The following is a 72,089-nucleotide window of genomic DNA, read 5'->3' as shown; positions in this document are numbered from 1 at the left end:
AGAATCAATTACATGGCGTGTGAGTTTGTTTTGAAATGCAAACATTCAATTAAATGTGTGGGTGATATTTACTGAGCAAGCGGTATCTCATTTACACATAAGCATGCCAATGAAATTAAAACAGGTCACTTTAATATCATAGACAAAACAACCCATAAGAGAGGACTTCATTAAACCGAAGCAAACAGACAATTAGATTTGGAGTGCTGCCCTTGCTTTCTGTTTGCACGGTGACTATGATTTGTATTCTGTTTGCCCAGTGAGCGATGCTTCCTCAAAGAGTAACAAACAAAGCTGCAACTTGAAAACTCGCATGCTACACAGGATGAAAGGCTTTCGATGAATGAAAGCTTTTGTTTTTATTCAGCCTTTTGGGATCAACCTCCACATCTTTGCTACTTTATTTGCTTTAGGATTTCTTGTGGCTTACCCTTCGTATGAACCAAAAGAGAGTTAAAAATGTTTTTATACCCTTCCCCCCAAAAAATTATGCACCATGCTTCTCTTGGATCAACAATGCTACAAAAGGCTTGTGGATTTTTAAAAATGTTTCATTACCTGCATTCTAAAGTTGTGTGCGGTACTTTGGGACTCTTTAAAGTGACCCTAAAACTAAGACAAAGGAAAGTTAAAAGGCCTATTCTGATTAAAGTAGTGGACATGGAACATGGGGAGGGGTGGGGGATGGAGGGTTGGGGTGAAGGGGCTTCCATCGTCCCTTTCCCCCTTTTAATTTTCCTTTTATGTATGTTTTTTCTACCATGATACGCGCCCACGGTTCTGCTTGCGTTCCTGCACAAACCTGTTAAGTCGTATGCTACACAGTATCAGTGGTTTGTCAGCTACAACCTACATGGTTAACTCTGTGTGTTTTGAAATTTCAATAAAGAGATTTAAACCATAAAGTATTTATTCAACAAATAGTCGCTTTTCATGTTCCAAAGCGTTTGTTGCTTAAAGAAAAACAACTAGCTCATCACTACCTTATGCTGAAAAACATCTGTATCTAGTACACACCTAAGGGAAGTTTTACTAACACATTGCATCAGGTGTGCATCACAAAACAGATGCAAACCTGGTGAAAAGTGTTGTTTTGGGATTTACTTTGATTTGCATTGGAAAGTTGGCTAAAGTAAGTAAAAGTAGCTTAATGTGCTACATTGTGATACTTTAAAACAAGGGGTACCACTGGTGATATGTGGGTACTCCTATGCAACCACCTATGGGTTCTGGTCATAGATCCTTACCTATTAGCATTTGTATACGTGGTTCGGGTAAAAAGATTGTACGCCCTTGAGGCAGGGGTAACAGTGAAACAAGTTTAAAAAGTCTTAAAACATCCCCAACATTTCATATGTGCTGCACTGTGCAGCATGCTACATAGTGGTAAACGTTTTAAAGCATTTTGAACTGGAAGGGATACATTCCAGTACAAAAGATGTGCGGTGCAAGGGTTTGCATTGTAGCCTAAAGTGCACCAGCCAATGGAAGAGAAAAACAACATCATATCTTAGTAGGTATGGCACTGTTTTTCTCTCTCTCTCTTTGACAAAATGTATCACAGCAACTTTGGAAATGGGTCTGGACCTACTGATCCCTTAGTATGCTTTTTCAGCTATATAAAGCACCTTCCTTCACGTTGATCATCAGTTTATTTCATTCTCCCATCCATTCCGGCCCTATCCAGTAGCAATTGAGTCAACTGAGGATCTATGTGGAAGGGGCAGAGTATGATGTCACACATATCTCACTATCTGTGGCCATTGACTCTAGAATATTCCCAAGACCATACAAGTTAAAAGCATGAACATGCCTTAATTAACATCAGTATTGATATATTATATGATTATAATTCTATATTAGGGTATAGGTGAAATATTCTGAAATGGCGAAAGAGACTGCTGGTGGCAGAAGAAAAAAATGCGTCACTTTAAAGGACAGTGTTCCTCACCCACCAGAGGTGGCATGCTTCATCATTGAGGAACCTCCTCGCACCATGAAACCTAGTCATGGTGCGGGCAACAATCCCCTTGCTGTGAGGAAGGAGCTCAGGGATGTTTTGTATGTAAGAGGGGTTGTTACTAAAACCCAATGTGAGCTGACAAGATCTGGTGAGGGGTGCAGTGCTAATGATAAGGTGAATTAAAACTAGCTACAGGTTTTACCACATGTCTTTAGTCCGGCTACCATGTTCTAGGATTAAAAACAGGGGCTACGACTGGAACCATTAGATCCAGTCGTACTATACGCAGATCGACATGTTTCAGCCAATGACCTAGTAAGTGTCATAGGTTTTTTCAGGATCCAATATGAGCTACTGCTGTGAATAATGATACATTCAGAAAAAAGTGTAGCAATGCGGTATATTATTTTGTTACAAAATCGGTGATCCAATGATTAGGAAGGTGGATTCATTATCGGAGCAAAAGCAAACTGATTTTTTGTGTGCCCGTGAGAGCTGACAGAAGTGAGCTGGAAACCTTTTGTGTAGGACTCCCGTAGATCACGAGGATACAATCATTGCATGTGTTCCCAAAGTGCCGTATGTTGTAAACAAATCCAAGCCATATAAAAGTAATGATGATGTGGGAAAGTGCAGTAAAAAAAACAGTTTCCCTGCGACGACACTGTACGGACTAAAATAACGGGACCAGGTGCAGCCACATTCGGGAGGATGGCCAGTATTGTCTGCTGTCATGTGTATGGGGGGAATAACTCACCTCAATGAATCAGGTGGAGGTGATGCTGGCCTTAGCGAAGGACAGGAGCATTGAGGAGCATCAGGAACCTGTGAGTATATTTTACACAGGGTTGACCCGCTTGTCAAATGCTTCCTGTACGGCGGCGGGGTGTGTCCGGACTGTTAGTCTTCCGGTTTCGAGTGATCTAACCTCAAGTGATGTGGACTTGAGACATTTGGGAGTCTTCTCTGGCTTTAGTGATGATGCAGTCTCGCCCTTATGCATCAATGCCTTAGTGTAGCATTCTGGGGAATGTCGTCTGAATGTAAAATGCTATATAATATATATTGTGCCGTCCCTTTTGACAGGTGTAAATGTTGTTAGCAATGCCCGAGAACATGAGCACCCATTGAATGGCCGGGCCCCGCTGTTGGATTATGGGGCATACTGGAAACTAGTGGTGTAGCTCAGAACTGCGTCAACTGGAAAAGATGGGATGAATAAAAGGAATCTAGGTAAGATGAATATGTAATGTCATAGATATCCCAGCAGTGTTGAATGATAGAATCTACCTATTCAGTCTTCAGAGTGCATGTACCTCATCTTTTTCCAATGGTATATCTGTTTTCTGTGAAAGGACACGTCATGTCAGAGACAGCCAAGGACCTTCATTGTTAAGTCCCCTTTCAGCGGTGCTCAACCTAAACGCCCATTTCTGTTCAATTCTAAGCAAGCTTTTTGTCAAATGGGTTGTCTTGGATTGAAGATTGGGCTTGTCCAGAACTGTCCATCTCAGGTCTTCTGGGCGGTGGTTTTTCTCCAAGAAGTGTTTGGTAAGCTTAGTAGCCTGTTTCTCACACCTGATGGTTCTTTTGTGTTCCATTATTTGTGTTTTAACTTTTCGCATGGTCATCCCCACATATCTTAAGTCACAGGGGCAGGTGATGAAATATATTAGTCTTTTGCATGTTATAGTTAGTGTGTTGTTTCAACACCCAAGGCTTATCAGTTCTAATATCAATGGTTTGAGTCGCATAGGTCTGTGCACATGCCCCGCACGATCTACATGGATGGTGTCCTTGCACAGGGGGAAGACCCCAGATGGTATTCTGTCTGCTGTTTAATGTGGGTTTAAGTCTTGTGTTGAAAAGTCTGTCTTTTAGATTGCTACTACTTTTAAAGGCAAATACAGGTTTCTGTAGGGCTTGTTTACCCTTGTTTAAGATGTGCCAATTCTTGTGTATCACTTTGTTGACCTGTTTTGACAAAGAGCAAAAGGTGTGTACACATACCAATCTATAAACAGGTGATTTGTCTGATGGACAGTCTAAAAAAACCTCCTGGTTATTGTCCTGCCCTCTCTTGGTGGACTTATTAACCAAGGATAGTGGGTAATGCCTGTCAAGGAGGAGGTACTTCAAATGTGTAACATGATCTTTGTACTTCTCTGTGCTGGTGCAGTTCTGTCTATGTCTAAAAAACTGGCCAAATGGCAAGTTGTGACATAAAGCCTCAGGATGGTAGCTGTTGTAAGGCAATAAAGCGTTAAGGGCCATGGGCTTCTGGTATAGTTCAGTTACTAGGTGGACAGCACATGGAACGATGAGGAGATCGAGGAAGGGCAGCCCTTCTTTGTTGTACTCACAAGTGAAACACAAGAATGCATTCTGAGTGTTGAGCCAAGCATGGAATAGTTCAATAGAGGTAGCGTCTCCACCCCAGATCACCAGGCTGTTGCCAATATAATGCTTCCATAGAATAATATGGGAGCGGTGTGGATTCTGTTCTGAGGAAAACCTCATCCCTTTCGAATGCGTGCTTAAAAAAACTGGCTGCACTAGGGGCAAAGCTGCTGCCCATTTAAGTCCCTGACGTTTGGAGGTACAAGCTTTCTTAAACTTGAAAAAAGTTCTCTTTCATGGCCAGAGTTGCACACTTCATAATGAAGGTGATGGGGGTCAAAGGTACAAAGGTACAAAGGTAGTTTATTATGATGATTATATAAAATCTTACAACATTTTGAACTAAAAAAAAAAGAAAAAAAAAAAGAAAGAATTTAAGCGTTAGGATCCAGTTTAAAATCATATAAAATAACATTACATCGTCTTTACAACCCATTAAGTATTTGTAATATCTACATCTCTCAGTTTCTTTTTGGCTAACTGTAGGAACTTTACAAAGGCGGAGTTTAAAATGATATCATTTGGGATCATACATTACATTACGGCCTGCCTACATGACCGTATACCGCGTGACTTGAAATGAGCTTTTAGCAATGATTTTCTCTCTTGGAGGAGTTTGGGGCAAATACACAAAGGATGTTGAATGTCTTCCTCACCCCTATTGCACAATCTGCATTTCGTTTGGGTTACTTGAAATTCCCATGGGGGAGATGGCAAAGCCCTGGCATGGATCCGAATCTCGAGTTGAGGAGGATCTGCTTGTTTTTTTGCGTCCATGGAGTTATTAGATATTGTTGTATCTCCTGCTTATTGTAACCATTTAGCACCATCCAAGCGTGTTTTCTCTTTGTAAGGGTAGCTTTATCCTTTACTATGGATAAGTGTGCTGCAGTTTTGTTAATGATTTTCTTGAATGATGTCTTGGTTATATTCGTTTCCCATATAGTTGTAGCCCCAAACTCGTTAATTGAATCTCTAAGATATAGAGCTGCAGAGGAGGTAGTATCCTTCTTTATTTCTCTCCATAAGAGCAGCGATATCTCATTTTGTTGGTCGCTTTTTATTTGATTCCAAACTTTTATAAAATGACCTTGCCTTGCATATTGTTGATTGGTTAAACCAAACTCCAACCTTACTTGCGCCGGGGAAGCGTTCACTGGGAGGTGAAATAACACTCGGTATGTTCTGGTTATAATTTTGTTCAAAATATCACTGTCATTACCCATTAAGGCTTCGCTACCATAAGCGATGGTGGGTAGGAGTTTTGCTCCGACAATGCTCAAGAGAGGTCCATACGACAAAGAGGGAAGCGATTTCTGCACAGTTCTAAATGCAGCTGCTAGTGAGTTCGCTTTTGTTTGAGCGTCACTTTTATGTAACTGGTAGTTGCCCCTTGAGTCAAATAATACGCCCAGGTATTTATAGGCCTCTACTTGTTCAAGTTTGATTTTATCCATGTATTTCAGCTTAACGTTTTTGGCTATTACCATAATCTTTGTTTTGGTCTCGTTTATAACCAATCTGTTCTCTTTAGAGTAGGTATAATTCCTTTTCATTAAGCGCTGCAAGCCCACTTTTGTGTGGCTCATAAGTATGACGTCATCCGCATACATCAGACATGTGAGCCGCTTGTCAGCTAGTTTGGGGGGGTGCGCGTTTTCCTCGTCCAATATTCCTGGAAGGTCCGCAAGAAACAAGTTAAAAAGAAGCGGGGCTAAAACACAGCCTTGCTTCAAACCTTCGTTAGCTGGGATCATCTCGGATAGGGTTTGACCATCCCCATCCTCACACTCACCCATGTCTCTGATTATAACAGGCGGATAAGATTAAGTAGGGAGACTGGAATTTTCATTTTTTCTAATTTTTTCCAGAGTAGTTTTCGATTGACGCAGTCAAACGCGGATTTAAAATCAATAAAACAAAAATACAAGGGTTGTTTTAATCTTATTGATTTGTTTATAAGTAGGGCAAGAACTAACATGTTGGTTGAAGTACCTAGTCCTTGGATAAAACCTGTTTGGTTAAAAGGCATTATTTTTGATTCCGTCACCCAGGCAGTTAGTTTTGTCAATATTGTTCTGGCAAATAGCTTGGCATCGGAATCTTGCAATGTAATAAGTCTATAATTTTCTGGCAGTGCCCAACTACCTTCTTTAAAAATTGGAATAATTAAGGATCCACGCCATGACTTGGGTACCGTTTCTGACCGAGCGACTTCTATATACAGTTTCTCTAGGTAAATTGCCCATAATTCCGGGTTTTCTTTGAAAAGCGAAGACGGTATCCCATTTGGTCCAGGAGCACCGTTCTTCTGTTGTTTTATGAGTTTGATAATCTCTTCTTTTCCTATATGGTATGGTGTATCTGTATCATCGTCATGATCGGTAAAAACATTCTCTTTGTGGGATTTATGCTCTTGTTGTATTTCCATGGAGGTTGCCTGTATGGGGTCTTGATTCAAATGTTTCTTCAAGAACTTGTACCATTCCTGCTCCGTTATGGGAGATGAGATGACATGCTTGTTGGGTCTAGCAATTCCATTGATAAGGTACCAAAAGTCTCTTGAATTCTTCTTGTTGCTTGCGAAAAATATTTTTGCCCAGATTGATTGTTTCGCTTTATTTTTCTCATCCCATAACAATTTTTTCAAATTCTGATTTATTAACTTTAGCTTTCCTGTGTTTTCTGCGTTTACCCCCAGTTTCTTAGTCAGGCTAAAGGTCCTATTTCGTTCTTTTTTCAATGCCCTAATTGTATGAGGTAGATTTAGGTTACCGTTATTTTCCTTTTTGGATGCGTTTCCATTTTTAAACCTATTTGCTTTAGTTTGGCCTTCAGTTTTAATCAACGTCTCAATCAGATTTTCCCATTGCTCAATTACTGACTTTGATGTACTGTCTTTCATACATTCATCCAAGATCTTCTCCACTTGATCATTCATTTCCTCTTTATTCCTAATGTTCCAGGTCAATAGTTGATAGTACCAGTATGCCCTTGGACCGTCTGATAGGCTTTTTTCATAGATATTCCAGTATCCATTAGTATTAACTGCTGAGCATGGTCACTTTCAATTACTTTATTTAGTTGGTATGAAATGATGTTGTGGAACATATATAGTGTAGTCATGGTGTAGTCAATCCTCGAGTTTACGTTGTGACCGAAGTAGCTGTAGGTTGGTGGGACGTCCGTTTTTATTCTACCGTTAAGTATTCGAAGTCCCATTGCTTCCATATCCTTTACAAATTTCTGTCCTATTTTATTTGTGCTGCTGTTGTTATCTGTCCCTATGTCCTGCTCAGGAATTAGCCATTGATGGTTTTGCAGTAGTGTGGTCTCATCTCTTGGATGAGATGACAATAAGTTGAGATTAAAGTCGCCGGTTATCAGGAAATCTGCTTTCGGATCCTCCAACATTTTATTAATTAGGGCGTTGTTCAGGGTTCCACATGTTGCTTCCCTACTTTTGTTGGTTGGCAGAATATAGACCGTAATCAAGTATAATGTTCTAGGATTTTGAGAAAATATTTTGGAATTAAGTTTAACCATCAAAATATTTGAGTCATCGATCTTGACTTGCTCATGGTCGATATGCAACGCATTGGAAATAAATATTGCCTGCCCTCCACTGGCTCTCCCGAACCTCTGCTCTTTCTTCGCATTTTCATAATAGCCGGCATAGCCATGAAGCATAAATGGGTTAAGTTCCCAGGTTTCCTGCAAAACTACAATGTCTGGATTTCCCTTTATCGAGTCGATTTGTGCATTATTAATTTTTCCCGTCAAACCATTGATGTTCCATGAAAGTAGACTAATTCTTTTTTTAGCTTCACTATTATCTCCTATTTGTGTAGGATTGCCATATCATTGTGGTTGATTATGGTATCCAGATTGCTGGTGCAAAGGAAACATTCCACAGTGGTCATGGTGTCATCCTGTGGGATACAGGTATACAGTGATTCAGCATTGAATGAAATCCAAAAGTCTGTTTCTGTTTCAAAAGTTGTATCCCTAAGTAGATGGAGAATGTCTTTAGTATTTTGTAGGTTTGTTGGCATCTGGGTGACTCAGAAAGTGATCCATATATAATAGATCAAGGATCGAACCAATTCCTGAGATGATGAGCCTCCCTGTTGGTGGTCTTTGTGTCTTGTGGATTTTGAGGAGGTCGAAGAAGTATGGGGTGATGGGCTCGTTCGTTTTCAGAAACTGGGCCTCTTTTGGTGTTATCCACTCACTGTCTAATGCCTCATATACCATTGCTGTTATGGTTGAGGATCATCTGTTGGTAGCGTCTCTTTGTAAGAGGCGATATTATGTGGCCACCCCCAGTTGTCTTAGGCATTTCATCCTGTAGGAAGTGGTGTCCATGATTACTGTGGCTCCTCCTTTAACAACATGTTTTATTACACTAGATTTGTCCTCACTCAAAGTTTGTAAAGCCATCTGCTCTTTTGTAGGCATATTATGGTAGACAGGAGGTGCGTGTGTCGTCTTTGTATTGATGTCTGTCAAGACTGTTTTCTCGAAAGTGGCTACCTCAGCCGGTAGTAGAGCGGAAGATGGGTTGAAAGAAGTTTTTTGGCTCAAAATGGTGTTCATGGTGGGCATCTCTTTGACCACTGTTGTTTTATCAGCAAAAAAGAAGTGGAGTCTGATTTTGCAGAAGAACTGGAATAGATCGTTTCTCGTCCTCCTTCAGTATTGAATGACTTAAACGTACCACTAGGTAGTATCTCTGCTCGATCCAGGTTGTGCCATTGTTTTTGTCATGCTTCATGTGTTGTGGGGGATATTGGTGGACTCCTGTACAGTTGCTGTCTTCTTCTTCCTCTGAATCATCCTTGACCCTGTCCTAAAAAAGACTGATTATAACCTGGATACGATGGAGGTTGGAAGCTCATCATGGGTCCCTGAGGTGCTGATCCCATGGTTGAAAAGGGGGGTAGGCCCATGGGTTCTGGGTTCACCCTTGGTTCATTGGGGGCCTTCATCGAGTTCCACGCCATCTCCTTTACCCCCTCTTCTCAAAGTCAGATTTAGGGGGTTATCAGCACCTTAGTCAGAGTCACTGGACAATTCATCTCTATCTGATAATGAGTAATTTGAACCGGAGGAAAAAATCAGACCGCTCTTGCTCAGACTGGGCTTTCACTGCTTTTTGCTTATATACAACTTTGCTATGCATTAGGATTTTTTTTTGCTGACACAACTAGCCATGGATAAAAACATCCACCATATACCATGCACAATCTACACGTGAGGGAGAAATTATTCCTGTTTTTAGACTACAATTTCCACTCTTCTGCTTTCTACTATTTAGGAGGGTTTCTGGTCTCCATTTTAACTATGCTTGTAGATACACTCTTACCCTACATATGTTTGTAACATCCCCAACTTTACCAGACAGGTTGGAGACATGCATGCGCCATGAGCATCTATCCTAAGGAGGGCTGAGGCACTACATGATTGCAGGTAAATGCCTCTTTTTAAGCATCCCCTCATGGAGTCTAATGCATTTGTCTCTTTGATCCTTGAGACACTTACAGACAGAGTCTCATGTGGGTGGTCGTTAGGAGACTTTTTTCTCTCTCTTGAACACATGTGTGTAAAAACTGTCTGATCTATTCAATTAGCAATATCATGATAGTTGGTGGAGATCTGTTTAAAAATCTGTGAATTCTCAAAACTTGCTTGGTATGTTGCTTTTGTACCCTTACAGGTACCATCAGTGATTACACCTTCCTGATCTTTTAATCACTCATTTTGTATCAAATCAATATACTGCAATTTTACAATGTATTGGGGAATATATACTTGTTTCTGAATATATCACTATTTACAGCAGTAGCTCATATTGGATCCTGAAGAAAGCCACAACACTTACTAGATCAGTGGCTGAAACATGTTGATCTGAGTATAGTACGACTGGATTTATTGGTTCCAGTCGTGTCCCCTGTTTTTAATCCTAGCACATGGTAGCCTGAATAAAGACATGTGGTAAACCTTGTAGCTAGTTTTAATTCCCTGTATCCCTAGCAATACGCCCCTCACCACATCTTGATAGTTCGCATTGGATTTTAGTAACAACCCCTCTTACATACAAAACATCCCTGAGCTCCTTCCTCACAGCAAGGGGGTTGTAGCCCACACCATGAGTAGGTTTCATGGTGTGAGGATGTTCCCTAATGATGAAGCATGCCATCTCTGATCGGTAAAGGATACCGTCCTTTAAAGGGAAGCCAATTTTCTGGGCAGTAACTTAAATGTGTATCCCCGTTTGAGCTGATTTTTTTTCTCAAGATTTATGACTGCCTCTTTTGCTCTACATAGCTCTACAAAGTTACATATCCTCATTATATATGTAGATAGCTAGACCCCTAGCAGTTGTTTATCTTTATATGGCAACCATTGACTTGTTAAATAGAGTTAGGGATCTCATCCAATACTTCATGGCATAAGAACAGGAAGAGGTGTGAACTATTCAGTCTTCATGAATTGAGTGTGATCACAGGCGTACATTCTTCGAAGAAAACAAATGTGCCTGACCTCTGTTTTTCTTGGAGTGATTTCCCAGAAGAGACATCATTTAAGGTGCTTTCAGATGTTTCTGCTGTTGTTTTACTAGAATTATTACATAAGTATGTACTTTATGATTCAAGTATCCACTTTGAATTACACCTAGATTGTAGTTGCCATGCTATATCTAACAATAATGCTTTTTCATTAAATTCACTCCAACAATAATAAGCTTCAGAAAACTATTTCAAACTGTTTCAAGGTTGAGCATGTAAAGCCACTATAATAGGAAGTAAAGTACATTTGACCCTGTTAGTCAATAGTGTGCTTTTTTCAACCACGCTTTGAAGAGCTGCCATCAGATTTTGCATGGGATACATTATAAGGTGAAATACATTAAGAATGTGTTGCAAATAAACATGTTGTCAGTAGCTGAGAAACCTTTTCTGAAGTTGGTTTTGAATTTTGTTTAAAAAGTTCAATTTCACACACAATAGTACACATGCTGGCATGACACTTCCAGACAATATACTCCTCAGACTCGACGATATCGAAGGAGGAAGCAATGTCTTACATAAAGGACCTCAATATGCCCAAATTGACCCCTGAAGAAACGCAATCATTGGAAGGCGACCTCACGACGGATGAGGTGACAGCAGCTACTAGGGCGTTCCAATCGGGCAAGGCGGTGGGGCCAAATGGCATACAGTCGAGTTTTATAAAAAGATGACTGACTCCCTCGCGCCACACCTGCTAAATATGTTTGCTTACAGTTTGGAAGCAGGAGAACTCCCACCGGACCAGCGCACGGCCACCATAATAGCCATTCTAAATCCTGAGAAACCGGCAGATCAATGTACCTCGTATCGACCTATTTCCCTCATGAATGCTGAGGTCAAAATCCTCGCCAAATTACTTGTGCTTCGGCTCAAGCCACACCTATCAAAGCTCGTGCATCGGGACCAATCGGGTTTATGCCTGGCAGAAATACAGCACTTAATTTAAGAAGATTACATGGGGTACTGGCACGTGCAGTCTACCTGCAGGAGCCGGCAGTGCTACTCTCACTGGATGCACATATGGGGTTCGACATGGTCCATTGGCCCTTTCTCTTCGCGGTGCTACACCACCTTGGGTTCAGTCCAAAGTTCTGTGCATGGGTTAGACTACTCTACACTAAACCCATGGCACATGTCACAGCTGATGGCCATATCTCGGTAGACTTTCCCCTGGCTAGGGGCACGCGCCAAGGCTGCCCGTTATCGCCACTACTATTTGCCCTGGTACTAGAACCTCTGGCGGCATGGGGGGGGTCTCACTACTGCTGGAACCCAGGCGTTGTTTACTAAATATATGGGAACCCAATGATCTAACGCGTTCAGGACAGAGCTGGGCAACACTGGGTATGATGGTGGCTAAGAGAAATATAGCGCAGAGGTGGGGGGAGTGGAAGGACCTACATTAGCGGCATGGAGTAGGGACATGGATGCGGCCATGATAGCCGAAAGGATGGTGTTCAACAGCAGGGGCTGACCCAAAAAATGGAAGAAAATTTGGGGGGCGTGGAATGATGATAGAGGTAATATTTGTGAACCGCCATTGGATCATGCGCATAGTAGTTCAGATTCGGAGTAGGTCCGCGGACCCAAGAATAACTGTGAAAATTCTGCTCTCCGCTGTTGGAAAAATGCATACTTGTGACTGTATAATACTTGAAAATGTCTCTGGTGATATGATACTGTGCATAATTTCTTGTATATGTTCAAAATGGTTTTACTGTACTAACAGGAAAAAATTAATACAAATATTAAAAAAAAAGAAAAAGTTCAATTTCAGTTACCAATTGAAGAGCTTTATTAGAATAAATTGGTGACTTCTATTGTCTCAACATCAATACTAGGGGTGGATGTAACTCAATGGAATTCTGTGTAGCTTAATCAAGTCAAATTACCTCAGAATTCTGTGAGATCATGCTTGGATAATGCCAGTAGAGCAATTCTGCATTAACACTATTTCTTAGTACAGAAATACCTCCCAAAATGGATGCCAGTATGCATTTTGCATTATGAAACAGTGCTAAATGTAGCAGAGCATGAATAGCTAAATGTGCTCTTGTGGTAAAATTTTCCCCCCAAAAAATGTCCTTGATTGAGTGAGAATGTATTGTCTAAATATAAGTGATTCTGCATGAAAGATTAACATGGAATTAGTGAAATTTCTCTGATTACCCTGTCTGGTTTAGGTCTTCCAAAATACAGGTATAACTGCATCTCCAATGAGCTCAACCAACCAGCAAACACCAGCCAAACCATCACCACCTGGTCACCGCTCACCACCTTGACCATCTCAGCCATCATCTCTTCCATCCACTCTGGGGTGCCCACTGACCTATTGCCCACACCACCTCTACAACCTCATAATTAACCTAATCAGCGTGAGTCTCACCAGCATCCTCAACACCTCCATTTTCACAGCAACCATCCTGTAAAGACGGAAGCATGCATATGTCAGACCCCTCCTAGCGAAAGCCTCTACTGACCCTTCCAATCTTAAAAATTGACATCCGATCTTCCTGCTCCCCTACCCGGCCAAAGTTCTAGAGGAAGCCATCAACCAGAAGCTCATCAAGTTCCTGGAATAGAGCCACGTACTGGACTCATTCGGAATTCCGTGCCAACCACAGCACTGAGACCATGCTGATTGCCATCACAGACAACATCAGGACACTCCTCGACCATGGAGAAATGGTAGCCTTGATCATCCTTGACATTTCCGCGGCATTCAACACAGTCTCCCACAAAACCCTCATCAACATACTCCATAACATAGGCATACACCAAGATGCACTCAAGTGCCCTCAAGTGGATTGCCTCCTTTCTCATTCCATCTGCTCATGGCGAATTGGATGAGATCCTCAGTTCTCTCCACTTCCCTCCCCAGGTGCCCGCCCGGGATCGACTTGTTGCACAGTTCTCCCTGTTGCCATGGGGCCTACATCTCAACTCCGGATGCTGCCAGGACTTCAGCTACATGGATTGATGTATAGGAATGCTCCTGGAGGGATGAACCAGAGCAGCCTCCCTCTGGTGGAAAGGATGACCTTGGCGTGTACCCTGTCACTTATGGGAGTGTTGCAGTGCTCTGCATCTTGCCCTCTCACCCCTCGTCCTAAGAATGGTTCCGTGGACATCTCTTGTAGTCCGGGGCCCAAAACCTTGCCGGTCGAGGCTGCGGGGGCCATGATGGTCGATGCTGACGCTGGTAGAACCGTGACTGGTGGTCGGCCTGAAATGTCTACGGGGCCTTGGTGTCCCTTAACATCTGTGGACTCTCTCTATTAGCTGGGCCCTTGTCCATGGGGCCCCATCAGTGTCCAGTGAGAGGGAGCCCCCTGTGATTTTTGACTCTAGGAGGACCTAGGCCACTCTCCTGTTGAAGGAGACCTATTCTAGCTGGATCGTGTAGTCATCACTTCCCCACTCTCCTGGGAAGCCCCAAAGACTCTTCACCAAGTGGACGTCCGGCTCCTCGTGTTGCCTATGCAGACTTGTGGATCAAGCAGGCAGAGCGATGCTGCTTCAACTTAACTGAACACTGGACTCAACACCTGCTTCCTCGCCTTGGGCAAGGACCACCTGCACTCTTCTCAGGCCCAACTGAGTATGGACAAATATACCCCATCTACATTGGGAGCCTCTGGACTAGCTGCAGATTCTTCGCCAGCCTCTGCGCCCTTGAATGCTGCTGGTATAAAATTGATCCTCCAACCTATACATTCCAGCCCCATGGCCCTCATGGCCAAAGTTGGCAAAGTGGGGTTAGATGTGGCACTGCTGCACCAGGACCTACACAATGTGGTGGACAGGGTTTCTGATGTGGAGGGTCATGTTTTGGAACTCAAAGACACAGATCAGGATCTTAAATCCTCCATCCAACATCTGTACATATCTGTCAAACTCATGGAGGAACACGCAAAAGATGCAAAAAACGTGCATGCATGAAAAACCTTCACTTTGTGGCATCCCCCTAGGAGTGAAGGGACGTGACTTGAAAGATTCCTGGAAGATTAGATTAGATCCTGACTCCTACATGATAAACCATCTACATGCATTGTACTAGAACGGGCCTGCCGATCTCTGGTGTAGCAACTCCCACCAGAGGCTCCACAGATCCATCATAGCAAAACTCTGTAAATAAAAAGACAGAGATGGTATCCTCTGGGTGGGGCCAGATTGATGGGGCCTTCAACTCAGTTAAGCTGGAACTCCATTCAATGAACTTTTCTAGATGATCATGTTTCCTGCCAAACTGAAGGTCCTTCATGTGTCTCACTCATTCTTCTTCGAATCTCCAGAACTGGCCCGCAGAGCACAAGAAACTTTGGTCTCACATACCAACCCCCATCCTAGGATCACACAACCCACACCCACAGAGATCCGGAGCAGACGCACCACACGTTAGGGAGCAAAGGTGTTGGTGCTCAGGATAATGAAAAGGGGTAATTGTAAGCAGACTGAGCTCATCTTATGGCAAGAGTGACCGCCGAAAAGATGTGCATCAAGGTGCCTGTCAATCTTATCACGACCCCTGGGTGCCTTCAAATTTTAGCCCTGGAGAAGTCCAATCCAAAGACCCAGACTGATCCCCTGTGAGTGCTGATTTCTCAACAATCATTGTCTCCTTTCAAAGTAAAACAATATAATTTATTGTAAGTTAAGTTATAATTCTTTAGGTGTACATAAATAAAAAGGACATTTTCCCTAGTCATTTGACACAGACTGCTCTTTACGAAGTTTTATTTTCATTTGGCTGGTACCTGTCTGAAGTTTCAGAGTGGGCAAAAATAATGGACTGGAATGCGCCCTAAGCAGATTCTTGTGGCTGAAATTAATTCAATCGTTTCACCCTTCACTTTTTTGTTTTTTTAATGCCATTTAAGACAGTTGTCTTGCTTCTGTCTTTGACTTTTCTCTGGGAATAGATATTCCATGCACCTTTCGGGTCACCTAGGAGAACAAGAATATTCCCTCAATATACACACTGCTCAAATGGCGCTGAGGCCGAAATTCGCTGTATTCTTCATATCAGACATTATATTTTCGCTCTGATCCATTTAGAAAACAAATACTATATTACCAGACGTTGAAAGAATAAGAAACACTAATGCACTATGGCTTGGCTTGGAACGTGTCCCTGCAAGCTTTTCACTGTTAGAGAGTATACGGACAGACGAGTGAAGCAAAAATGTTTATATTGTTAATTCCCTAAATGATCAAACAGGTAATTGCCAAATAAACAAACAGCTATTTATAAAACTGCAGAAATGGATATAGGTGCTGGGGTTACTGGCTCAGTCGGGTCCACTGTATTTACTACACAGGTCTTGATTGGGGATCACAGCTGGGTTTTACCAGCCCTGCCGTTGGCACTGAGTGGAAAGGGCAGTCGACAGAATATAAATGACAGCGACGTCAGCATTGCATATGGATGTTTGATGATGGGTCATGAACCAAACAAGCTGTTACATTCCGTTGCCTGAAAAAATGGCCGCCTCTGCCACACAAACCCTGCGGCCATTATACAAGGAGTGCTATTTCTGGGACAGACTGACTCCTCGAACATTCCTGGAATTTAGAACAAAAATATTCTACAAAATGTCCAAGGGCAGTGACAATTTTATCATGATTAAAGGAAAATATATCTCCCATCAAAATTCACTCTTGCGTTTCGAAGCATGGAAAAAAAACATTGCTCCCCCATGTCTGAGGGACGCATGTGAAAGGCGATGGTGAACAAATGAGCTCTATTTCTTGAAACGGTAGATTTCTGACAAGAATGAACTTTTTACCTATGTAGGACAAACAGCGCCGGCTTTAGAGCTGGTGGCGACCAGTGCGACAATCAGTGTTGGCTATGATCACCTCCTCGGATTCTCTCACTACCACAGGGCAAAAGTGCCTCATCTCTCCAATAATCACAAGTTATTGCTAAACACAGGGGCCTTCTTTATGAAAAGTGACGCATTGCTGCGTGGAAACAGCGATGCGTCACTTTTCACTGCGCCCTCCTTGCAAAACCAATGATGCGTCATATTTACAGTATGACGCATCATGGCGCAAGGAGTTACAGATACGTCAGTATTTCTGACGTATCTTTATGGCGCAAAACTGACGCATTGCTGGAGTGTGTCACAAAAGTGACGCAACTCCAGCAATGTGTCCTTTCACATGGGGCAAGCCCCATGTGAAAGGGCCTGCATCAGTCTTACGCCGGCTGTGAGGCAGGCGTAAGAAATTGGCGCATTTATGTCCTAAAAATGGCGCAGTGAAATCTTATAGATTTCACTGCGTCGCTTCTATGACCCTGTCTTGCGTCAGAATGCCCCCTACCTGCCTTAGGTATAATGTAGCGCAGGGGTTTACAAAGTGACGCATCTACCTAGATGCGTCACTTTGTAAATATGGTGCAACAAGGCACATTTGTTACGCTGCTGGTGCGTCACAAAAAGTGACGCACCGGCGGCGTAAAAGTGACGCACGGTCTCATAAATGAGTCCCAGGGCGCCCCTCCGAGGTCAGCGCCCAGTGCGACCACACCAGTCGCAGTGCCCTAAAGCCTGCGCTGAGGACAACGTTTTTCTTGGTTATTCTCCTTAGGGGTTTAGGAGTACAGGTAGTTTGGCAAAATGTGCTTGTGAATGGGAACGTTGTTTACTTTACAAATTGTCAACTTTTCAAAGAAACAATGAGGATAATGTATCAATGAAAATTGGACGAGACCTTCATTTTCTGCTGAAATGCTTTCCGCAAAATTCACGTTTTTGTAAGTAGGAAGACGGTGAATGAAGATGGCTGGTTGGTTACAACAGTCAAATAATATCTATCTATCTATCTATCTCTATATAATATATATATATATATGTATATATATATATATATATATATATATATTCACTGAAAAAACCATAGGTTATAGACCATATATAGTTAGGAATTAGCATTTACAAAACCTTGAAAATTCACTGAAAAAACCATAGGTTATAGACCATATATAGTTAAGAATTAGCATTTACAAAACCTTATTTTACTCACACAAAACCATTGAAATTTGCATATATAGTTAGTTGCACTAACTATATATCGCGCACCCGCAATCCACTGCTGATCATGTCACATATTACATCATTCATGACATGGTCAGTGACATCACTGATGACATCACTGATGACATCTCAAATGCCGTTCGAGCTAAAAGTGAATCCAACCGCCCTATGGAAAACTCAATGTTAAAAACACGTTTTGGGACCCCCCTTTTTTCTTGGCCCCCGCTTGACGAAACCCCCCCAAACTCTCAGGGGACGCTCAGAAACAAAATGTGCCATTTTCCTGAAAATTTCAGCCAATTCCGTCCATCAACGCCAAAGTTATTCAACATAGCATTTTCAGAAATCCCTATTCAAAAAAATCCTAACTATATATACCTACTGGCGACTGCCAGTAGGTAATATATATTACCTACTGGCGGTCGCCAGTAGGTATATATAGTTAGGATTTTTTCTCTATGGGATTTTTGAAAATTCTATGTCTAATAACTTTGGCGTTTGTGGACGGAATTGGCTGAAATTTTCAGGAAAATGGAACATTTTGTTTCTGAGCAGCCCCTGAAAATCTGGGGGGGGTTCGTCAAGGGGGGGCCGAGAAAAAAGGGGGGTCCCAAAACGTGTTTTTAACATTGAGTTTTCCATAGGGCGGTTGGCCTCACTTTTAGCCCGAACGGCTGAATGGATTTGCACGAAACTTGGCAAAATTGTAGGGACTGGTAGCCCGATGTGCCTTTTGTATGTCTCAATATATGTGCTCCAGTGGATTTTGAGAAATGAACGTTCAAAAAAAGATATATATCTGTAACAGCGGACCGGGCAGCGCTCCAGTTCGCGTACTTTTCGCGTTACGGAGCTTTGTGAAGCGAAGCTGATTGGTTCTCCGGCATCTGTCAACATTCTAAACAGTCCGTAGCGGCCGCCATCTTGTCTCTCGGTAGGACCGAGAGACAAGAGGAGGCCAAAGCGAAGGGGCAAATGACCATAAGGGGGCATAGTAGATCCTCCCTGACCCCCTAGGTTTGATGTGGAGGTTTTAAAAGGGCCCCGCGGGGCAAAAAAAAATAAAAATAATAATAATCGAACGGCTGAATGTATTTGCACGAAACTTGGGAAAATTGTAGGTACTGGTAGCCCGATGTGCCTTTGCTAGGTCTCAATATATGTGCTCCAGTGGATTTTGAGAAATTAACGTTCAAAAAAAGATATATATCTGTAACAGCGCTCCGCTTCGCGTACTTTTTGCGTTACGGAGCTTTGCGAAGCTGATTGGTTCTTCGGCGTCTGTAAACATTCCAAACAGTCCGTAGCGGCCGCCATCTTGTCTCTCGGTAGGATCGAGAGAGAAGAGGAGGCCAAAGCGAAGGGGCAAATGACCATAAGGGGGCATAGTAGATCCTCCCTGACCCCCTAGGTTTGATGTGGAGGCTTTAAAAGGGCCTCGCACGGCAAAAAAAAAAATATCGTTTTTTTAGTTCTTTTGCGTGGAGTGCGCCCGGTTCGCGAACCGGGAAGCGTTCTGGGGAGCGTACTTTCTTGAAAATTAGTGAAAAAAGTTAGAGTAAAATAATAATTGTGAGTGATCAGATGTAGGGTAGCTCTGAGAAGAGCTTTTGGGTTTATGGTACATTTAGGTACTTATAAGTAGGTACCAATGCACAGTCTTAAATTCAGAATGAAAATTCTGTTGCCCTCATCTGAGAAGTGAACTCCATCTCCTCTGTAGATATCTTGCATGTAGTAACGCAAGTTATTGTTGTACAAGGAGCCCATTCCATGGTCTCTCATGTAAGCTGAAACAGATTTGTTTACATGCTTCCTCGACTTCTCAATTTGTGGACAAAATTGGTTCGACCACCTCCATTTCTGTCTTTGGCATATATTTGAATATACCAAGGCGGCGGCGGGGATCAGGGCGGGCGGCGGGGATCGGGGGGACGGCCTTGGTCTGGCTTTCCTCCTTCCTGAGTGACCGCACCCAGGCTGTTCGCCTGGGTGACTTTACAGCGGACGTCCGGAAAGTTCAGTGCGGGGTCCCACAGGGCTCTTCCCTTTCTCCCCTTTTATTTAACCTTTATATTGCTCCCCTTATTTTCTCCCTGCAACAAATGGAGGTCGCCGTGTTTAATTACGCGGACGATCTCCAGCTGGTTTTTGATCTGTCTTCTTCTCCCTCCTCTGCTCTCAACTTTCAATTTATCATGCTTCATATCCGGGACTGGATGAGCCACAACCACCTTAAACTCAACCCTGACAAGACCGAGTTGGTGTTGACAGGTGGTTCATCCAGCCCCTGGACTCCTCTGTTCTGGCCCCCTTCTCTTGGTCCCTCTCCGACTCCTGCTACCTCAGTCAAAACCCTTGGCATAAAAATTAATTCCCAATTGTCCCTTCACTCCCAGGTTAGCTCTGTGGTTTCTGCTTCCTTTCTTGCACTGCGTACTATACGCAGGGTGTTCCGTTTTTTTTCCTTTTCTGCCCTCAAACTTATCATCCTGGCCATGGTGGTGTCCCGCCTGGACTACGGTAACGCCCTATATGCGGGCATCCCTGCATATAGTTTACGGCGTCTCCAACTCATACAGAACCAGGCGGCCCGCCTGGTCTTTAATCTCCCGAAGTTTCACCACTCCACCCCCCTCCTGAAGTCTCTACACTGGCTGCCTGTACGAGCTCGGGTCCAATTCAAGATCGCTTCTATCGCCTTCCTTGCTCGCCTAGGTTCAGCCCCAGCTTTCATCTCTTCTGAGATTACCCCTTATGTTCCGTGTGGAGAACTCCGTTCGTCCTCCCAGGCCCTTCTCATGATTCCACGTTTCCGAAGAAAGAAGTGGGGAGGCTCTAAATTTGCAACTCTGGCCCCGTCCCTGTGGAACTCTCTTCCTCTGGAAATTCGATCCCTCACTTTGTACCCACAATTCCGGAAACAACTCAAGGCCCATTTATTCAAGAAGTCCTTTGAATAATCCTCCACGGCCCCCTGCCTCCTTTCTTCCTCGGTAGTTTGTTAGTTGTAGCGCCAAGAAACCGCTGGTGTACGAGCGCTTTTACAAATAATTTTAAACTCAAACTCAAACCCAAGGCAGTCTGAGGAAAAAGTGCCATCAATTGCTCAAAGGTGTCCTTTAAAAGCATTTCCAGACCTACCCCAGTCAAAGTGCCCAAGTCATTACCTCCACAGTGCACAATTAACAGGTCAGGTTTTGGCAAATGCATAAAGGTTTTCACCAATGGTATCAATTGGTGACATTTTAATCCTCTGTGGCCAAACCACTTAATTTCCACATCTTGTAAATTGAGGTTAGGTAAATTCCTGTTTTCAGCGTACCTCTGAGCCCAATAGATGTAACTATGTCCAACAATCCAGACAGAAAACATGGCGAGAGAAGGTTCTCCTGCAGTCAGATGAAGTGTGGCAATGAAATGGCAGTTGAAAAAATAAGAGTTTAAAATGAAAAAAACTGTGGAGTTTCTGTGTTAATGAAGCAGTAACAGTGATTGGTGGATTTTGATTGCTGAAAACAGAAAGTTAGGGTGCATGGATGAGTTCGTTGAAAGATGTATTTTGAGTGGCGAAGAAAAAATCATTAAATGGAAGAATGCACTGGATATGCAGGTGCACTGAGAGTTCAGAGTTCAATTGCAACATTGTTGTGTGAACTTGCAAACACCAGAGGTCTTGCAAGAGGTGGTTGCTATGCAAAAAAGCAGAGAGGGCAGAGGGGGGAAGGGTTTTGATTTGAAAAAAAGTGAGGGAAGAGTTTTGATTGGGTGACATGAGAGATATGTGTGAAGAATTACAGCATTTCTGTGCTTTTGATAGCTGCAGACTCTGGAGTGCATACCTTTTGCTCTGCTGAAGACAAATTGGCGTGTTTCTGAGACTGTTTTGAAACTCAAAGTATTTGCTAAGGTTAGAAAAGATTTCTTTAATTTAGATAGAAAATAGTGTGCTTTAAGGAGAAAATTATGAAGAAAGTTGTGTTTTTCAAATGTTGCTTTGTCTCAAGTGTTTTACAAATAGATTTTGTTTCTTTGAGAAATTGTAATTGGAGAAAATGTGAAGTATTAGTACTGACAGGGTTTTTATGTGCATAGGAGCTGTGGAGTGTTTTCAAATTATGACTTGTAAATCGTTTTTGAGGAAAAGGAATGGTTTTAATATTTATGACAAGGACATAATGGTGTATGCTTCTTTATAAGGCAATTGAGTGTCTCTGATGTTATTTTTCCCATTTTAATGTAAGACGTTTCCCTGTGGAGCAAATTGCTTGTAAATATGCTCCCACCTGTGCATGGCAAATTTAGATTTTGAATGTTTGCGTTACATAGGCATGTTAAAGGTGACCGAAACATGCTGCAAAGGCAATCAAAAAACGCTTTCATGTGTCTTAAGGACATTTTAAGTCATTTCCCCATGTGGAGTGTTTTTAAATTATGACTTGAAAATCGTTTTTGGGGAAAATGAATGCTTTTAAAATTTAAGACAAGGACATAATGGTGTATGCTTCTTTATAAGGCATTTCAGTGTCTCTGATGTTATTTTTCCAATATTAAATTAAAAAACCTTTCTCCGTGGAGCAAATTCCTTGTAAATATGCTCCCACCTGTGCATGGTAAATTTAGATTTTGACTGTTTGAGTTACATAGCCATGTTAAAAGTGACCCAAAAAAGTTGCAAAGGCTTTAAAAAAACACTTTCATGTGTCTTGAGGACATTTTAAGTCATTTCCCCGTGGGCAGTGTTTTCAAATTATGAGTTGAAAATCGTTTTTGAGGTAAAGGAATGTTTTCAAAATTTATGTGCGCCATATGCCCCCAAATTTCTTTTTCAGGGGTGCAGCAGGGTGTTCTTGAGACACCCCTGCACCCTCGGAAAAATTCGTAATTTGCGATGAGCTGATTGCTATTCGCAAATTGCACGTTCATTCCTATGGGCCTCCTGCTCCATGGAAATGAATGGGTAATTTGTAATTAGCAAATAGCTCATCGCAAACTGGGAATGGTAAAGAATCGCTATTTATTCCTTAAAGTTCGCTATTTAGGAAATGTAAAAAACTTTGATGATACATATGGCGGTTCATCTCTAACAAGATAAGAAGCTTAGGGATAGATTTATGATGACTGGCGTATCATCAGGGATGTGCCAGTCATCCAGCCGCGGGCCGTGGAGGGAGTTACGGTGGGGCAGGGAGGCGGGGAGGGGGAGGGGCAGGGTGGAGGGACCTAAAAACTGGCATATGGATAATTGCAGGTAAGTACACAATTTAATTATTCAAACGAAATTCGTAGCGCGCACAGCATCGCATTTTGCGATGCAGTGCGCGCTACGAAATTCGTTTGAATAATTAAATTGTGTACTTACCTGCAATTATCCATATGCCAGTTTTTAGGTCCCTCCACCCTGCCCCTCCCCCTTCCCGCCTCCCTGCCCCACCGTAACTTCCTCCACGGCCCGCGGCTGCAGACATCCTGTGCCGCTGTTCCGCCACCCATGGTGTGCTGCATTTACAATGCGGCGCATCATGGGGCAAAAACAGCATAGATGCGTGACGCATCTGTGCCGTAAAGGTGGCGCATTGCTGGAGTTGTATCGCAAGTGTGATGAAGCTCCAGCAAGGCTCAGGGGTGCCCCTGTCGCAGGGTTTCTGTTCTCACACAGAACTGTGCACAGAGGATTGGAACCTCGGCGAATTAGGGTGCCCCAAAACTCACCTTAGTACCCAAAAACCCCTTAGCAAGCTAGCTACAGTGTCACATTGGATATAACAAACTCTCAATGTTTAGACAATCCAGAATATGAACTTACAGTACCTCAGGATACGTGGAACTCATGAACACTCGGTCGTTATATATTCATTACAAACCAGAACATGGAGTTAAGAAGAACACATGTGTATTTGAAATGTTTATTTACTAATGCCGTCTTCTCAGGCGTAGTATCTTAGATAATACAAGTACACATCTTCGTCGCCATTGTAATAATGTGAGAACGTACGTCTTTAAATGCTTTTTAGTTATCTTTATTCCGGAGCGCCGGGGCTAAGCTGTTGCTCAACGGTCGGCGCCAAGCAAACAATATGGCCGCCTTCCGCTTTCTGTTTCCCCACATCCTGTTCCTGTGCAGGAACACTAGAACGCTACCACAATTATCAGTAGCAAAATTACCAGCATAGTTACTAGTACATAAAAAGCGAATGGTGACAGTATGTTAACATGCTGTAAATGAATAAGAGTTAGCAACACTTATATCTCACCCTCCCTAATACACATATTATACTATTTGCTAAGAAGGTCTCTTTTGGTTAGTTTAGGGCGTGCCTATACTTTAGTGTCCTAGATTTGAAGGAATCACATCAGCATACACCAGCTCTCTCTTCATGTGAACCGCATCAAGTGTTGTGTATGTGTGTGTTCGGCAAAGCAATATAAAACCCGCCTCATGCCCAGAATTGGCAGAAGCTGCACTTATGTTATGACTATGAAGTCGTGGAGATCAGACCTCATAACAATTCTGTATCGTGTTGTTCTTGAAACTTCAGCACTCGCTGTACAGATATAGTTTAACAAGCAAAGCAGATAGTAGAGCAATAACATATTATTCTCATGTAAACCATGATGAACTACTAGGTTGAAAGCTAAAGCAACAACTAAGTGTCATGTGCAGAAGTTGCAAAAAAGGAAAAATGGCGTTTAAACCGGTAATGAGCCCATGCTAACTTAACACGGTGTAAAGATATCCAGGATCTACATGACACCCCTCCATGATCCGGAAACGAACAAAATAAGGTAATAGAAGTGCCATCTGATGAGAGCAGATTGCAACTTTATATGTGCACTGTCCGCAAGGTAAAACATTAAAAACTAGCAAAATTTAATGCTAAGAAAAAATAAAACAGTCAAGTAGTTTATCGAGGCTTAAGCCAATAGGCAAGCTAAATAATAAAAACTTGACAAATAAGTCAATGAATTGTCAATGAAATGCTAGTACGCAGCATATCAAATATGAAAAAGGTCTATGACATAATTGTGTATGCAAAATAAGCTGCAACAGCCTCCAATAGGAAGTCACCGTCTTCATCCGAAAAGAGTTCAGCCATGCAATTTAAAAGCGGAAAAGAACATACGTGCTCTCCCAGCACCGGATCCTCTATCACCATCAGAGGACAGCTCGGTGGGTTTTCAAGAAAGCTCTGTTCCAAGAAAGACTGTGTTGCCGCCAGTAAATTCCAGGGACCAATTAGTCCATGCATCAATGCCACAGCCATAATCCTTTCGCCAGGACAAACCAACTCGTGAGTAATGATAGGACTCATCAGCTGATTAAAGTCGACGTCAGGAGAAACCGGTCCGCAGAGACACAAATCAATGGCCCAATCGAAATCACAGGTCAGGCAGTGAAATACAGGCTGGACACAGGTGAAGTAGGAGAATCGAAAAGATAATCCATATGCCGTGCTTAATATCGCCAACGGCATTGTGCCATAATATTCAAGCATGCGATTGCGGAACAGCGTTAGCAGCTGCAGGGCGGGACCTTGCACAGGAGGGACATCCATATTTAAAAATGTAAAAAAGCACAAGAGCGTCCGGTGCTAATGCAAGTAAAACTGGGAATCCACCAAACAAAGTGGAAAAAATAGAATGAAAGAAAGCAGGGATGACTCCAAAGATTTTCTCAAATGAAGTCATGAGACCACTGCTAACAACTTTAAAAAAATGCGCCAGGCCCTTTGTGGAGGACGCGTTAAAGATAGTCCGAACCATCTCGCTGAAATGCAAAGGCGAATCAGTATTTAAAAGGGTCTGCACCTCTGTACGGGTGTTCGCTATGTGAAGCACGAAAGTTTCACGGGCCGAACTCAAGGCCACCTCTCTCTGAGACAAAAGAGCCCTTATTCTTGCCATGCCGTTGAAATCTGCTCCCAAGGTTGGTATTTGTGGCCAGATTGAAAACTCCCTATGTTCATGTGTGGGAGGAAATAGAACATTTCTGCAGCAAATAACCCGTTCACTTACTGTTACGATAAAAGGAATACTTTTAATTAACCCAGAACAATCTTCATTATTGAGCATCAAATAACTACCATTTTCCAACAACTTGAACGTGGGGATGATAGCAGGAACTGGCGTGCCTTGCAACATGCAAGCCATATTTGGTCGGTCTTTGTTGCATGAACCGTGTAACTGTATGTGCCTACACATTAGTGAATGATCTGGCGTCTCAGTGCATTCCTCTCCATTCAGATAAACTTCTTGATCATCTTTGAAACATCTGTATGTGTATGGAAGCGACCAGACCTCATGAAGAAAACCACTACCTAAAGGTTCATAACGACCTATTGGTATATATTTCATACAATTTGAAAACTTATATAAAGCAAAAGGCAGCGTTATTAAACCGTGGATAAGGCACGTTGCCAAAGCAGCCAACCTTTTGGATTTATACTGGAAATGTTAAAGGAAGAATTACGGAGTAGGGCCTGTAAATCACTAATGGACAACCGAGTAAAATGACTCCAACCATCATATTCCTCTAACTCCGGGATAGTAGGGGTGTTTAATTTTTTAGAAGTAGCCAATCCAAAGCATTTGGTCTGGGAAATTGTTTCATTCACAAACAACATATGATTTGGGATGAGACATGCACGGTGCAAAGCCTCAGTGCCTTGTACCTGCCAGGTTCGTGAACCCCAAACTGATGTAGATCCTGGATATCTTTACACTGTGTTAAGTTAGCATGGGCTCATTACCGGTTTAAACGCCATTTTTCCTTTTTTGCAACTTCTGCACACGACACTTAGTTGTTGCTTTAGCTTTCAGCCTACCTGCGTCAAGATCTATGCCTGCTTCAAGCAGGTGCAGGGTTTTGACGCAGCTTTGTCCTATCTGATTGTAAATGCGGCACACCATGGGTGGCAGAGCAGCGGTGCACGTTAACTGGTGCATCCCTGGGGATGTGCTAGTTAACATAAATCTGCCCCTTTACATTTAATTATGTGCAGGGGACACAGAGTCGGTGAGGTTTATCCAAGGTTAAGAAGAGATGAGTCCTGTTCACTGAAAAATTGGACATAGGCTTCACCTCCTCACAGCCGCGGGCCGTGGAGGGAGTTACGGTGGGGCAGGGAGGCGGGGAGGGGGAGGGGCAGGGTGGAGGGACCTAAAAACTGGCATATGGATAATTGCAGGTAAGTACACAATTTAATTATTCAAACGAAATTCGTAGCGCGCACAGCCCCATAACTTCCTCCACGGCCCGCGGCTGCCTCCTCAGCATCGCTGGACATGGTTAAATAATAGCTGCAAAATGTTACTCTTGTTAAACAATTTTACTATTATAATCTCTGAGATTTGTCTCTTACTCTGCAACATCTCATTGTTGTTATCTTTCTTTAAAGATAAAGACAACATCAACATGAGCGACAATCAGCAATCAGTTGATTTCGACCTCATCATTGAACTCGTAATTGAAACATCAGTGGATGTTGATCCTTTGGATGATTTAAATCCTGAGGATGAAGAAGAACGTGATGAGGATGCAGATTTGTCAGAATTGTATGACATAGGATGGGAAGCTGACGTGCTTGAGCCTATGGAACTATAAACATTTATTTTATAAATTTATAATAAATAAAAAGTAAAAATGTAAACCGTTTAATTTAAAAATAAAGACACCTTCAAAAACAGGTTATGTGTAGTGTCTTCAATAAAATATTAAAATATGCTCATAAAATTAGATCAGATTCACATATAAAACAGCACAGGTAAAATGAATATAAATTCCATTTCTTTTCTGCTATTCTAAATTTGCCATGCACAAAAAAATCTTCTATGTAAAAATGTTAAGTAGTGTGTTAAGTTTTTGATGACTGTTATTGATTTACTGTTGGGTAATAGTGGTTAATAACATTTTTTATTATATTTTACCACAGATTCAACTGCAGATCATTTCAAGATTTCAGCATGCCAACCAAAGAAAGAGTGAGAAAGGCTGCAAAACGTCAAAGACAGCAGGTGAATGAAAAAAAGCAGCAGTCCTCTAACAAAAAGATTTGTCAAGTCACCAAGAAATCACCGGGTAAGAGTACAAAAACATTCATAAGAAATATCTGTAGTAAAAAAAATATTACTACAGAAAATGTTTCAGTCCAGAAAAGGAGAAGCAATTCAAACGGAAAGGAAAGGCCAATGAAAAATGTTACTGCTGGAGTAAGAGATAACTCTATGCATGAAAGTAGAAGGAAACAACAGTTTAGGGACATTCGTAAACGAATGTTCCGCAACAGGATAATTGGCAATTTGTTAAAAAATATTAAGAAAGGTCAACAGAAAGTGGTTTTTTATAAGAGAAAAAAAATAGTTGAGAAAGTTATTGATCAGGCATTTGAAATTAAACGTAAGTTATTTATTTTGACAATCAATAGAATTAGGAAGCTAAACAAGGCAATTTATGATTTCAAAAGAAATAGTAGATGGAAGAGAATAGTTAATCGTAGTAATTTTTGTGAAGTTTTTTCTGGAGAATGGATGCATAGTTCAAGCTCTGAGGCCTTTTTTTAATGAGGAGAGTTATTTCCAGGATAATGATTTGGTGCATGCAGTTGACACCAGTGGTCGAGCTTATGAAGTGAAAGATGGTTGTCCAGTTGAAAAAGAAAAACTTGTGACAACAGAGATAGAAGAGGTGTTAGGTAATGAGGTTTTAGGGAGACGTCCTAAGGGTCCTGTGTACACCTGGAAGTGTAGTAGTATTTGCAGTGTACGACAGGATTCCATCAATTTGCTTTGTGATTTTATACGGTCATTTAATAAGAAAAGTTTGAAGCAGAAAATGAAGTTGTTGCAAGAATTAGATCCTTGCAGAGTGAGAGAAGTGATAGGTTTGCATGGTCATTCACTGGCTTGTCTTTCCAGGAGAGTATGCCAGAGTGTTTTTCATAATTTCAGGATGCTAGCAGTGCATCATAATAAAGTGAGGAAATTAGTTAGAATGTTGTATTATGCTAAGAGTCCAGCAATTATGCTTAAACAATTATGCGCTGCTCTTTTGCATGGTTCTGAAATAGATGTGAAGAAGATATGTGAAGAAATTGAGTTTTGTTACTTTGGAAGTAAAGAGGAGAATGTTGAAATTGACCAAGAAGAAGAGAGTAATGTGGAAGATAGTGTACAGGTTTCCAGTACAGATAATTTCCAGAGGGAAATTGCGACGTTTGAGGTGAAATCAAGTGAGAGGCCAAATTTCACTTGTGTGTGTTGTCGACGCACTTATTATAAGAATCAGACTAAGTTAGTGGATTTATATGCAAAAAGTGAAAGGGAAAATAATAGTGAATGGAAGGATTTTACAACATACTTAATGGTAGAAAATTGTTTTGATTTGGGATTGGATCAACGTGTGTGTACTTATTGTTGTAACAAATTAAATCAAAACCAGATGCCTGCTAGAGCAGTTCATAATAATCTGGAATTGGTTGAGATTCCTTCTGAATTGAAGGATTTAAATACTTATGAATCTATTTTGATTCAAAGTATCCATCCCTTTCAGGCTATTGTAAGAATGGAGCCAAAGACAGGGAAATTGCCTCCATCAGATTTACAGAGAGGATTAAAGGGAAGAGTTGTTTATTTGCCTCTAGATTTCAAGAAAAACATTAACACAATTGGAGTAGAAAAAGTGGAAGAGGAACCTCTGGTTATCTTAGTTAATGGGGTTCCGACAAAGAATAAGAAAATATGGCAAGATTTAGTAGATGTTAGGAAAGTCAAAAGGGCAACATTGTATTTGAAAAAAAATAATAAATACTATAAAAATTTATATGTTGCAGAAGAGGAAGTAAGTGAGGAAGAGGATAGCGATTTGTGTGCTGGTCAAATTGAGAAAGTAGAACCCTGTACTAGTGAAGAAATATATGAACATTATAGTGTTCATCCTTTGCATACCAAGGAAGTCATGGGGAATGCTATTGAGTTGTTTCAAATGAAACAAGCGAAAGGGAGTCCCATTAGTGTTTGGGAGGAAAGTTTGGAAGCTCGGTGTTTCCCACAGCTTTTTCCAACAGGTCAGGGAGGAAGATATGATGAGCGACCTCATCAAATTCCTGCTTCTGAATACCGGACTTTGCGATTGTATGCAGGAGATGCTAGGTTTCGACAATGCATTCCTTATTTGTTTCATCTCCTGTTTGAAAGCGATCTGTCTGGACTGTCATATGCAGTGAACCACATCTTGAAAAGTGGTATACACATGCAAAACATCTCGGCAAGTGACTTTATGGATAAAGTCAATGTCCAAGACAGTATTTTGGATTCTCACCTGATTAATCTCATGGCGTGTCAGCGTGGTACTAATGAGTACTGGTACCGTCGTCATGGTGATTTAAAATGTATGCTGAGGAACTTAGGAACTCCCACATGGTTCCTCACTTTGAGCTGTGCTGAGTATGGCTGGGAAGACTTACTTGAATTTCTACGAGAGGCAAATGCTAACGTAGAAAACATCGAATTCAAGACACCCGGAGAACTGTGCTCTTTGGATCCAGTCAATGTATCTAGGTACTTCAATCATAGATTTGAAGCTATGATGTCTTTCATCATGAATAAGAAGAATCCACCTCTTGGAGAGGTGTTGGATTTCTTCTGGAGAAAGGAGTACCAAGCAAGAGGTGCTCCTCATATACATATGTTGCTGTGGATCAAGGATGCACCTAAATTTGGAACGGATCCAGAAGACTCAGTGATGAGTTTCATAGAACAGTATTCTACGTGTGCTGTTCCAAACGCAAAGGAGAAAAAAAGCCTAAGAGAAAAAGTTCTACGTTTCCAAAGCCATCGATGTGGAAAGTACTGTCGTCGTAAATTCCGAAACAAAGACAAGTTCTACACCAAATGTCGTTTCGGCTTTCCACGACCGGTGATTTCTAAAGGAAGAGTGAACAGTTTGATGTCTTCGCTGCGACATAATGTGATGAAGAAATCACCTAAAAACACATACAATTTGAAGAAGAACGAAGAGTCTAAGTACATCAACGACTACAACCCGGTGATTTTGTCCATGTGGAATGCTAACATGGATATACAGTTTGTGGCTGATAACTGTATGGCTGTTGCTCGGTATGTGACATCTTACATCACCAAAAAAGAGAAGACAGAATTGAAGGATATGTGGGAGGACATTTCCCATGAAAAGAGCCTCAGCAAGAAGTTGTACAGTTTCAGTCTGAAGATGTTGTCGCATCGAGAAATCGGAGCTTACGAATGTTCTGACCGGTTGTCTTCAGCAAGTCTCTATGCCAAGTCCAGGAGTATCGTTTGGGCGAGTCTTGGTCTTGCTGCAACGCGTAATCGAGTTCTCAAACCTGTGCGGGAAATTGAGTATTTGGCGGAAAAGGAGCCAAACAGTACCGACATTTTGAAGACCAACATGTTGGATACATATTATCCAAATCGAAGCAGTCACCTCGAGAATGTTTGTCTGTATGAGGTTCTGCAAAATTACATATTCAAGAGGAACAGCAAAGAAGATACTGAGAAAGGAGTGTATGCTGTAATAGGAAGTGAGGGATGTCTGGTGAAGCAAAGAAAATGCCACTTGATAAACCATCGAAAATTGAGTGGCGAATCTCCTGAAAAAAAGGAGTTTTTCTATTTAGCACTTTTGCAACTTTTTAAGCCTTGGCGTGCAGAAGAGGAACTGCTTGGAGATTTCCTCTGTTATGAAGACTCTTTCAATGCTGCCAAGGAGACCATAGAATGTCCTGCTTTTCCCAAATATGTAGAAATGTTGAATGTGGAAATTGAGCAGGAAGCAACGATTGCAGCGGAGATTGCCAGAGACAGTTCTCAGGACAGTCAGAGTTCTGCTTCATTGAGTCAGGATCCACTAGGAGGACCTGTTATCGAAAATGAAGCTGCCACTGCTATGAATGAAGTGGAAAGAGCAATGGCACATGCTCAGGAGGATGCGGTTAACTTAGAAGAGTTGGAAAGACAACTCAACGTTGAGCAGAGGAAAATATATGACGAAGTTACCATGCAAATTGATCATGGATTAAGTCATGACAAGAAAGAGTGCTCATGTACGTCGTTGAAGCCTGTTCGACTGTACGTGAGTGGAGAAGCGGGAACTGGAAAAAGTTTCCTTATTAAAGCAATTTCATGTTATTTGCAGGAAAGGACAGAGTCATCGCTGTCTTGTGTTGTCACCGCTCCAACTGGACTGGCAGCACATAACATTAAAGGGATTACTTTACATCGTTTACTGATGCTGCCAGTGGAGCATGACAACAAATTACAATATCACAAGCTATCGGGAGATGCTTGTTTTGAAGTTTCAAGAGTCTTGAGGAAAATGAAACTTCTTATCATTGACGAAGTAAGCATGGTTTCCAATGTCATGCTTGCCTATGTGCATTTGAGAATGAAAGAAGTTCTCAAAACAGAGTATGATGTGTTATTTGGTGGCAAACACATCATTGTTTTCGGAGATCTTCTGCAGCTGACACCAGTGAAAGGGCAACCTGTGTTCAAAATGCTCACGCATGAAGATACCAGGAAGTGCCTAGGGAGCATTGGCAACGTCAATATATGGTTAAACTTCAATTATGCTGAACTGCATGAAAATATGCGTCAGGCGAAGGATGAAGTTTACAAGACTATTCTACAAGATGTTAGAATTGGAAAAGTGACCGAGCATGGGAAAGAAGCTTTACATGCACGATTACTGACAAATTTATATCCAGACCAAGATGTTGTGCCTGAGAATATTTTTCAGAAAATTACTGAGAAGAAATCTGGAATATGTTTGATGCCAACTCTTGCAGAATGTGCCAAATTCAACAACAAAATGTTGCATTTAGAAAAGCAAGAGATTGTGAAACTGGAAGCTATTGACAGAGTAGAGCATATGGGATCAACAATTATTTTGTCTGAGAATCTGAAAACAAAATTGGATTCATTAAAGAAGAGTATATCTAAAACTGCAGGTTTTGAAAAGACTCTGAATGTGTGCTTGAACTGCCGTATAATTTTAAGAAGGAATTTACATGTTGAAAGAGGTCTGGTAAATGGATCAATGGGTAATGTTGTTGATTTTGTGAAATACAGAAATAGAGATGGAATTGAATTTTTAAAAATTAAATTTGATGGCATTGAGGAAGTACAGCTAATTGGTCGTTGTTCTGCTAGATTTTTGCTTGTAAAAGACTTATATGTTCGTCGTAAGCAGTTTCCTGTTTGCTTGGCATATGCGGTGACAATCCATAAATCGCAAGGTTTAAGTGTAGACAGTGCATTGGTGAATATTGGCAGTTCTGTGTTCAAGGAGGGTATGGCATATGTGGCATTGTCTCGAGTTAGAACTTTATCGGGATTGTACTTGATTGAGTGTGATGTCACAAACATTTGTGCGGATCTAGATTGTGTTAAGGAATACAATAGGTTAAGAAGAGAGTATGCGCCACATTTGCCTCAGTATCCTTTGTTTGAGAAACGTGTGGTAGGCCGGAAACGAAGAAATGTGACCAATATTGGGGAGGTTGTAGCAAAAAGACGAAAAGTCAATGAACCTGAAATTATAAGCAGAAACAAAAAGGATTCTGTTGAAGATGTTGTTGGTTTTCAATTTGAAAACAGTTCTGGTGTCAACTGCTATGCTAATGTAGTGGTTAATGTTTTGTTTTCTCTAGAAAATGTAAAAGAAGAGATTGTGGTCAATTCTGATCAAAGATTTTGCAGTTTGTTAAATTCTGTGTTAGAGAAATGTAGCACTGATAGAACAAACATAGAAAGTGTGTCTGAAATTCGAAATCTGTTAGACAGATGTTCAGGCCAAACACAATTCTCTCAAAATAGTCAGCAAGATTGTCAGGAGTTTTTAATGTATATGCTTGATGTATTGAATGATGAAGGTGTAGATGTAGATCACCTGTTTGGGCTTTCTTATCAATGGCAGCATGACTGCGAGAACTGTAGGGTATCAAGTACTACTAGTGTAGACTCAGAAAGATTTATATATTTAACTTTGCCAGACAGTAAATCAGTCTCTTTTAATAAGCTAGTAAAAGGAGCTGATCACAACATGGAGTGTAGCCAATGTAAATCTGAAATGATGTCCACATTATTTATACGAACATATGGCCAGTATGTCATTTTAATATTCCAACGATGTAGGCCTGATGGAACAAAATTGACAACTTTAATAAAAATTTTTGTGGCGTCACAGTTGTCAATATCAGGGAGGACTTTTGTAACTGTAGCAATTATATATCATGACGGTCCTTCAATAACATCAGGACATTACACAGCTTATTTAAAGTCTAGAAATGGCTGGTCATTCTGCAATGATTCTGTTTTAATTTTAAAAAAAAAATTGCCGTATGACCTTAAAAACTCTTACCTGGTGTTTTTAAAACCAAAATTTTAGGGAAAGAATCTCGGGATGTGCTCTGAGGAATTTCGAGAAGTTCTAATGGCTCCTACACGATTTGGCCTTGAGGATAAGTGTAGTACAGAGACATAACTTCTTACCATAACACTGGACGTCATGGAGAAATACGTGCACTTTGAATGAGTTCAGAAAAACTGTTTCTTTTTATAAGCTAATTGAAGCAGCCAATCAAAACATGGAGTAGAGGGAATGTAAGTCTGCAATGCTGTCTACTGTTTTACATTGCTTTGTGATTAAAAGTGATGTAGAGAATTAAATAATTGTAGTAGTCATAAAGGTAGTGTAAGTCTGCTTCATAGTAAGCAGTATCAGTGTCATAGGAAATGTAGAACATGATTGAGCAAGAAGGGGAAGATATTACTAGTCCAGGATTGTGAAAATGATCTTCAACATTTTAATTGTGAAAGTTGCGGAAATACAACATGACGGGATTGGCTTACAAGAATTCTAAGAGTTATAAATGGCTCAGACACGATTTGGCCTTGTGGAAACGTGTGGTAGAGAGCGAGAAGTCATTTATTGTATGTAACATGTTTTTGAAAACAATGGAGGTTTTCTTTCAGAAAGTGGCGGGGTGATAGTAATAACAGCACAACAGAGTGTAAGCTGTTCATAGGACATCCTTCGCCGTCATGGAAAGTAAGTTAACTTTAAGGAGTTCTGAATTCTGATTTGTTATGTTGTATGGGTTTTTTAAACACAATCATTTTGATTGTGTTTTTTTTCCCCGCTGTTATATGATGAATACCTTCAAGTCACTGTTTTTAGTGAAATTTGATACATTCTGAGAACAGCAAAAATAAACCATTTAACATGTATAATTAATTCTGTTCTGTTTGCATTTATGATGTACATGTAGAACTGTGTAGGAGGCATGGAGAAGGTGAGGCTTCTGTAAGTGTCAAAGTTGTTGCATACAGTGTTCATATTCTACGTAGTCTTTCATATGATAGACTACATTTCCACAATGAGATACCTAAGCAAAGGAAACACAGGTGATATGATTGTGGAATGAGGAAAAAAAATTGCACGTTTTTCAATTATATTACCTGTGTTTCTTAACATTACACATCACATTGTGTAGATGAGGTTTAGGCCTGTTCCTGGAGACAGAGGAGGTCTAACATTTGTCCAAGAGTGCAGTCGACATGATACACTTGGTTGGTAGGCCTGCACATGTATTTTCTTCTCTGTATTCTTCAACAAACCTAAATTTCATCTGCAACTCTGAGTAGGACTTACCTGAAACAAATCTGTGAATAGGTTACACCTTATCGGCATCTTGAAACAATGATTTAAAATGTTAGGCTGAGATTTATGATGACTGTGCGCCTCATTTGCTCCGCTGTGGGTCACTTTTGTGTAAAACATGCACCATGTTGCAAGATAGGTTTCAGTTCATCTCCAGCAAGATACCATCACTTTGAAATGTATATAATTAGCACTGTGTAGGGGACATGCAGAAGCTGAAGGTTTTCTAAGTGTGAAAATTGTTGTATACACTGCTCAACTTCTGTGTACTGTTTGATATGCTAGACTCCATCTGCACTATGAGATACCTAAGCAAAGGCAACACAGGTGATGTGATTGTGAAATGAGGAAAATAAACTCCACATTTTTCAATTACATCACCTGTGTTTCCTAAGTTTACGAATGACATTGTGCAGATGAAGTTTAGGTCTGTCCACGGACACAGAAGAGGTCTAGCCTTTGTTCAAAAGTGAAGTGGACATGACTTACTTCATTAGTAGGCGTTCACATGTATTATCTCCTCTGTATTCTTCAATAAGTGTAAGTTTGATCTGCAACCCTGAGTAGGCCTCACCTTAAACAAACCTCTGGATAGGCCACACCTTATTGTCATCCTGAATCAATTATTTAACATGTTAGGGACAGATTTATGATAGGTGTATGCCTCTTTTGCGCCACTGTGCGTCACTGTTGTGACGCAGTCGCGGTTGAAAAGATTTGGTATGAGGCGACAAAATTATAAAATGATGAATCTAGGCAGATGTGTCATGCTGTAAAAAAACAATGCCACATGAAACCGATGCAGCAGTCATGCAAAAGATGCACAATGTTGCAAGATAGGACTCACTTCATCTGCATCAAGATACTATTAGTTTAAAATGTATATTTTTAAGACTGTGTAGGGGCATGGAGAAGCAGAGGCTTCTGTAAGTGTCAAAGTTCTTGAAAAACTATTTGTCCTTCAATCTTTTCCCTTGTTTTTTCTAATTTATTAAAAACATGTTTTAATATTTTTCAAATGTTTGTTCTCTCTTTCACAGATTTTTTAGTATAAAAAGAACAAATGACTAACTTAACGACAATTATGAGGTAAATGTTTTGTACTCTTTTTGTTATACTTCTATCACATTTAACTTCTATTAGTTCCACTGCTTTATTTCTTTAAGAATCACTTTCCTGCCTTTGCTACTTCCCTCATTCCTTTGTCTATTACTTAATTACTCTACTCCTTCACTATTTTTCTTAGTCCCTCTCTTCTCATACTTCTTCACTCTTGGTCACTCACTCTGTCTCTATTACTTTCACTGTTTCTGACTAATCTAAACATTTTTTTTTAAAAAGAACAGTAAGTATAAGGGAAGGAAACAGACATTTATGTTAAAAGAAAGACAGCTATAGGGAGTAAACTAGGGATACTGTTACCCGCAATCCTCTGCTGATGATGTCACTGACCATGTCATGAATGATGTAATATGTGACATCATCAGCAGTGGATTACGGGTAATAGTATCTCTAGTTTACTCCCCTATAGCTGTCTTTCTTTTAACATAACTGTCTGTTTCCTTCCCTTATACTTACTGTTCTTTTTTAAAAAAAAAATGTTTTGGTTCGCTCCCGGTTCGCGTACCGGCGAGCGAACTGGGAAGCGAACTAAGAGAAATAGAGGTAGGCAGAGTTCCAAATATTCTACCAATTTTTTAATAACGGGGAGGTAGTTCTGAAAAGAACTTTTTTTTTTATTGTTTTTGTTGTTTTATATTTTTTTTATTTTTTTTCTGAACATTTTTTTACTTTTTTTGAATTTTTCTGAACGGTTTTATATTTTTTGGGGTTTTTTTTGGGGGGGGGGAAACGAAAACGATTCATTGTAAAGGGCTCAACAGGAGCAACAAAAAAAAAAGAATTTATTGTTTGCGGCGTTTCGGACAAATTGGAAGATGATTGTCAATAGCTCTGTTGATCAGAGTGATGCTACTTTCTCTGTAGCAAATGAATCCATTGCAAAGTACGCAGACTTGTTTTACTTCCCCAAATCTCAGTTGTATATTTGGCACCATCTCCCTGCCCTCTGGTCCCGTCACTTCCGGTACAACAGATCTTCTGGCCATAATAGGGGGATTATCTAGTTCGTTACGAAACTGTGCAGCACTGTAGTTGTTAGGATGCCACCTAGTCATATGGCGATGCATTGTGTAGTTTCCGTAACTGTATTTCTTCTCGGTCCCTCTGGACAGTCTATCTTGACATATAAGGCAAGTTACGTATCTTGCATTTACTTTTTTCTGGCCTTTGGGAAATTTAAAAAATTGCCAAATGAAGTTTTCTATCCGGTGAGACCTTCTGGGCTCCTCAGGCAAAAACTGCCTCTCTTCCTGCTCTTCCTCCTCTTCCTCTTCTTCCTCTTCTTGCTGAATTATAACTTCAGCAGGTGGTCCTCTCTTCCTTGGATGTGGTGGAGGTGGTGGGGAAGCACCAGCTGAAGCTACTAAAGAAGCCATTGCTCACTGGTAACAAAGGGTCTTTCTCTCACAAAGATGAAAGTCAGAGTGAGGAAAGAAGGAGGGGTTTTCATCATTTGGGAAAAACAATAGTTCTCAACCAATGAAAAGTGTTAATTTTAGTTTACATGACCTAGTGTTACATCATTAGGAAACCAAAAGTGAAATGAACCAATGAAAAGTGTTATTACCAAGTCACATGACCTGCTGTGTTTACGATACGCGCTTTGCGCCGCCTCCCGGTTTGCTTCCGGGAACCTGCGCTTCGCGCCTCGCTTCGCGTACCAGTTCGCTAACGTAGCACGTCATATGACGTATCACGCGACAACGTGAAACGTCATGCGGACGCGAGGCGTCACGATGTTTTCTAACGCGGCAGTTGCGTTAAAGGAACGTTTACCGGTTCGCGCAGCCGCGGGCCGTGGAGAAAGTTACGGTGGGGCAGGGAGGCGGGAAGGGGGAGGGGCAGGGTGGAGGGACCTAAAAACTGGCATATGGATAATTGCAGGTAAGTACACAATTTAATTATTCAAACGAATTTCGTAGCGCGCACTGCATCGCAAAATGTCCCGGTACGCTCACCGGGCAGCTCACCGGGCAGCTCACCGGGCACCTCACCGGGCAGCTAACCGGGCAACTAACCGGCAGCGTAGCTGTCAACATTGTAAACAGTCCGGAGCGGCCGCCATCTTGTCTCTCGGTAGGTTCGAGAGACAAGATGTGGTGAAAAAAGAAGGGGGAAATGAAGGAAAGGGGGCAAGGTAAACCCCTCCTGACCCCCTAGGATTGATGAGGGGGATATTAAAGTCCCCCGCGATTTTTCGCGGTAGAGGCGCTTCCCGGTACGCGAACCGGGCAGCTAATCGGCAGCGTAACGGGAGTCCGCCATCTTGTGTTTTTGGAGCGTCCGGTACGCGTACCGGGTAGCGACCCGGTAAGCGTAACAAGGGGGAAACCAAGAGAAACAGTAAAAAAAAAATGAAGGGAATAGATTTCCAGCAAACTTGGCAAAATTGTAGGGACTGTTTGTTTGATGTGCCTTTGCAAGGCCTCAAGATATGTGCACGTGTGGATTTTGTCTAATTAAGGTTAAAAAATATATATATATCTGTAAGCGTGCTCCGGCACGCTTACTTTACGGGTTTTGTTTGCGCTGCAGAGCCGATACGTCACGGTTATGCGACGCGCCATGAGGCGTCTCATGTGGCTACGTGATACGTCACGTAATAAAGAATATATTTTACAGCTATAGATATTAGCTTTTAAAAAACCAATGAAATTCACTGAAAAAACCATAGGTTATAGACCATATATAGTTAGGAATTTGCATTTACAAAACCTTGAAAATTCACTGAAAAAACCATAGGTTAGAGACCATATATAGTTAGCTGGACATTTTATTGACATAAAACCAATGAAATTCCATATATAGTTAGTTGCACTAACTATATATCGCGCACCCGCAATCCACTGCTGATGATGTCACATATTACATCATTCATGACATGGTCAGTGACATCACTGATGACATCACTGATGACATCTCAAATGACATCACTGATGACATCACTGATGACATCTCAAATGACATCACTGATGACATCATGACACACCAATACCAGTTACTACATACGCACTCACTGATTCCTACGTCTACACACACATTCACTCATTCACCCATACAATCACTCATACATACAGTCACTCATTATTACAACACTATCATATGCACTCATACACCTATGCAGACACTCACACACTGCCACTCATCCATGGAGTTACTCACACACCTAGTCAGTCCTGTAAAGAATCAATCACACTTCCATTTCCTCATCTATACAGTTAAACACAGAACACCATACTTCAGTGACATCACTGATGACATCACTGATGACATCTCAAATGACATCACTGATGACATCTCAAATGACATCACTGATGACATCATGACACACCAATACCAGTTACTACATACGCACTCACTGATTCCTACGTCTACACACACATTCACTCATTCACCCATACAATCACTCATACATACAGTCACTCATTATTACAACACTATCATATGCACTCATACACCTAGTCAGTCCTGTGAAGAATCAATCACACTTCGATTTCCTCATCTATACAGTTAAACACAGAACACCATACTTTTCACCCATATACTAACACATACTTACTCTCTTATACAATCACTGATACAAGTACACATTGATATGCACAGAGTCACACACCTCCCAGCCAGCCACACACACACTCAGTCTTCCATACATCCACTCATTCTTCAATATGTAAAACATATTTAAACTTTACAAAAACACACAGACACTAGATGATGTCATCAGTGATGTCATTTGAGATGTCATCAGTGATGTCATTTGAGATGTCATCAGTGATGTCATCAGTGATGTCACTGACCATGTCATGAATGATGTAATATGTGACATCATCAGCAGTGGATTGCGGGTGCGCGATATATAGTTAGTGCAACTAACTATATATGGAATTTCATTGGTTTTATGTCAATAAAATGTCCAGCTAACTATATATGGTCTCTAACCTATGGTTTTTTCAGTGAATATATATATATATATCCAAAGTAGCTGCTTAAAGAGAATGCTACCCGCGCAGGCGGGCAACACACAGGCAGACTGAAACCCAGATTTCGTGCAAGATAGTGCGTTTATTTGTCGGCCATAACGCGTTTCACCACCGGAGTGGCTTGATCACATGACAACGCTAAAACCTGGGCGGACCATTGAAAAAGGATAACACCCCAGCCACGTGATAGTGTGATGAGTCATAGACATGAAAGAAACATTACATAGTTTGCGAAAAAGCGGCACTCGATATGTAAATACAAAGGTAATTTGCAAAATGTCTTAATACATTGGTATTTCTTATAAATGCAAATAAAGATAAAAGACATCTCATGAAGGTCATACTGGTTCAATTGGCAACAAATAAATAAATTCAATGTTTCCAGGATAATAGTATGATAATGTGCCTGACATGAATAATGGTTAGGAAAAATTGAGCATAAAACCTGTTGATTCATGGAAGATAGTGGTAGAGATGGTTTAGGTTATAATGCCGATTTTTGTGTTATAGTGAAAAATACATAATTGTATAATCATCCTGAATTCTAATAACAACAGTTTTACAATTTCATGTTCAGAAGGGCAGGTAGATACATTAATTAGGAACAAATCCCATGAGATTAGGTTACAAAGATATAGGTAACCTGACGAAAAGTAACTGTGTAAATACATGGTGATTCATGTCTAGGAGTGGCAAGAGGTAGAGTGCTGAGGTGAGAATAAAAAATGCAATTCATTATTAATGTGATAATTTTCAGAAAAGAGGGGAAAGGGGGCGGCTTCATGGAGATAGAAAACTAGCAACTGAAAATAGTAATAGTTTCTAGTAAGCTAGGATTGCTACAATGACTCAGTACATAAAAAATGGGTCTGCCATCACTTGTAGTGTGTCCAGTTGGAATTATTAGTTCAGAATGGTAAGGACATGGTAGGCAAAGGGCGGAACCCAAAAAGAGGAGAAAGAAACGCGAGATGCCACCCAGTAGGAGGGAGCAACAGGAGGCTACAGGCAGGTATGTAAATCCTCGGTGTTATTGAGGCCACCCGGGTGTTTACTGTTAAGGTTTAGGATATATCTGGTTTCTAATTTGCGCATTTAACGTTCTCTGTCACCACCTTGTTTGGTTTTGGGAATGGTGTCTATGACATAGTAGCGAAAATCCTGTAAGTTGTTGTCATGAAATTCGCAAAAGTGTCTGGCCACTGGGTAGGTGGGATCCTGATTGGTGATGGCCCTCATGTGTTGGAGGACCCTCATGCTGGCTGGCAGCTTGGTGCTGCCTACGTATCTTAAAGGACACGTGCATTCGAGAACGTAGATGGCAAATTCTGTTTTGCAATGGAGATTTTTAGTGATTTTGATCTCCTTATTGCTGAAAGCAGTGCGGTAGCTGGTGGTGTTTATGCCATATTTGCACGCTTTACATGAATGGCATTTAGTGAAACCATTGGGTGCTCTAAACCATTCAGGTGGAGGTTTTGATTCAGGGCAACTGGTCACTAGACTGGTATGTAGTGAGGTGGCTCTTTTGTAGGTTATGCTGGGTTTGGCCGGCATGTGTGATCCTATGATGGGGTCACTACGTATCATAGGCCAATTGGAGTTGATAATCTTGGTTATGGCATTCTTTTGGGCACTGTAAGGTGTAATTAATCTGACTTCGTTGATACTGTCAGATTGAGCATCTATTTTAGTTTTGTATGGTTGAGTCAATTTGGGGGTGAGAAGGGTGTCCCTGTTCAGTTCTCTGGTCTTGGAGATGGCAGTATCTATGATTTTGATCGGGTAACCTCTAGCGAGGAATCTTTTTTTGCATTCTTGCTGGGCATTATCTAAGTCCAACGGATTGCTACAGATTCTTTTAATCCTCAGCATTTCCCCGTAGGGGATGCTGTGGATCAGGTGTTTGGGATGGAAACTAGAATAGTGCAGGACAGCATTTCCTGCGGTTTCCTTCCTATACAGTCTGGATTCCAAGATGTTGTTGGCAATGTATAGTTCAGTATCTAAGAAGCATATATGCGTTTTGTCAATACTGCTGGTAAAGGAAAGGTTAATGGTGTTATCATTGAGGGTGTTTACCCATTCATGTGCCTCCTTTACAGTTCCATCCCAGATAACGAACAGGTCATCTATATATCGATAATATAGTTTGACGTGTTTGGTGTATTTGTCCAAATGTGTACCCTTTAGGATCAGCTTCTCCCACCAGCCCATAAAGATACAAGCGTAGCTTGGGGAGAAGCTGGCCCCCATTGCTACGCCCCTGATTTGTTTGTAAAAGACCTGGTTAAAGGTAAACAGATTATGATTCAAACAGAATTTGACCATGTCCAACAGCATGTGGTTATGTTCATGTTGTGAGGCTCTGTTTAAGTTGAGGAAAAATTCCAAGGCTCTCAGGCCGTCCTGGTGATTGATACATGTGTATAAGGAGGAAACGTCCATAGTCATGAGATGGTCATTGGGATCCCATGCAAAGTCTTTAATTTTGCCTAGGAAATCATTTGTGTCCCTTAAATATGATTCCAATCCGGTAACACAGTCCTGCAAGTAGAAGTCTATGTAATTGGAGGTGTGCTCAAGTAGGCTATTTCTGTTGGAAATGATAGGCCTGCCCGGTGGGTTCTTAGCATCTTTGTGAATTTTGGGCACAAAGTAGATGTTGGGTATGGTTGGTTGATCATTTCTCATGTATAGAAGTTCTTCTTTGGTGATTAGTCCTGCGCTTTTCCAAGCTATCCATTTCATATGATAGGAGTTTGCTGTGTCTCTAATTGCTGCTGCACTACTGATGTGATAACAAGTGCGGTCATTTAATTGAGACATGGCTTCAGTCATGTATTGGTCTTTTCCCCAAAGGACAACATTTCCTCCTTTGTCGGAATTTCTGACGATGACTTGGTTATTGTTTCTTAGTTTGGATACTAGTGTATGGTATTGTCTGTTGAACTTGGATATTTTTGTTTTTGAGGCGCATGTTTTGTAATTGAGTTTTTTAATTTCCTCGATGATATGTTCATTGTAAATGTCTATCCCATCCCGAAGCATAATCGGGTTAAAAGTGGATTTTCTTTTGAACTGTGTTTTGGTTTCTTTGGTAGTGGGCTGATCATGAACAGGGTTGTCTATGTGGCTAGGTAGTGCTTGTGAATTACTGGTGCAGCCTTCTGTATGTAAATCCCTGAGTACTGTCAAGAGGGGCAGTTGGGACCCCGAAGGTGAAGACGTGGGTTCTTCGTTCGTGTTGGAACTGTTGACTTTGGTATGGTTACCTGGATTTTTTGTCTTATTCAACATAGAATTTTCAGAAATCCCTATTCAAAAAAATCCTAACTATATATACCTACTGGCGACTGCCAGTAGGTTATATATATATATATATATATATATATATATATATATATATATATATTACCTACTGGCGGTCGCCAGTAGGTATATATAGTTAGGATTTTTTCTCTATGGGTTTTTTGAAAATTCTATGTCTAATAACTTTGGCGTTTGTGGACGGAATTGGCTGAAATTTTCAGGAAAATGGCACATTTTGTTTCTGAGCAGCCCTTAAAAATTTGGGGGGGGTTCGTCCAGTGGGGGCCGAGAAAAAAGGGGGGTCCCAAAACGTGTTTTTAACATTGAGTTTTCCATAGGGCGGTTGGCCTCACTTTTAGCCCGAACGGCTGAATGGATTTGCACGAAACTTGGCAAAATTGTAGGGACTGGTAGCCCGATGTGCCTTTTGTAGGTCTCAATATATGTGCTCCAGTGGATTTTGAGAAATTAACGTTTAAAAAAAGATATATATCTGTAACAGCGGACCGGGCAGCGCTCTGGTTCGCGGACTTTTCGCGCAACGGAGCTTTGTGAAGCGAAGCTGATTGGTTCTCCGGCGTCTGTCAACATTCCAAACAGTCCGTAGCGGCCGCCATCTTGTCTCTCGGTAGGATCGAGAGACAAGAGGAGGTCAAAACAAAGGGGGAAATAACTATAAGGGGGCATAGTAGATCCTCGCTGACCCCCTAGGTTTGATGTGGAGGTTTTAAAAGGGCCCCGCGGGGCAAAAAAAAATAATAATAATAATAATCGAACGGCTGAATGGATTTGCACGAAACTTGGCAAAATTGTAGGGACTGGTAGCCCGATGTGCCTTTGCTAGGTCTCAATATATGTGCTTCAGTGGATTTTGAGAAATTAACGTTCAAAAAAAGATATATATCTGTAACAGCGCACCGCTTCGCGTACTTTTCGCGTTACGGAGCTTTGCGAAGCGAAGCTGATTGGCTCTCCGGTGTCTGTAAACATTCCAAACAGTACGTAGCGGCCGCCATCTTGTCTCTCGGTAGGATCGAGAGACAAGAGGAGGCCAAAGCGAAGGGGCAAATGACCATAAGGGGGCATAGTAGATCCTCGCTGACCCCCTAGGTTTGATGTGGAGGTTTTAAAAGGGCCCCGCGGGGCAAAAAAAAAAAATAATAATAATAATCGAACGGCTGAATGGATTTGCACGAAACTTGGTAAAATATTAGGGACTGGTAGCCCGATGTGCCTTTGCTATGTCTCAATATATGTGCTTCAGTGCATTTTGAGAAATTAACGTTCAAAAACAAGATATATATCTGTAACAGCGCTCCGCTTCGCGGAGATAAAATTATATCTGTATTACCTAGCTGTTGCTAACACCAGTTAGCGACGGCTAGTAGGAGATAGCGACCATCTTGGGTCCCACTTTGCATGTGAGTGATATTTATCACTAATGACATGCAAAGTGGGCATGCCAAGATGTTAGCGACTGGAAACAGTCGCTCACATCGCTATCTCCTATTATCAACTTTTGGAAATATTCGAGATAAGCGCGAATATCTCCAAAAAGTAACAGCTGCCCTGAGCAGTTCTTAGCCATGTTATCCAATGGGAGGTGGATAACATGGCTAAGAGCATTAGCTCGGTAATGCATGAATATCGCGGAGTTTTCAGCGATATTAATGCATTGCGCTCGTTTTTTATCGTATTTGCGATAAACCTTGATAATAGCAAGGTTTATCTGCGATAATTTCTGACGGTAAAAAAATCTTTGCAATGCATCGTTAGGGATAAATATCGCTTAACTTTGGTAATATGCCCCAACGTCTGTTAACGTTCGATTCGAAGGAAATCAGGAATTGTTGAAAAACATTGTGTGCGCCATCTTGTCTTTTTTCAAATGCCACACTTTTGTCGTGCACGGCAGCCATTTTAGATGCCTTGACCAGACCCACTCTGTGCACGCTGTCGATCCTTAGCATGGCTCCCCACCCTCGCAAGCATCTCACCCAGGCAGTGGTCACCCCCGCTCTCTGTCTTATGCATGGGTAATAAACCTCCCCCCATCTGCGCTGCTCTTCCCTGAGAATCACACCCTGTGCCCGCCCGACACCTCCCTTTCGCCCTATTCACTACCGCACCCTCTGACACTCCTTTTCCTCTGTGTCCGATTGTCCAGGCCGGTCCTAGGCTATCAGCTAGCCCTGCAGATGTAGTTTATGGCCACAGCTGTAAAGAATCACCCCTCTTCAAAGGAGTTATAGTAGATCAAGGCCCACACTCGATGAGATCCGTCACAGCAGAAGCGTTGCTATTATCTGAAAACCATCCTGTATTGTGATTGGGGAGGGGACCGAGCGTGAAGCGGAAGATTCCAGGGATGACTCTTTGTACATCAAAGTTTTTACAATTATGTGTCACATTAAAAATATATAGCACTCCGACAAAGTAGTAAGATTATAAAACTTTAATAATTTATAAATATATACAAGAAAACAAAAATAGTAATAACGTATAAACATTTTTAGGGAAAAACAACGAAGTAGCGGTCGGCTGTGCGAATAGTCCCAACGCAGCACAACGTCCAGATTTCCGGCGTGGGGCGTCGCGGGGGGTGGGTCATCAGTAGCAAACTGTTGTGCGAATAGTTCCAAGGCAGCAGAACGCGCCGAAATCTAGATGACACGAAAGTGATGTCTAGTAAGTTGCCACCCAGCAAATAACGGCGTGGGGCGTCGCGGGGGGTGGCTCATCAGTAGCAAACTGTTGTGCGAATAGTTCCAAGGCAGCAGAACGATGGCACCAAGGTGATGTCCAGTAAGTTGCCGCACTGGTTTTGGTATCCTACAATGCTGCTCCGAATAACGGCGTGGAGCGCCCCGGGGGAGGCGGCGTGAACGGGCCTCTCCAGGTGGAGTCTCATCTGTTTTAGTGGGGCGCCCCTTTACCGTTTCAGTTGCCATTCCGTCCGCTTTTGGTCCACTGTGTCAAAATCCGCCATTCAGCTGAGTTGCGCCCACTCTAGCGGTGCAGCGATAGGCGGCTGCCACAGGACTCTCAAAATGGCGGCAGGCTCTTTCCTTTTTGGGCGTGGTCCACTGAAATGGCCCTGGGACACCTTGGAAATCGGACGCTTGTCTGCTAGGTCTTGGACCCCATTCTCGAAAGCGTCCCCTCCGCCTTGAGAATTCATCAAAAGTTTTGGGGGCCCCGACTCCTGCAGGCTTCTGGTGGGGAGCGGCTGCCATGATTGCTCGCGGAATGACCACGACGGAGCTACAAGATGGTGGTGCTCTCATGCTGACGCCAGTTTAGTCTGAAACATCCAGAAACAAGGTGGGGCTTTCATCGTTTGGGGGAAAAAAAAAGTTTTCATCCAATGAAAAGTGTTGTTTTTAGGTCATATGATCAAGCCTTCCATCATTCGGAAACCAAAAGTAAAATGAACCAATGAAAAGTTTTATAAACAAGTCACATGACCTGTTATGCGGCATAGGGTATAAAATGCGGAGAAAATACGTTGGCACGTGAGGCGGCGTCAGTAGCGGACCGATGTGCGAATAGGCCGAAGGCAATACAACGCGCCAAGATCCGGATGGCACCGAGGTGGTGTCCAGCAAGTTGCAGCACTGGTGTGGCCATCCTACAATGCTGAAAGTCGGCGTGGGGCGCCCCGTTGGCCTGTGAGTTTGCGTCAGTAGCGGACCGATGTGCGAATAGGCCGAAGGCAGCACAACGCGCCAAGATCCGGATGGCACCGAGGTGGTGTCTAGTAAGTTGTCGCACTTCTGTGGCCATCCTACAATGTTGAAAGTCGGCGTGGGGCGCCCCGTTGGCCTGTGAGATGGCGTCAGTAGCGGACCGATGTGCGAATGGGGCCAAAGGCAGCGCAACAATATTTTCTGACTGACACCACAAGGCGCTGAGATGCCAAGATCCGGATGGCACCGAGGTGATGTCTAAGTTGCGGACTGATGTGCGAATGGGGCCAAAGGCAGCGTAACAATATTTTTTGTATGGAAGATACCACTAGGCGTTGAGATGCCAAGATTCGGATGGCACTGAGGTGATGTCTAGCAAGTTGGTGTGGTCATCCTACAATGCTGAAACTCGGCGTGGGTCGCCACATTAGCCTGTGAGATGGCGTCAGTAGCGGACCGATGTGCGAATAGGCCGAAGGCAGCACAACGCGCCAAGATCCGGATGTCACCGTGGTGGTTTCATAGTTGAGAGGCACTTCATCTGCAGTGGGGCGCCGAGATCCGGATGGCACCGAGGTGATGTCTAGCAAGTTGCTGTACTGGTGTGGTCATCCTACAATGCTGAAACTCGGCGTGGGTCGCCCCATTAGCCTGTGAGATGGCGTCAGTAGCGGACCGATGTGCGAATAGGCCGAAGGCAGCACAACGCGCCAAGATCCGGATGTCACCGTGGTGGTTTCATAGTTGAGAGGCACTTCATCTGCAGTGGGGCGCCGAGATCCGGATGGCACCGAGGTGATGTCTAGCAAGTTGCTGTACTTGTGTGGTCATCCTACAATGCTGAAACTCGGCGTGGGTCGCCCCATTAGCCTGTGAGATGGCTGTTCTTTGGATTTGGGCCTGGTCCACCAAAATGGCCCTGGGACACCTTAGAACTCGGACGCTCGATTTTTTTTCCTTTCCTGTACATGCAAAAAAAGGTAAATGCCCGGTACGTTACACGCTTCATCTGCCACGATGAACTCTCCAGAGGAACCGAAAAAAAATATAGTTGTGGTAACTATACCATGCATCGTCATATGGAGAGGTGGCACCAATTAATTATAGTGCTGCATAAAAGAGAGATTTGGAGGAGAACCCCTGACCTGCTAGTACATTCATCAAAGAAGTGGCACTGAGAGCTTCAGAGGCAAGGGAAACGGTCCCAAATATTTAGAAGAACTTTGGAAAGATTAAAATGACATGTTTAGATTGTGGCAAATTAATTTCATGTGGACAGATGAGTGTTACTCTAATAAATACAGCATATGAACATCATCATAGTCGATGGTTGGTAGAGACATTTTGACTATATCCTGGACCTGCCCGTCCTCGCCCAAAATGGCGCCGGAATAAATGGGACTCGTAACTCCTTGTTGTGTACTGGTTGCAGAACCTTGAAATCACGAGATACGTATGCAGTTTTGAAGCACATGGCGGGCGGGGACGAGAATTGATTGAATATTCCGACATCCCTATTGATATTAAGTTCTGATGTGTTATTGATTACTGTACTGTTGAAAGTTCGAATTAACGTCACCCATGGTACTTGCCCGCAAATGTATATCTAGATAATTTTATTGTAACTGGCCCTGTCGTATTTTAATTATAAAATGTACGTCCACCGATTCCGTAACTGTTAGACACCTTAGTTCTTGCAACCTAATGGCCCGCCCGTTACGTTCCTCTACAGTGTAAATGTCTATTCATCATATACGATTACAGTTTGCTCTGTGGCAGGCCCACGTGGTTATAGGCTCGTATTTGAATAATGAAATTTTCACAATAAAGGTTTTTAAAAGAAAACATGGTAGTAGTATATACATTGGTAAAGTTTTTAATAATAGTGACTGTTTTAGAATCATTAAAAGGCAAGTGAAATAAAGCAGACCAATTACATGAAGGGTAAAAGGTATAATACGAAGGAACGCAGTAAAGATAAATGGTCAAGGGCTGTTGTGTTTTCTATTCCTGCAACATAAAGTGATCGATAAGAATCTCATATTCAGGCGTATCGGCGACTAAGACAGCAGGTCGACCCTCTTTTGCTCAACGGCTCCGTCATGGGACGAAGAAACGCTCTTTTTCTCGAAAAAAGAATATATTTTACTTGCAGGACAGTTGTAAAATTTCCGGGAAAGTACATTAGCCTGGAACATTATAACATATATTTAAGAAAAAATAATGTTCGGAAGTAATGAAAAGCGTAATTTTTAGGTCATATGACCAAGCCTTTCATCATTACAATAAGAAAAGTAAAATGAACCAATGAAAAGTTTTATTAACAAGTCACATGACTTGTTATGCTTACGTTACGCGCTGCGCGCCCCGGATGACTTCCGGATGCGCTAACGCGGCGCGTCATATGACGCATTACGCGACAACGCAGGTACAGAATATAGTCAAAATGTCTCCACCAACCAGCGGTCGGAACACAACCCCTTTCAGCAGGCTAAATAGTTCTGTTAAATGACAACAGAAGGGACAGGCAACAAGAACCATCAGTCAAAGAGGGGAGAGCTAGTTCTTCTCTACCGGGTTACATTGGGGCGCTACCGGAACTGATCGAATTGGTAGTCTACAGTGTTTCTGGATGTTTCAGACTGAAGCTGGGGTTAGCATGAGAGCAGCACCATTTCGTAGCTCCGTCGTGGTCATTCCGCAACCAATCATGGCAGCCGCTCTTTATCGTTATTTTGGGCGGGGTGGGTGGCGGAGCCGAGCTGTTTTGCAGCCATCATTGTGTGGAGTTCAGTTCATCTCACTAGTTTTGTATTTGTCATGAGGGGTTGTTCCTAATGTTTCTATTTTAGCGAGGTCAAAAAGAGATCCCATTAGTGGCCTACTGATTTTGCTCGATTCCTTTTCTTTTTTTTTTACACGATTTTTCGTTATCTGCAAAGACTAAACAGAGTATTGCGACTCTGTGTTTGTTTGTAAATAGAGAATGAACCAAAGAGAACTAATTCTAAAACAGTAAATACTTGGATAACAATCAATCAAATGGAGAGAGAAGCAGGCACGACGGATTACAATGGGGGCAAAGACCTGCGTTAACTACCTTTCACTATCTGCAAAGAGAGAGTACTCCTAATAGAAATGAGGGGGGGGGGGCACCATTCAAAGCAGATCAGTGTGCATAAACACGAAAATGTTTTCACTTACCACGTACTTGACATTCGACAGCTTATGATATTTGCTATTAAAAAACCATTGAAATTCACTGAAAAAACCATAGGTTATAGACCATATATAGTTAGGAATTAGCATTTACAAAACCTTGAAAATTCACTGAAAAAACCATAGGTTATAGACCATATATAGTTAGGAATTAGCATTTAAAAAACCTTATTTTACTCACACAAAACCATTGAAATTCCATATATAGTTAGTTGCACTAACTATATATCGCGCACCCGCAATCCACTGCTGATGATGTCACATATTACATCATTCATGACATGGTCAGTGACATCACTGATGATGCACAGTGCGCCCGGTTCGCGAACCGGGAAGCGTTCTGGGGAGCGTACTTTCTTGAAAATTAGTGAAAAAAGTTAGAGTAAAATAATAATTGTGAGTGATCAGATGTAGGGTAGCTCTGAGAAGAGCTTTTGGGTTTATGGTACATTTAGGTACTTATAAGTAGGTACCAATGCACAGTCTTAAATTCAAAGTGAAAACTCTGTTGCCCTCATCTGAGAAGTGAACTCCATCTCCTCTGTAGATATCTTGCATGTAGTAACGCAAGTTATTGTTGTACAGGGAGCCCATTCCATGGTCTCTCATGTAAGCTGAAACAGATTTGTTTACATGCTTCCTCGATTTCTCAATTTGTGGACAAAATTGGTTCGACCACCTCCATTTCTGTCTTTGGCATATATTTGAATATACCAAGGCAGTCTGAGGAAAAAGTGCCATCAATTGCTCAAAGGTGTCCTTTAAAAGCATTTCCAGACCTACCCCAGTCAAAGTGCCCAAATCATTACCTCCACAGTGCACAATTAACAGGTCAGGTTTTGGCAAATGCATAAAGGTTTTCACCAATGGTATCAATTGGTGACATTTTAATCCTCTGTGGCCAAACCACTTAATTTCCACATCTTGTAAATTGAGGTTAGGTAAATTCCTGTTTTCAGCGTACCTTTGAGCCCAATAGATGTAACTATGTCCAACAATCCAGACAGAAAACATGGTGAGAGAAGGTTCTGCTGCAGTCAGATGAAGTGTAGCAATGAAATGGCAGTTGAAAAAATGAGAGTGTAAAATGAAAAAAACTGAGGAGTTTCTGTGTTAATGAAGCAGTTAGAGTGATTGGTGGATTTTGATTGCTGAAAACAGAAAGTTAGTGTGCATGGATGAGTTCGTTGAAAGATGTATTTTGAGTGGCGAAGAAAAAATCATTAAATGAAAGAATGCTCTGGATATGCAGGTGCACTGAGAGTTCAGAGTTCAATTGCAACATTGTTGTGTGAGAGGTCTTGCAAGAGGTGGTTGCTATGCAGAAAAAGCAGAGAGGGGGCAGAGGGGGGAAGGGTTTTGCTTTGAAAAAAAGTGAGGGAAGAGTTTTGATTGGGTGACATGAGAGATATGTGTGAGGAATTACAGCATTTCTGTGCTTTTGATAGCTGCAGACTCTGGAGTGCATACCTTTTGCTCTGCTGAAGACAAATTGGTGTGTTTCTGAGACTGTTTTGAAACTCAAAGTATTTGCTAAGGTGAGAAAAGATTTCTTTAATTTAGATAGAAAATAGTGTGCTTTAAGGAGAAAATTATGAAGAAAGTTGTGTTTTTCAAATGTTGCTTTGTCTCAAGTGTTTCACAAATAGATTTTGTTTCTTTGAGAAATTGTAATTGGAGAAAATGTGAAGTATTAGTACTGACAGGGCTTTTATGTGCATAGGAGCTGTGGAGTGTTTTCAAATTATGACTTGTAAATCGTTTTTGAGAAAAAGCAATGGTTTTAATATTGATGAGAAGGACATAATGGTGTCTGCTTCTTTATAAGGTAATTGAGAGTCTCTGATGTTATTTTTCCCATTTCAATGTAAGAAGTTTGTCTGTGGAGCAAATTGCTTGTAAATATGCTCCCACCTGTGCATGGCAAATTTAGATTTTGAATGTTTCCGTTACATAGGCATGTTAAAGGTGACTGAAACATGCTGCAAAGGGAATCAAAAAATGCTTTTATGTGTCTTAAGGACATTTTAAGTGATTTCCCCATGTGCAGTGTTTTCAAATTATGAGTTGAAAATCGTTTTTGAGGTAAAGGAATGTTTTCAAAATTTATGTGCTCCATATGACCCCAAATTTCTTTTTCAGGGGTGCAGCAGGGTGTTCTTGAGACACCCCTGCACCGTCGGAAAAATTCGTAATTTGCGATGAGGTAATTGCTAATCGCAAATTGCACCTTCATTCCTATGGGCCTCCTGCTGCATGGAAATGAATGGGTAATTTGTAATTAGCAAATAGGTCATCGCAAACTAGGAATGGTAAAGAATCGCTATTTATTCCTTAAAGTTCGCTATTTAGGAAATGCAAAAAACTTTGATGATACATATGGCGGTTTATCTCTAACAAGATAAGAAGCATAGGGATAGATTTATGATGACTGGCGCATCACCAGGGATGTGTTAGTCATTCTGTGCCGCTGTTCCGTCACCTATGGTGTGCTGCATTTACAATGCGGCGCATCATGGGGCAAAAACAGCACAGATGCGTGACGTATTTGTGCCGTAAAGTTGGCGCATTGCTGGAGTTGTATCTCAAGTGTGATGAAGCTCCAGTAAGGCTGAGGGGTGCCCCTGTCGCAGGGTTTCTGTTCTGACACAGAACTGTGGACAGAGGATTGGAACCTCGGCGAATTAGGGTGTCTCAAAACTCACCTAGGTACAGTGTCACATTGGATATAACAAACTCTCAATGTTTAGACAATCCAGAATATGAACTTATAGTACCTCAGGATACGTGGAACTCATGAACAGTCGGTCGTTATATATTTCTTAGAAACGAGAACATGGAGTTAAGAAGAACACATGTGTATTTGAAATGTTTATTTACTAATGCCGTCTTCTCAGGCGTAGTATCTTAGATTATACAAGTACACATATTATCAGTAGCAAAATTACCAGCATAGTCAATAGTACATAAAAAGCGAATGGTGACAGTATGTTAACATGCTGTAAATGAATAAGAGTTAGCAACACTTATAAGCAGCCGCGGGCCGTGGAGGGAGTTACTGTGGGGCAGGGAGGCGGGGAGGGGGAGGGGCAGGTGGAGAGGGCTCCACCCTGCCCCTCCCCCTCCCCGCATCCCTGCCCCACCGAAACTCCCTCCACGGCCCGTGGCTGCTTATATCTCACCCTCCCTAATACACATAATATATTATTTGCTAAGAAGGTCTCTTTGTGTTGGTTTAGGGCGTGCCGATACTTTAGTGTCTTAGATTTGAAGGAATCACATCAGCATACACCAGCTGTCTCTTCATGTGAACCGCATCAAGTGTTGTGTATGTGTGTTCGGCAAAGCAATATAAAACCCGCCTCATGCCCAGAATTGGGAGAAGCTGCACTTATGTTATGAGTATGAAGTCGTGGAGATCAGACCTCATAACAATTCTGTATCGTGTTGTTCTTGAAACTTCAGCACTCGCTGTACAGATATAGTTTAAGAAGTACAGCAGATAGTAGAGCAATAACATATTATTCTCATGTAAATCACGATGAACTATTAGGTTGAAAGCTAAAGCAACAACTAAGTGTCGTGTGCAGAAGTTGCAAAAAAGGAAAAAATGGCGTTTAAACCGGTAATGAGTCCATGCTAACTTAACACGATGTAAAGATATCCAGGACCTAGATGACACCTCCCCATGATCCGGACACGAACTGAATAAGATAATAGAAGTGCCATCTCATGAGAGCAGATTGCAACTTTATATGTGGACGGTCCGCAAGGTAAAGCATTAAAAACTAGGAAAATTTAATGCTAAAGAAAAATAAAACAGCCAAGTACTTTATCGAGTCTTAAGCCAATAGGCAAGGTAAATAATAAAAACTTGACAAATAAGTCAATGAATTGTCAATGAAATGCTAGTACTCAGCATATCAAACATGAAAAAGGTCTATGACATAACTGTGTATGCAAAATAAGCTGCAACAGCCTCCAATAGGAAGTCACCGTCTTCATCCGAAAAGAGTTCAGCCATCCAATTTAAAAGCGGAAAAGAACATACGTGCTCTCCCAGCACCGGATCCTCTATCACCATCAGAGGACAGCTCGGTGGGTTTTCAAGAAAGCTCTGTTCCAAGAAAGACTGTGTTGCCGCCAGTAAATTCCAGGGACGAATTAGTCCATGCATCAATGCCACAGCCATAATCCTTTCGCCAGGACAAACCAACTCGTGAGTAATGATAGGAGTCATCAGCTGATTAAAGTCGACGTCAGGAGAAACCGGTCCGCAGAGACACAAATCAATGGCCCAATCGAAATCACAGGTCAGGCAGTGAAATACAGGCTGGACACAGGTGAAGTAGGAGAATCGAAAAGATAATCCATATGCCGTGCTTAATATCGCCAACGGCATTGTGCCATAATATTCTAGCATGCGATTGCGGAACAGTGTCAGCAGGTGCAGGGCGGGAGCTTGCACAGGAGGGACATCCATATTTAAAAATGCAAAAAAGCACAAGAGCGTCCGCTGGTAATGCAAGTAAAAATGGGAATCCACGAAGCAGAGTGGAAAAAATAGAATGAAAGAAAGCAGGGATGACTCCAAAGATTTTCTCAAATGAAGTCACGAGACCACTGGTAACAACTTTAAAAAAGTGCGCCAGGCCCTTTGTGGAGGACGCGTTAGAGATAGTCCGAACCATCTTGCTGAAATGGAAAGGCGAATCTGTATTTAAAAGGGTGTGCACCTCTGTACGGGTGTTCGCTGTGTGAAGCACGAAAGTTTCACGGGCCGAACTCAAGGCCACCTCTCTCTGAGACAAAAGAGCTCTTATTCTTGCCATGCCGTTGAAATGTGCTCCCAAGGTTGGTATTTGTGGCCAGATTGAAAACTCCCTATGTTCATGTGTGGGAGGAAATAGAACATTTCTGCAGCAAATAACCCGTTCATTTACTGTTACGATAAAATGAATACTTTTAATTAACCCAGAACAATCTTCATTATTGAGCATCAAATAACTACCATTTTCCAAGAACTTGAACGTGGGGATGATAGCAGGAACTGGTGTGCCTTGCAACACGCAAGCCTTATTTGGTCGGTGTTTGTTGCATGAACCGTGTAACTGTATGTGCCTACACATTAGTGAATGATCTGGCGTCTCAGTGCATTCCTCTCCATTCAGATAAAGTTCTTGATCATTTTTGAAAATCTGTATGTGCATGGAAGCGACCAGACCTCATGAAGAAAACCACTACCTAAAGGTTAATAACGACCTATTGGTATATATTTCATACAATTTGAAAACTTATATAAAGCAAAAGGCAGCGTTATTAAACCGTGGATAAGGCACGTTGCCAAAGCAGTCAACCCTTTGGATTTATACTGGAAATGTTAAAGGAAGAATTACGGAGTAGGGCCTGTAAATCTTTAATGGACAACGAGTAAAATTACTCCAACCATCATATTCCTCTAACTCCGGGATAGTAGGGGTGTTTAATTTTTTAGAAGTAGCCAATCCAAAGCATTTGGTCTGGGAAATTGTTTCATTCACAAACAACATATGATTTGGGATGAGACATGCACGGTGGAAAGCCTCAGTGCCTTGTACCTGCCAGGTTCGTGAACCCCAAACTGATGTAGATCCTGGATATTTTTACTCTGTGTTACGTTAGCATGGTCTCATTACTGGTTTAAACGCCATTTTTCCTTTTTTGTAACTTCTGCACACGACACTTAGTTGTTGCTTTAGCTTTCAGCCTACCTGCGTCAAGATCTATGCCTGCTTCAAGCAGGCGCAGGGTTTTGATGTAGCTTTGTCCTATCTGATTGTAAATGTGGCACACCGTGGGTGGCAGAGCAGCGGTGCACGTTAACTGGTGCATCCCTGGGGATGTGCTAGTTAATATAAATCTGCCCCTTTACATTTAATTATGTGCAGGGGACACAGAGTAGGTGAGGTTTATCCAAGGTTAAGAAGAGATGAGTCCTGTTCAGTGAAAAATTGGAGATATGCTTCAGTATATTATATACTTAAGTAGTGTGTTAAGTTTTTGATGACTGTTATTAATTTACTGTTGGGTAATAGTGGTTAATAACATTTTTTATTATATTTTACCACAGATTCAACTGCAGATTATTTCAAGATTTTAGGATGCCTAGCAAAGAAAGAGTAAGAAAGGCTGCAAAACGTCAAAGACAGCAGGACCATGGAATAATGCAGCAGTCCTCTAACAAAAAGATTTGTCAAGTCACCAAGAAAGCACCGGGTAAGAGTCGAAAAACAGTCATAAGAAATATGTGTAGTAAAAAAAATATTACTACAGAAAATGTTTCAGTCCAAAAAAGGAGAAACAATTCAAATGGTAAGGAAAGGCCAATGAGAAATGTTACTGCTAGAGTAAGAGATAACTCTATGCATGAAAGTAGAAGGAAACAACAGTTTAGGGATATTCGTAAACGAATGTTCCGCAACAGGATAATTGGGAATTTGTTAAAAAATATTAAGAAAGGTCAGCAGAAAGTGGTTTTTTATAAGAGAAAAAAAATAGTTGAGAAAGTTATTGATCAGGCATTTGAAATTAAACGTAAGTTATTTATTTTGACAATCAATAGAATTAGGAAGCTAAACAAGGTAATTTATGATTTCAAAAGAAATAGTAGATGGAAGAGAATAGTTAATCGTAGTAATTTTTGTGAAGTTTTTTCTGGAGAATGGATGCATAGTTCAAGCTCTGAGGCAGTTTTTAATGAGGAGAGTTATTTCCAGGATAATGATTTGGTGCATGCAGTTGACACCAGTGGTCGAGCTTATGAAGTGAAAGATGGTTGTCCAGTTGAAAAAGAAAAACTTGTGAGAACAGAGATAGAAGAGGTGTTAGGTAATGAGGTTTTAGGGAGACGTCCTAAGGGTCCTGTGTACACCTGGAAGTGTAGTAGTATTTGCAGTGTACGACAGGATTCCATCAATTTGCTTTGTGATTTTATACGGTCATTTAGTAAGAAAAGTTTGAAGCAGAAAATGAAGTTGTTGCAAGAATTAGATCCTTGCAGAGTGAGAGAAGTGATAGGTTTGCATGGTCATTCACTGGCTTGTCTTTCCAGGAGAGTATGCCAGAGTGTTTTTCATCATTTCAGGATGCTAGCAGTGCATCATAATAAAGTGAGGAAATTAGTTAGAATGTTGTATTATGCTAAGAGTCCAGCAATTATGCTTAAACAATTATGCGCTGCTCTTTTGCATGGTTCTGAAATAGATGTGAAGAATATATGTGAAGAATATATGTGAAGAAATTGAGTTTTGTTACTTTGGAAGTAAAGAGGAGAATGTTGAAATTGACCAAGAAGAAGAGAGTAATGTGGAAGATAGTGTACAGGTTTCCAGTACAGATAATTTCCAGAGGGAAATTGCGACGTTTGAGGTGAAATCAAGTGAGAGGCCAAATTTCACTTGTGTGTGTTGTCGACGCACTTATTATAAGAATCAGACTAAGTTAGTGGATTTATATGGAAAAAGTGAAAGGGAAAATAATAGTGAATGGAAGGATTTTACAACATACTTGATGGTAGAAAATTGTTTTGATTTGGGATTGGATCAACGTGTGTGTACTTATTGTTGTAACAAATTAAATCAAAACCAGATGCCTGCTAGAGCAGTTCATAATAATCTGGAATTGGTTGAGATTCCTTCTGAATTGAAGGATTTAAATACTTATGAATCTATTTTGATTCAAAGTATCCATCCCTTTCAGGCTATTGTAAGAATGGAGCCAAAGACAGGGAAATTGCCTCCATCAGATTTACAGAGAGGATTAAAGGGAAGAGTTGTTTATTTGCCTCTAGATTTGAAGAAAAACATTAACACAATTGGAGTAGAAAAAGTGGAAGAGGAACCTCTTGTTATCTTAGTTAATGGGGTTCCGACAAAGAATAAGAAAATATGGCAAGATTTAGTAGATGTTAGGAAAGTCAAAAGGGCAACATTGTATTTGAAAAAATATAATACATACTATAAAAATGGGGGGTTTTGAGCAGCGCTCTCGCTTACCTGTGGTCACGCCAGCACTCTGCCTCAGTCCCTGGGTCCCTGGGTTGCCTACGCTGTGAGTCTCGCCGCCATCAACACCCAGGAGCGGCTAGAGACTACAGCTCCCAGTGGGCTTAGCGCGGACTTCCTGCCACCGCTGTTCCCGCGCCCGGAGGCGCTACAAAGCGGAGCCTCGCCCTCGGTGGAGCGGGGGTTTTGAGCAGCGCTCTCGCTTACCTGTGGTCACGCCAGCACTCTGCCTCAGTCCCTGGGTTGCCTACGCTGTGAGTCTCGCCGCCATCAACACCCAGGAGCGGCTAGAGACTACAGCTCCCAGTGGGCTTAGCGCGGACTTCCTGCCACCGCTGTTCCCGCGCCCGGAGGCGCTACAAAGCGGAGCCTCGCCCTCGGTGGAGCGGGGGTTTTGAGCAGCGCTCTCGCTTACCTGTGGTCACGCCAGCACTCTGCCTCAGTCCCTGGGTCCCTGGGTTGCCTACGCTGTGAGTCTCGCCGCCATCAACACCCAGGAGCGGCTAGAGACTACAGCTCCCAGTGGGCTTAGCGCGGACTTCTGCCACCGCTGTTCCCACGCCCGGAGGCGCTACAAAGCGGAGCCTCGCCCTCGGTGGAGCGGGGGTTTTGAGCAGCGCTCTCGCTTACCTGTGGTCACGCCAGCACTCTGCCTCAGTCCCTGGGTCCCTGGGTTGCCTACGCTGTGAGTCTCGCCGCCATCAACACCCAGGAGCGGCTAGAGACTACAGCTCCCAGTGGGCTTAGCGCGGACTTCCTGCCACCGCTGTTCCCGCGCCCGGAGGCGCTACAAAGCGGAGCCTCGCCCTCGGTGGAGCGGGGGTTTTGAGCAGCGCTCTCGCTTACCTGTGGTCACGCCAGCACTCTGCCTCAGTCCCTGGGTCCCTGGGTTGCCTACGCTGTGAGTCTCGCCGCCATCAACACCCAGGAGCGGCTAGAGACTACAGCTCCCAGTGGGCTTAGCGCGGACTTCCTGCCACCGCTGTTCCCGCGCCCGGAGGCGCTACAAAGCGGAGCCTCGCCCTCCGCGTCGCGGACGCGCGCGGACGTCGCCGGGCGGAGCCCGGGCAGAGGGCGGGCCGTCTGTGGCCGTCCGTGGTCGACTGTGGTCGGGCGGGCCACCCCCCTAAGATTTGCTTGAAAGTACGTATTAACATGGGTGATTTTACTGATACCACTACTCAAATTGACATATTATCCCAGGGGGCTGATACCTCCGTCTCTCTACTTACATCTTTTGAAACTTTGATTGATACTGCTTTTAATGAAATAGTAGAGACTGAGAGGAGGTTCTCCATGGGTTCTTTTGCCACTAACAACATACCGAGCGCTACTAACTGTGTAAACGGGAATACACACATCATCCCCGAGGTTACTGTAGTTAAGTCTTTACAACCGTCTGTTAATGTGCCTATTGTTGTGGAAGACGAAAATACTGTTATCTACATAGCTACAGATTCGGCACCTTCAACAACTGCTGCTGTTAGCCTACAGTCGATACCCTTATCAACATCGTTGGTACCAACACAAGTAGAAACTACCCAAATCCACACAACTGTTCCCCAGGGTGATGTTATTACTTTGGATATTACAGACTCTGGTAATAATAAATTGGGAGGGGAAAAAAGAAAAAGAGGCACTATCAAACAAAGTACCAATAAAAGGAAACAACCTTTATTGAATAAAAGTCAGCCCACCCCCCAAAACCTGTGGAACAAACAAAAATCTATGGGGACGGTATTTGTTCCTATGGAAGGCAAAGACCCAGTTGATACAGATAGCGTTTCCCCTTCACCCATCATTCAGCCCAGTGACAATGGTAATACTATATGGACCCAAACAACATTAATGGGTGATAATTTCAATCTATCTAAACAAAATGGGAACCTTATAGATACTATAGTGGACACAATTTTTAACCGTTTGGAAAAACTTATGATCAACCAGTTTAATAACGTTTTTAAAAGACTGGACAGATTAGACAATCTGGTAAAAAATGACATAGCCAAAAGGAAGGGGTCTATTATCCTGGATCAAATCAGAGCTGATCGTTTACTAAAAGATCTTGATTCCTTAAGCAGCACTTTGTCACTAAAAACACAGGACACCCGTATTATATTGGATGAGGGCATGAATAACCTGGGAACAACACTACCATCTTCTAACATACCATCTATTACCCAACCCCGATCTGCTAATACAGGGGCTAAGTGTGCTAAAACTAGTGAAGTTATTAAAACTATCCCTACACCTGCACCTAGGAAAGCCACCCCCTTGGGAACTAATAATAAAAATACTATTAGTAAGGGTGACGGCTTTACTCAACCTATCACAGCTGTAACTCCAGCTGTGGATAACAATAAAGGTACTGATTATGTTGGTTTTGATAAACCTCGTAAACATGAAGGGCGCATCCGACCTTTACACCTGCCACCGGATGCATGTCCGTTTGTCCTGGTCCTGGCAGGAGTACCAGTGCTGAGGGAGGATCAGGGGGAAACATGGGTACAACTACGAAATAAGTGCATAGATTGGCTGACCAAACACAAAGGGGTTGGATATGACATATCAAGAGAAATCATATCGGTCCGCAGGGTGCCCTGGATCGGACCATTACCTAAAGATAAGGACGGAGATTGCATAGTTCTTAACTTTAAAAATCCAGGCATCGTAAGGCATTTGCTCAACATAAATGGCAATTGTTCGGCCATTTCTACGGTTGCCACTATGCTACCTTTAGGTTATTTCTATAGACAACCCCCTAAGCATTTTCAACCACCTTTTTTGCAATTCCATCCGCCATCTAGGTATTTTCAGCCACCTGCTATGCAATTCCAGCCAGTACTTCCCCCTTTTAATACATACAATAGATTTGCACCTTTGTCAGGTTTGGATATGTTAGATTGACCCTCTCCAACAAAGGAAGCTGACCCTGCTGTTCCATCACCAATTTTGATGACTGGAAATCAGGAAACCTTGCGTTCCTTGGTAGGGACTCCCGGAAGAGGCCAAACTATGGTTAATAATCATGTGGATTCTGTCCTCTCTCTTGTAAGTTGGAATATAGCGGGTCTTAACTCCAAATTGAAAATTAAAGAATGGTTGGAGTGGGTCAACAACAACTGTGACATCTTGTTGCTTCAAGAGACTTGGTGTTTAGCCAACCCCACAGTGGAGGGCTTTTGCTGTTATAACTTAAAGGCCTCCGCTTCATCTATGGGACGCCCCAGTGGGGGGCTATCAATCTGGTCTAAGATAAAACCCGGGGTACAAACCAAACAGATCCCTACACCAGGCAAATGTTTTATGGCTGTGAAATACATTAACAGGATGATTTTATGTATAATTAATTTTTATAATAATGACTTTGTTAACCACCCAAATGGAAACTTTTTGGCTTTATTTAATTTTATTGATGACATCGCAGAGGGGAGGAAGTATGGGTCTTTTGACGGCATCTGTATTGGTGGTGATTTTAATGCTCATATGTTTCGCACTAGTGTTCCATGTCGTAATGGTGAAGAGCTTAAGAATTTATTAGCATCCCGTAACCTAGTGAATTCTATGGAAATTGCTGGAACTAATGCTGAAAACACATCTGCACCTACTTACATAGGCCAAGGCTGTGCTTCCACGATAGATTATATATTTCTTTGTTCTTCCCTGTGTGATGTTATCCAAAAAGCTGAGGTCATCTGTTCTGCATATAGTGACCATTACCCACTTAGAATATATTTAGACAACCCTCAACCCATAAAGGCTGCTTTGAGAACTGAGAATGGGCCAAAGAATCTGGTACTGTCTACCGATAGGCTAAAACTAATATGGAAAGGGGTGGATAATAAAGCTATCCTGGCTAAGGTAATTAAAAAGCATCCTCTGATAATAGAGACATGCTTGTCACTTGATAGTAATGGCGAAGCATTAACTGCTGCATTCAGTAATTTATGCGGGGCTATTAAAAGGGAATCTTCCAAACCTTTTAGGCCCAATACAGATCATAGCCCCCGTTGGTTTGACTCCGCATGCTCAAAGGCTAACAGGGAATTGAGGGCAGGTTTACAACTTAAACCTAGGGATTTTAACCTAGTTAGAGAATTAAGAACTAAATATAAACTTGCCCTGCGGACAAGATCCGAGGCCTTAGTGGTTAACCATTGGGAGTCACTCACAAGGACAGCCTCGCTAAAAGATACTGCGGGGTTTTGGAGAGAAGTTAAATCACTCAGGTCCTTTGGTTCAAACATCCAACCAATCAACTGTAATATAAACGGTGAGGTCTGGGTGGAGCATTTCTCCAAAATCTATACTGTAGCAGCCCCTATCACAGATCCTGTATCCTCATTAAAAAAGGTTAAACAATTGAACTTCTCAATATCTGAGGTGGAAGATGCAATCTTGGAGAGCGCCAGTAATAAAGCCCCTGGTCCTGACGGTCTATCTATTGACCAGATTAAATCGGAAGTCAATTTCTGGGGCCCTTTATTATGCAATCTATTCAATAATTTGTCCGACAGCCTCATCCCTGAATCTTGGTCAAACAGTGTCATCGTACCGATATTTAAGAAAGGTGACAGGTCTGATCCGGCCTGCTACCGTCCGATTTCACTGATTGACAATACACTAAAAGTCCTCGGTAGGGTACTATTTAAGAGGATAAGGGAATGGGCTGATGATAATAACGTGCTTCATTGCAGCCAACTGGGGTTCAGAAGCCATGTGGGCACGGTTGAGCAGTGTCTCAACTTAAATCTGATCATGGCCAAATATATTATTGTTAAGAAATCCCCACTTTATTTAGGTTTTATGGATTTGAGTTCAGCTTTTGATTTTGTCAACCGTTCTAAGTTATGGTCACAATTGCTTGATTATGGTTTAGATGATGCATTAGTATACTTTCTTTCATATCTACATAGGGACCTTAAGGCAAGAGTACGCATTAATAACGAAGGTGAACTATCTGATGATATTTCTATCAGAAGAGGCGTCCGACAGGGCTGCGTACTCGCCCCCTTGCTCTTCATTTTGTATATTAATGGTTTGAGCCCTGCCCTGTGTAAGAATTCCAAGGACGTCCCAATTATTAATGGTTCCCCCATTACTACTTTACTTTATGCGGATGACGCAGTATTAATGGGGCGTACTCCTAATGCTTTGCGTTCATTAATTACAGGGTTTGTTGTTTTTATGTCAGATTTAGGTTTAAATACCAATTTTAAAAAATCATTTATCATGAACTGTGGACCAAAAAGATATAATATTCTTTCAATTAAAAGTGGTGATAATGAATTAAAATGCACCAGCACTTTCCCCTATTTAGGGTTATTGTTCTCCAATACTGGCTCATGGCAGCATCACACTGCCCACGCTAGAAACAAGATTGGTAAATCCATTAACTCAATCTTGTCCCTTCGTCAACCAAGAATGGCTGATGTGATTACGCCCCTGTTAAACATCTACCGTACCCAATGTCAGACATCTGGGACATATGGAGCAGAAGTGTGGGGCTACTGCAATAGTCTGCCTTTGCAGTTGGAGGAAAATAGATTCTGCAGGAAGGTGCTGGGTGGCACCTCATGCGCACCAACTTTCATTTGTCACCAAGAACTTATGTTGCCATATATAGCGGATTTCATTAGGTCAAGGCCTACGCTTTTTTGGATAAAATTATGGACAAATCCAGCGGCTTCCTTGACCCAAAGCATAATCACAGATTGTCTATTACATGAACAATCCCATCTCATACCTTGGCTTAATGCAGTCAAGACCAGCCTGCTGAGCGTGGGACACGGCTCTTTGTTTAGCTCTCCAAATACCATTGTCCCTGCTCACAAGAATATTGTTAAACGGGCACTATTTGAAATATATAGAGACGAACGTATGAGAACTGTGTTAATGAAACCTGCTATTATCAAATATCTTCCACTAACTGAGACAGGAAATGATAAGATAAATAAACCTTATAACCCTTGTAGATATTTGTCGAAACCAATAGCAAGATGGAACCGGAGCCTTCTATTTAGGTTCCGAGATGGTAGTATTGTAAATCTATTGAGTTTTCCACTTGGCTATAACAAGAATTTAGAAGAACTTGATTGTCCTTGTTCTGCCGGAGGGAAACAAAGTTTATTGCATTACTCTATTTTCTGTGGCCACTACAAACTGTATATCCATCACTATTTAATGCCGATATTTCGAAAATATAATTTGAGAGATCATAAATTGGCATTTAAATTTCTGCAAATGTTACCAACTGATGATGTTATATACAATACAAGCTGCTTCATAAAAGCCTGTGTGAAATCGAGGGCAAGTATGGAACATGCATAATTGGTCTATGTACGTATAATGCACTTTAATTCTACAATAGAACTAGGTCAGATGATTAATTATACGTACGGAATCAATGACTATTGGCATCGGCTAAACAGAAATCCATGATGCATCTTCTAACTGTGTAATGTTTTATACTACTGTATCATGCACTTTATACAACATGCTGCTTATGCCCAATTGGGTTGTTTTTAATCTTTTTATATGTTTTTAATGCATTTTTAATGTTTCATTCTGTATGTACTTTTATGGATTTATTATAATCCGAATAAAGATCATTTCATTCATTCATATAAAAATGTATATGTTGCAGAAGAGGAAGTAAGTGAGGAAGAGGATAGCTATTTGTGTGCTGGTCAAATTGAGAAAGTAGAACCCTGTACTAGTGAAGAAATATATGAACATTATAGTGTTCATCCTTTGCATTCCAAGGAAGTCATGGGGAATGCTATTGAGTTGTTTCAAATGAAACAAGCGAAAGGGAGTCCCATTAGTGTTTGGGAGGAAAGTTTGGAAGCTCGGTGTTTCCCACAGCTTTTTCCAACAGGTCAGGGAGGAAGATATGATGAGCGACCTCATCAAATTCCTGCTTCTGAATACCGGACTTTGCGATTGTATGCAGGAGATCCTAGGTTTCGACAATGCATTCCTTATTTGTTTCATCTCCTGTTTGAAAGCGATCTGTCTGGACTGTCATATGCAGTGAACCACATCTTGAAAAGTGGTATACACATGCAAAACATCTCGGCAAGTGACTTTATGGATAAAGTCAATGTCCAAGACAGTATTTTGGATTCTCACCTGATTAATCTCATGGCGTGTCAGCGTGGTACTAATGAGTACTGGTACCGTCGTCATGGTGATTTAAAATGTATGCTGAGGAACTTAGGAACTCCCACATGGTTCCTCACTTTGAGCTGTGCTGAGTATGGCTGGGAAGACTTACTTGAATTTCTACGAGAGGCAAATGCTAACGTAGAAAACATCGAATTCAAGACACCCGGAGAACTGTGCTCTTTGGATCCAGTCAATGTATGTAGGTACTTCAATCATAGATTTGAAGGTATGATGTCTTTCATCATGAATAAGAAGAATCCACCTCTTGGAGAGGTGTTGGATTTCTTCTGGAGGAAGGAGTACCAAGCAAGAGGTGCTCCTCATATACATATGTTGCTGTGGATCAAGGATGCACCTAAATTTGGAACGGATGCAGAAGACTCAGTGATGAGTTTCATAGAACAGTATTCTACGTGTGCTGTTCCAAACGCAAAGGAGAAAAAAAGCCTAAGAGAAAAAGTTCTACGTTTCCAAAGCCATCGATGTGGAAAGTACTGTCGTCGTAAATTCCGGAACAAAGACAAGTTCTACACCAAATGTCGTTTCGGCTTTCCACGACAGGTGATTTCTAAAGGAAGAGTGAACAGTTTGATGTCTTCGCTGCGACATAATGTGATGAAGAAATCACCTAAAAACACATACAATTTGAAGAGGAACGAAGAGTCTAAGTACATCAACGACTACAACCCGGTGATTTTGTCCATGTGGAATGCTAACATGGATATACAGTTTGTGGCTGATAACTGTATGGCTGTGGCTCGGTATGTGACATCTTACATCACCAAAAAAGAGAAGACAGAATTGAAGGATATGTGGGAGGACATTTCCCATGAAAAGAGCCTCAGCAAGAAGTTGTACAGTTTCAGTCTGAAGATGTTGTCGCATCGAGAAATCGGAGCTTACGAATGTTCTGACCGGTTGTCTTCAGCAAGTCTCTATGCCAAGTCCAGGAGTATCGTTTGGGCGAGTGTTGGTCTTGCTGCAACGCGTAATCGAGTTCTGAAACCTGTGCGGGAAATTGAGTATTTGGCGGAAAAGGAGCCAAACAGTACCGACATTTTGAAGAGCAACATGTTGGATACATATTATCCAAATCGAAGCAGTCATCTCGAGAATGTTTGTCTGTATGAGGTTCTGCAAAATTACATATTGAAGAGGAACATCAAAGAAGATAAGAAAATGCCACTTGATAAACCATCGAAAATTGAGTGGCGAATCTCCTGAAAAAAAGGAGTTTTTCTATTTAGCACTTTTGCAACTTTTTAAGCCTTGGCGTGCAGAAGAGGAACTGCTTGGAGATTTCCTTTGTTAGGAAGACTCATTCAATGCTGCCAAGGAGACCATAGAATGTCCTGCTTTTCCTAAATATGTAGAAATGTTGAATGTGGAAATTGAGCAGGAAGCAACGATTGCAGCCGAGATTGCCAGAGACAGTTCTCAGGACAGTCAGAGTTCTGCTTCATTGAGTCAGGATCCACTAGGAGGACCTCTTATCGAAAATGAAGCTGCCACTGCTATGAATGAAGTGGAAAGAGCCATGGCACATGCTCAGGAGGATGCGGTTAACTTAGAAGAGTTGGAAAGACAACTCAACGTTGAGCAGAGGAAAATATATGACGAACTTACCATGCAAATTGATCATGGATTACGTCATGACAAGAAAGAGTGCTCATGTACGTCGTTGAAGCCTGTCCGACTGTACGTGAGTGGAGAAGCGGGAACTGGAAAAAGTTTCCTTATTAAAGCAATTTCGTGTTATTTGCAGGAAAGGACAGAGTCATCGCTGTCTTGTGTTGTCACCGCTCCAACTGGACTGGCAGCACATAACATTAAAGGGATTACTTTACATCGTTTACTGATGCTGCCAGTGGAGCATGACAACAAATTAGAATATCACAAGCTATCTGGAGATGCTTGTTTTGAAGTTTCAAGAGTCTTGAGGAAAATGAAACTTCTTATCATTGATGAAGTAAGCATGGTTTCCAATGTCATGCTTGCCTTTGTGCATTTGAGAATGCAAGAAGTTCTCAAAACAGAGTATGATGTGTTATTTGGTGGCAAACACATCATTGTTTTCGGAGATCTTCTGCAGCTGACACCAGTGAAAGGGCAACCTGTGTTCAAAATGCTCACGCATGAAGATACCAGGAAGTGCTTAGGGGGCATTGGCAACGTCAATATATGGTTAAACTTCAATTATGCTGAACTGCATGAAAATATGCGTCAGGCAAAGGATGAAGTTTACAAGACTATTCTACAAGATGTTAGAATTGGAAAAGTGACCGAGCATGGGAAAGAAGCTTTACATGCACAATTACTGACAAATTTATATCCAGACGAAGATGTTGTGCCTGAGAATATTTTTCAGAAACTTACTGAGAAAAAATCTGGAATATGTTTGATGCCAACTCTTGCAGAATGTGCCAAATTCAACAACAAAATGTTGCATTTAGAAAAGCAAGAGATTGTGAAACTGGAAGCTATTGACAGAGTAGAGCATATGGGATCAACAATTATTTTGTCTGAGAATCTGAAAACAAAATTGGATTCATTAGAGAAGAGTATATCTAAAACTGCGGGTTTTGAAAAGACTCTGAATGTGTGCTTGAACTGCCGTATAATTTTAAGAAGGAATTTACATGTTGAAAGAGGTCTGGTAAATGGATCAATGGGTAATGTTGTTGATTTTGTGAAATACAGAAATAGAGATGGAATTGAATTTTTAAAAATTAAATTTGATGGCATTGAGGAAGTACAGCTAATTGCTCGTTGTTCTGCTAGATTTTTGCTTGTAAAAGACTTATATGTTCGTCGTAAGCAGTTTCCTGTTTGCTTGGCATATGCGGTGACAATCCATAAATCGCAAGGTTTAAGTGTAGACTGTGCATTGGTGAATATTGGCAGTTCTGTGTTCAAGGAGGGTATGGCATATGTGGCATTGTCACGAGTTAGGACTTTATCGGGATTGTACTTGATTGAGTGTGATGTCACAAACATTTGTGCGGATCTAGATTGTGTTAAGGAATACAATAGGTTGAGAAGAGAGTATGCGCCACATTTGCCTCAGTATCCTTTGTTTGAGAAACTTGTGGTAGGCCGGAAACGAAGAAATGTGACCAATACTGGGGAGGTTGTAGCAAAAAGACGAAAAGTCGATGAACCTGAAATTATAAGCAGAAACAAAAATGATTCTGTTGAAGATGTTGTTGGTTTTCAATTTGAAAACAGTTCTGGTGTCAACTGCTATGCTAATGTAGTGGTTAATGTTTTGTTTTCTCTAGAAAATGTAAAAGAAGAGATTGTGGTCAATTCTGATCAAAGATTTTGCAGTTTGTTAAATTCTGTGTTAGAGAAATGTAGCACTGATAGAACAAACATAGAAAGTGTGTCTGAAATTCGAAATCTGTTAGACAGATGTTCAGGCCAAACACAATTCTCTCAAAATAGTCAGCAAGATTGTCAGGAGTTTTTAATGTATATGCTTGATGTATTGCATGATGAAGGTGTAGATGTAGATCACCTGTTTGGGCTTTCTTATCAATGGCAGCATGACTGCGAGAACTGTAGGGTATCAAGTACTACTAGTGTAGACTCAGAAAGATTTATATATTTAACTTTGCCAGACAGTAAATCAGTCTCTTTTAATAAGCTAGTAAAAGCAGCTGATCACAACATGGAGTGTAGCCAATGTAAATCTGAAATGATGTCCACATTATTTATACGAACATATGGCCAGTATGTCATTTTAATGTTCCAACGATGTAGGCCTGATGGAACAAAATTGACAACTTTAATTAAAAATTTTGTGGCTTCACAGTTGTCAATATCAGGAAGGACTTTTGTAACTGTAGCAATTATATATCATGATGGTCCTTCAATAACATCAGGACATTATACAGCTTATTTAAAGTGTAGAAATGGCTGGTCATTCTGCAATGATTCTGTTTTAATTTTCAAAAAAAAATTGCCGTATGACCTTAAAAACTCTTACCTGGTGTTTTTAAAACCAAAATTTTAGGGAAAGAATCTCGGGATGTGCTCTGAGGAATTTCAAGAAGTTCTCATGGCTCCTACACGATTTGGCCTTGAGGATAAGTGTAGTACAGAGACATAACTTCTTACCATAACACTGGACATCATGGAGAAATACGTGCACTTTGAATGAGTTCAGAAAAACTGTTTTTTTTTATAAGCTAATTGAAGCAGCCAATCAAAACATGGAGTAGAGGGAATGTAAGTCTGCAATGCTGTCTACTGTTTTACATTGCTTTGTGATTAAAAGTGATGTAGATAATTAAATAATTGTACTAGTCATAAAGGTAGTGTAAGTCTGCTTCATAGTAAGCAGTATCAGTGTGATAGGAAATGTAGAACATGATTGAGCAAGAAGGGGAAGATATTACTAGTCCAGGATTGTGTAAATGATCTTCAACATTTTAATTCTGAAAGTTGCGGAAATGCGAAAAGACGGGATTGGCTTACAAGAAATCCAAGAGTTATACATGGCTCTGACACGATTTGGCCTTGTGGAATCGTGTGGTAGAGAGCGAGAAGTCATTTATTGTATGTAACATGTTTTTGAAAACGATGGAGGTTTTCTTTCAGAAAGTGGCGGGTTGAAAGTAATAACAGCACAACAGAGTGTAAGCTGTTCATAGGACATCCTTGGCCGTCATGGAAAGTAAGTTAACTTTAAGGAGTTCTGAATTCTGATTTGTAATGTTGTATGGGTTTTTTAAACACAATCATTTTGATTGTGTTTTTTTTTCCCCGCTGTTATATGATGAATACCTTCAAGTCACTGTTTTAGTGAAATTTGATACATTCTGAGAACAGCAAAAATAAACCATTTAACATGTATAATTAATTCTGTTCTGTTTGCATTTATGATGTACATGTAGAACTGTGTAGGAGGCATGGAGAAGGTGAGGCTTCTGTAAGTGTCAAAGTTGTTGCATACAGTGCTCATATTCTACGTAGTCTTTTATATTTCATTACTTTCACTGTTTCTGACTGATCTAAAATTTTTTTTTTTAAAAAGAACAGTAAGTATAAGGGAAGGAAACAGACAGTTATGTTAAAAGAAACACAGCTATAGGGAATAAACTAGGGATACTGTTACCCGCAATCCTCTGCTGATGATGTCACTGAGCATGTCATGAATGATGTAATATGTGACATCATCAGCAGTGGATTACGGGTAATAGTATCTCTAGTTTACTCCCCTATAGCTGTCTTTCTTTTAACATAACTGTCTGTTTCCTTCCCTTATACTTACTGTTCTTTTTTTAAAAAAACATTTTTTGGTTCGCTTCCGGTTCACGTACCTGGGAGCGAACTGGGAAGCGAACTAAGAGAAATAGAGGTTGGCACAGTTGCAAATATTGTACCAATTTTTTAATAACGGGGAGGTAGTTCTGAAAAGAACTTTTTTTAAAATTGTTTTTGTTGTTTTATATTTTTTTTATTATTTTTCTGAACATTTTTTTACTTTTTTTGAATTTTTCTGAACAGTTTTATATTTTTTTTGTTTTTTTTCGGAGGGGGCAACGAAAACGATTCATTGTAAAGGGCTCAACAGGAGCAAGAAAACAAAAAAAAAAGAATTTATTGTTTGGGGAGTTTCGGACAAACATGAGCATGATTGTCAATAGCTCTGTTGATCAGAGTGATGCTACTTTCTCCGTAGCAAATGAATCCACTGCAATGTACGCAGACTTGTTTTACTTCACGAAATCTCGTTTGTATATTTGGCACCATCTCCCTGCCCTCTGGTCCCGTTACTTCCGGTACAACAGATCTTCTGGCCATAATAGGGAGATTATCTAGGTCGTCCTGTTCCTCTTCTTCCTCTTCTTGCTGAATTATAACTTTAG

The sequence above is a fragment of the Lissotriton helveticus genome, chromosome 8 (assembly GCF_964261635.1).
Source record: "Lissotriton helveticus chromosome 8, aLisHel1.1, whole genome shotgun sequence".
In the NCBI taxonomy this organism is placed as follows: Eukaryota; Metazoa; Chordata; class Amphibia; order Caudata; family Salamandridae; genus Lissotriton; species Lissotriton helveticus.
Note: the sequence above shows the minus strand (reverse complement) of the source record.